Source organism: Mustela nigripes, chromosome 10, assembly GCF_022355385.1.
Source record: "Mustela nigripes isolate SB6536 chromosome 10, MUSNIG.SB6536, whole genome shotgun sequence".
Classification (NCBI taxonomy): domain Eukaryota; kingdom Metazoa; phylum Chordata; class Mammalia; order Carnivora; family Mustelidae; genus Mustela; species Mustela nigripes.
The window spans coordinates 9,741,401-9,811,055 of record NC_081566.1 but is presented as its reverse complement, the minus strand read 5'-3'; the positions used below and the strand labels follow the sequence as shown (position 1 = coordinate 9,811,055).

General features: G+C 45.4%; 2 protein-coding genes and 1 long non-coding RNA gene across 5 annotated transcripts; 2 read left to right on the top strand and 1 right to left on the bottom strand.

Moving 5' to 3' along the window:
- The first annotated feature begins 18,422 nt into the window (after window positions 1-18,422).
- HNRNPU (heterogeneous nuclear ribonucleoprotein U) lies at window positions 18,423-29,010 on the top strand. 2 transcript variants are annotated; one of them, XM_059412542.1, is made up of 14 exons: window positions 18,423-19,315; window positions 20,324-20,435; window positions 20,520-20,593; window positions 22,620-22,759; window positions 23,337-23,436; window positions 23,863-23,975; window positions 24,498-24,761; window positions 25,094-25,213; window positions 25,635-25,763; window positions 25,853-26,021; window positions 26,283-26,537; window positions 26,847-27,031; window positions 27,411-27,482; window positions 27,894-29,010. In XM_059412542.1, exons 1-14 carry the CDS (start codon window positions 18,682-18,684, stop codon window positions 27,945-27,947), a joined length of 2,421 nt encoding a protein of 806 aa, XP_059268525.1. In that variant the 5' UTR covers window positions 18,423-18,681; the 3' UTR covers window positions 27,948-29,010. The 2 variants fall into 2 exon arrangements, with proteins under 2 accessions (XP_059268525.1, XP_059268524.1); XM_059412541.1 differs by having other exon boundaries at window positions 18,423-19,372.
- A 4,552-nt stretch (window positions 29,011-33,562) lies between these two features.
- On the top strand, window positions 33,563-37,246 carry LOC132025386 (uncharacterized). The gene is made up of 2 exons (XR_009406555.1): window positions 33,563-35,708; window positions 36,358-37,246. It is a non-coding gene; the product is annotated as an uncharacterized LOC132025386 (long non-coding RNA).
- Window positions 37,247-37,799: 553 nt separating this feature from the next.
- Window positions 37,800-46,133, bottom strand: LOC132025385 (cytochrome c oxidase assembly protein COX20, mitochondrial). Of its 2 annotated transcripts, none has more exons than XM_059412543.1 (4): window positions 45,715-46,117; window positions 38,930-39,044; window positions 38,780-38,843; window positions 37,800-38,074 (listed from the first exon to the last, which is right to left on the bottom strand). In XM_059412543.1, the coding sequence occupies exons 1-4, from the start codon at window positions 45,754-45,756 to the stop codon at window positions 37,942-37,944; spliced, it is 354 nt and encodes a 117-aa protein (XP_059268526.1). In that variant the 5' UTR covers window positions 45,757-46,117; the 3' UTR covers window positions 37,800-37,941. The 2 variants fall into 2 exon arrangements, with proteins under 2 accessions (XP_059268526.1, XP_059268527.1); XM_059412544.1 differs by having other exon boundaries at window positions 37,910-38,074; window positions 38,780-38,839; window positions 45,715-46,133.
- Window positions 46,134-69,655: the final 23,522 nt, after the last annotated feature.

Genomic DNA, 69,655 nt, shown 5'->3' with positions numbered 1-69,655 from the left:
TTTTATTTTATTTTATTTTTATCTTTTGGAAGAAAAGATTTTAAAACTGAAAGGATTAATTCAGGTAACCCAATAGCCAACTAATAGAGATTTAAGAAATAAAACAGAGAGAAGAAAAGAAGTCATGCACTTCTGAGAATAGGAAAGCAGGCCTCTAGATTCAAAGGGCCTATCCAGAAAAATGAAGGAGAACAAAATCTATACTCAGTCTTATCTTCATACTGATTCAGAACACCAGAGATTAAGAGGAAATGCCAGAAGTGTCTCTAGAACAACAACAAAATTAAGTCTCAAAATATGATTCTGGAATCAGAATGGCAGGGGAATTCTCAAGAATGGCATTGCCTGGGGCCCCTGGGTGGCTCAGTGGTTTACGCCGCTGCCTTCAGCTCGGGTCATGATCTCAGGGTGCTGGGATAGAGTCCCGCATCGGGCTCTCTGCTCAGCGGGGAGCCTGCTTCCCTCTGTCTCTCTCTGTCTGCCTCTCCATCTACTTGTAATTTCTCTCTGTAAAAAAAAAAAAAAAAAAAAAAAAAAAAAAATTAAAAAAAAAAAAAAAAAAAAAAACAAAGAAGAAGAAGAATGGCATTGCATACTGGAAAGACCAGAGAATAACACCTTCAAACTTTTGAGAAGAAAAGATCTTCAACCCAGAATCCTCTACTTCAGCCAAGTATTAATCACGTGACAGAAGAGAATGAAGACATTTTCTGCCAAAGAAACTCTCAGCACTTCCCCTTCCTGCACCTCCTCCCGGAGGAAGCCCCTAGAGGTTGTGCTCCACTTAAACGAGGCAGTAATGCAAGAAGGAGTCAGGAAGAAAGGGGCCTGCTGCAGGGGAGAGGCAACAGGAAACCTCTGGACAGAAGTTGCACTTGGAGAGCATACCAGTCCACTGAGGCACAGGGGACCAGAGGCTCCAAGACAATGGATGCCAGGGGCATTGGAAATGGATGGATAGACTGCATGTTGGATTTAACCACGTAGACTATCTTTCGTCTTCACACTCTAGTTTGACTTTTTTTTTTTTTGCAATCTAATTGAGGAGTGTGGCAGGATGAAGTGGTAATGATATGAGAAACAGAGCAAGTGGGCAAGTGAGAAATAAGAAAGGGAATGTAGGGCGCCTGGGTGGCTCAGTAGGTTAAGCCGCTGCCTTCGGCTCAGGTCATGATCTCAGAGTCCTGGGATCGAGTCCCGCATCGAGCTCTCTGCTCAGCAGGGAGCCTGCTTCCCTCTCTCTCTCTCTGCCTGCCTCTCCATCTACTTGTGATTTCTCTCTGTCAAATAAATAAATAAAATCTTAAAAAAAAAAAAAAAAGAAAGGGAATGTAGTGGTCAAGAGTCAGTTGGCTCAGCAGTGAGCAGTGCTTGCATGGTAGTAATGATAAGGCAAAAGATAAATACTGACTTAAGCCAAGATTTTGATATAATTATGTTTAAGTGATTGAGGAAGTAGAAATGGAAAGAGGGGATAATAGAAGATGGACCAAAGAGAAAGTCAAATTGTAGCATGTCTGAGATGGATACCTGTATAAGCATATTAATTCTTCTGGAGTTATGTATGGTAAGAAGAAGGTGCTAGAAGAAAGGAAAGAGATTGGTGCCTGGGTAGCTCAGTAGGTTAAGCATCAGACTCTTGATTTCAGCTTAGATCATGACCTCAGGGCCGTGGGATTGAGCCCTGTACTGGGCTCCATGCTGGGTCTGGAGCCTGCTTGAGGATTTCTCTCCCTCCCCTTCTGTCCGCCATCCCCAACCCTTTCTTTCTTCAAAAAGGAAAAGAAAGGAAACAGTCTGCTCTCAACAGAATGATACTGAACCGTGAGCTGGTTCAGAAGCATTATGGTTACTACAAGCAGGTAACACATTGGCCAGAACTTGGTGGCTTTCAACCGTAACAACCACTGTAGGCATTGCCTCTCAAGGGTCCTAGGCCTGAGGATTTCAGGAAGGGCTCTGCTGGGTGGTTTGGGATGCAGGAAATGGAGTGGGGCTGGAGCAGCTGGAGCCTAGCCACACCTCTCATCCCGTCTCCCTCTCCCAGGGCTTTTCTATGGGGTCTCTCCAGGTAGGCTAATTTGAGCTTTTTCTTCATTTGGCAGCTCAGGGTCCCAGAGGTGAATGTCCCAAGAGAACAGGATATCATCACATCGCATCTATGATAGTTCATTTTCTGTGTCAATTTGACTGGATCTCGGAATGTCCAGCTATCTGGTTAAACAGTATTTGTGCAGGCATCCATTTGAGGTTTCTGGAAGAGATTAGTGTTTGATTCAGTAGACTGAGTAAAGTGGATCTCCGTGTGCGGGGGGGCATCATCTAATTCTTTGAGGGCCTGAATAAGACAAAAAGTTGGAGGAAGGATGGAGTCGCTCTCTCACAGACCACTTGAGTTGAAACGTCTGTCTTCTGCCCTCAGAGCTCCAGACTCTTGGGTCTTTGAACTACAACTACACTGCTTGGGCCTTCTCCAGCTCATGGAAGACAGACATGGGATTGCTCAGCCTCCATATCTGGGGGAGCCAATACCTGATTGTAAATCAATGTGTCTGTCTGTCTCTCTGTCTGTCTGTCTGTATCTCTATATATATCCTGATCTGTTTCTCTGGGGAACCCCGACCAATACATAATACTCTGCCAGTCAAAGCAGTTACAAGGGTTTTCCCTGATTAGCAGGGAGAAAACACAGACCCCTCCATTTCCAGGAAGGGGAGTCAAGGTCTCAGAAGAAGAGCATTGCGGGATGGGAGATGTCATTGTGGCCCTCTTCATAAGAATTGCTGTTTTCTGTGATAAGCCTTGTAGTATTATTTGACCATTAAACAATGTGTGTGTTATTTTTACAAAAATGCAAATTAAATGTTAAGGATAGTCCTCTCATTTTTTTAGCAAGTGAGGGAAATGTCTCCGAGAGGAGAAAATAATGTTCCAGAGGGGGCTGAGATTTGAACCAGATCCTTTGCTCTTAGTTCGATGCTCTTTCCTCCTGACCAGATGACTGAGGAGAGTCACTGTCATTTATATTAATGACCACAACCCTACCTCAATTATAGTGGTTAACAAGGGGGCTGGCCAGCCAACCTCAGCATTTTCAGGCTTGCTTGTTCGTTAGCCTGAATATTAATGCAAACCCTGAATGCAAATAATCAGATCCCAGCTAAGCAAGATCAAAGCAAAGACACGGATGCTAACATGATGCTCCAGGCGCCCGAGAATCAAATTTGGTTTTTCAGATGTTAAATCCTGGGACCAGAGTTTCTCTCAGCGTCCCTCAGGGTGACACTGCCTTAGGCTGGGACCCTTTAATGCCCACTTGACATACACACACAACTACCCAACTAAAACACAAAACAAAACAGAAGTCTTGTAAATAAGTCTCCGTGTAGATTAGTTATGCTACCCGCGTCCGTTCTCTGAATATCTACCTGTACTAACCACCAGATTTCCCAGGAGAGGCCACGGACCTTGGACTTGTGATTGCTCAAGGCATGAGCTATCTGTCCCCAAATCCATGGCCATTGCCAGCATGTTGCATTGCTGGTCTCCTGACTCGCTTCTGAGGAGCTACCCCGCGGCTCCCAGACCATAGCCAAGGGCCAGGGTGTCCCTCCCGCGTGGCTAAGTATAGTGGTCATATTTGACCCTGGTCTATGAAGCAACAATGTCACGTTAAAAAATTTAAAAAAAAAAAAAAAAAAAAGCTGTGATCTGAAGCAAAGAGGAAAGGATCCCAAATTATACAGCTGAAAATTTTAAAGGAAGGTGGTGTTGCTGTCTTATTGAAAATGATCTTTAAGACTCTCTCTCTCTCTTTTTTTTTTTTTTTTAAGATTTATTTATTTATTTGAGAAAGAGAGAGAGACAGGGAATGGAGGCAGGGGCAGAGGGAAAGAGAGGATCCTAGCAGGCTCCACACTCAGCACAGAGCCCGACGTGGGGCTCGACCTCACAGCCCTGAAATCATGACCTGAGCTGAAATCAAGAGTCGGACACTCAACTGACTGAGCCACCCAGGCACTCCACACTTTATGAATTTCTGATTGGAAAGACGATGTGTCTGGGAATCTGGATTCAAGCTCGGGGGAGGGGGGGTGAGTGGGACTTTGGGGACTGCATACAGCAAAGAGTATAGAGTAATACTGAAAGTTGCTTTTAAAGAAAACAGGGCATAAAGGGGAGAAAAAAGCCAGGAAGAGTGGAGCATGGTACCTCAGCATCTCTAATGCTAACATAAGGGCAGAGGATAGTCTTCAAAAGAGTCTCAGCAAAAAGCATCAGGAAGAAGGGAGAGAGAACAGGGTTCTTATGGCACGGCTGGGCGAGCTGAGTTGCTGATAAGCTGGCTGTGACGTGTGAAAATTATAACCAAAAAATATGGGGCAGGTGTATGAGGCCCTCCCCCACCCTGTAAAAAATCATGATTCTTCTAGAGATGAAAGTAGGGGCACAGGGTAGAGCCCAGCCTTGAGGATCCACAGCACCTGAACAGAAGGACCCTAAGAGGAGTTTTGAGCAGCACCCTAGAGGAATTTGTTAGGAGAAAGGGAGTGTGCAAATCAGAGTTTCAGGAGGCAATGCCCTTACTCTTTGTTCTGGGCTGAGTCTGTCCCAGCGCACTCCCCAAATCCGTGTTGAAATCCAAACCCCCAGAGGCGCCTGGCTGGCTCAGTTGGTTGGGTGTCTACCTTCAGATCAGGTCATGATCTTGGGATCCTGGCATCAAGCCCCAGCTTGGGATCCTGGAATTCAGCCCAAGTCGGGCTCCTTGCTCAGCAGGGAGCCTGTGTCTCCCTCTCCCCCTCCCCCTGACTGTGCTTCACCCATCCCCATCAAATAAATAAATAAATAAATCTTAAGTGGGGGGGGGGGATCCAAACCTCTGGTAACTTGGAATGGAACTATATTGGGTTGCAGGGACTTTAAAGAGGTGATTAAGTTAAAATTAAAACCCATTAAGTTAAAATAAATCCATTAACTTGGGCCCCGTCCAATCTGACTGGTGTCCTCATAAGAAGAGGAAGTTTGCACACACGGACAGACTCCAGGAAGATGTGTGCGCAGAGAAAGACACATGAGGACACAGCGAGAAGGTGGCCATCTGCACGCCAGGGAGAGAGGTTTCAGAAAAAGCCAATCCTACGGACACCTTAATCTGGAACTTTTAGGCTCCAGAACTGTGAGAAAATAAATTCCTTTTGTTCAGGTCTGTGCAAATTTGTCACAGCAGCTGGATTAAACTAATACAATGTATTCGGGGTTTGTTTTTTTTTAAGATTTATTATTTGACAGAGAGAAACACAATGAGAGAGGGAACACAAGCAGGGGGAGTGGGAGACGGAGAAGCACACTCCCCATTGAGCAGAGAACCCAGTGTGGGACTTGATCCCAGGACCCCAGAATCATGACCCAAGCCCAAGACAGATGCCCAAAGACTGAGCCACCCAGGCACACCATAAACTAATACAGTGTTTTACAACCGTTTGCACTTTGTCATCTAAAATTTCCTCTGGGGGCACCCGGGGTGGCTCAGTGGGTTAAAGCCTCTCTCTGCCTTTGGCTCGGGTCATGATCCCAGGGTCCTGGGATCGAGCCTCACATAGGGCTCTCTGCTCTGCGGGGAGTCTGCTTCCCCCTCTCTCTCTGCCTGCCTCTCTGCCTACTCGTTATCTCTGTCTGTCAAATAAATAAATAAAGTCTTTAAATTAAAAAAATAAATAAATAAAATAAAATTTCCTCTGGCTGCAGCAAAACTTAATTGTGCCCTTGATCTGAGTGAGTTGGCTAAACCACAAGGGATATGTAGAACAAAGCGCAATGCCAGAGAAGCCTTGGGGTCAGGGTCAAGGCAAGGGGCCTTGGGTTGATAGGGGATGGCCTTCCTTCTCACATACGGACTATGAGAAAGTATGCTGGACTCCTGCTGGCAGGGCAGGGGGACAACATCACACATTCCTCCAGCATCACGTTTGGACATTAGGTCCCGCAGGACCTTTCAAATACACAGACTGGTACACATTTTGAATGAGGCTCGTTAATACAAAAGATGCAAATAAAGAGTATACTGCTTGGCAAATTTGTTTACTTTTCCCAAGCATGAAAAGAGAGTTCTCTATGCCACCAACACCCTAATTAAAAAGTAAAACGTGGGGTGCCTGGGTGGCTTAGTGGGTTTCTGCCTTTGGCTTAGGTCATGATCCCAGGGTTCTGGGATGGAGTCCCGCATTGGGCTCTCTGCTCCGCAGGGAGCCTGCTTCCTCCTTTCTCTCTCTGCCTGCCTCTCTGCCTACTTGTGATCTCTGTCTGTCAAATAAATAAATAAAATCTCAAAAAAAAAATAATAAAAGTAAAACGTGTTATAGTTGGAGGGCCATATTATAAATGAGACACTTGGAGATCTTGGTTGGGGTACAAAATCTGTGGGCTGATTGACAGGCAGGGATGCTTCTTTGGTTCCCAAGAAGCAATTTTTTAAGGCCAAAACAACAAAGAAAATTAAACCACTAAGTATAATAAAGTGAGACGGTGAAGTAACTTTATAAATTCGATATTCTAAGGAACAAGAATAGGGAAAATTGCAGTAGGGAAACATATCCTCGGGGATTTGAAGCCAGGTCGTCTGAAGCACTTTAAATATCTCCCAAAGACCTCAAATGTTATCCTGTGGGCATGATGAGGCATCAAAAGTCCCGAGAGGTCATCACATTGGTCATTGAGAAGGTTGACTCTGAAAGCCAGAAGGAGGAGGGTGTGGAGCATGTGGGGGCCACAGAAGTAGGGAAAGCAGCTAGGAGGGTTCATTGTCCCAGAGAGAGATCCAGGGGCCCGGAGTGAGGGCAGTGGCCGTGAAAATTGGGCAGGCGTGTGGATTGGACCAGAGACACTCAAAGGTGAAACAGAAGGCATTGGTGATTCATTGAAAGGCACGAGGCTAGGAAGAGAGAGTCGTTAAAGGTGAAGTCAGGTTTTCAAGCTTAGGTAGTGTATCAGTTTCCTGTTGCTGCTATAACAGATGATCACACATCTGGTGTCTTAAGCAGCACAAATGTATTATTTTGGAGTGAAGAAGCCTGACATGGGTCTCATTGGAGACTGCATTCCATTCTGGAAGCTCTAAGGTCGAATCTGTTTCCTTGCCTTCTCCAGCTTCTGGAGGAAGCCAGCAGCCCTAGTTTGGCTCATAGCCAGCACCTTCACCAGGTTCACCACTGGTCACGGCAGAAGGAGTCTTTCTTCCTTTACATCTCTCTCTGACCAAAGCCAGGGAAGTTTCTCTGCTTTTTAAGATCTCACATGAAGGATTCCTGGGTGGCTCAGTCAGTTAAGTGTCTGACTCTGGCTCAGGTCATGATCTCGGGGTCCTAGGATCGAGCCCCTCGTCAGGCTCCCTACTCAGCCCCCTCCCCTACTCTCTATCTCTGTCTCTCTCTTAAGTAAATGAATACAAATCTTTTAAAAAAATCTCATGTGATTAGACTGAGCTCACCTGGACAATCGAGTTGAATTCTCTCCTCTCCAAGTCTGTAACCTTAATCAGATCTGCAAAGTTCCTTTAGCTGCTTAAGGTAACAAAACGTAGGGTCTAGGAATTAGGGCATGAATGTGTCAGAGAGACATTATTCTGCATATCACTGGTACCAAAGAGCAGGCGTTTTCAATTGGAGTCATTGGTGGATTATGAAATCTATCTCATAGGGAACTATCAGTATTTTTCTTTAAAGGGGAACAGAATTAACAGAAATTAATGGAGTACAGTGCAGGTACAAGAGTATTCATGTTTTGCTAAGTTTCCATTTAGTTTTTTATGTGTGAGTGTACTGGGTTGGGATATAACATGGATTTCTTACTGAAGATCATGGGCAAGAGTGTTTGAAAGCCATTGACTTAGACAAGAGGCTCGTGAAAGTCCTGAGCAAAACAGAGCATAGAGCTAACAGCTAACATTCACCCCATGTTTGCCATGAACCGAGCCTGTTCTAAATACTTAACATTCATTAACTCATGTAATGTTTCCATTTCCCAGCACGGCAGATTCTGCCATTACTTCTATGTTGTGAATGAGAAAGTGGACAGAGACGGAGTGTCTTGCCTAAAGTCACACAGGTAGTAAATAGCAGAGCTGGGGTTTAGTGCCCGATATACTAATATGGCATGAATTATATATCGTATATATGGTATCATTAATATGAGCCCCCAGCTTCGAAGTCTGTATACTTAACACCGCTCTGCAGGGTCTGGGGAGGAAGGCAGCCTTGCTCCTCTCGCTCGTCCTGCTGCTTCAAGAACCCTTGCCCATGCATACCATCCTATTTAAAATAGGAAAAGGCCAATGACTGTAGAACAGAGGACAAACTTCTCATGTAACTCTGAGTATGGGTGAAGAAAGAGAAGAAAGAGAAGCTTCTCTCAATCCAAAGTCCACAGTAAGCCACTGGCAGCTAGCCTGAATTTCAACCCAGGTGTTGGAGTGTAAGAGTAACATACACCATTAAGACTAATATGCATGAAATTCATTTTAATACTGGTCCTTGAGCAATAAGGAAAGATGGACCCATAGTAATAATAAAGATCAACGGGTAAGTATTCTTAGAATGGACACATGCCACACATCATATATACACCGATACAAACTATATTTTATTTGAATGACAACTATTCTACTTATTATCACAATAATCAAATAAAAATTAAGTGATTAACCGCTGAACTGCTCTTTTCAGTGGAAATAGGAAAAAAAGAGAGCTGATCCTTTCCCTTGGAGAAAGGATAAGGAATAAAAGATACTGGGATGCCTCGGTAGCTCAGTTGGTTCAGCGTCTGCCTTCGGCTCCAGTCATGATCTCAGGGTCCTGGGATCAAGTCCCATGTTGGGGTCCCTGCTCAGCAGAGAGTCTGTTTCGCCCTCTCCCTCTGCCCTGCTTGTATGCACTCTCTCTTTCAAAAAAAAAATTAAAAAAAAGAAATATAAGATATTATATGCTCATTTTTCCTTTTAATCAGCCTTGACTCAAAATGCTTAGGGAACCTTATTTTCCTATCCATAAAAGGGATGTAATCCTAACTACATGAAATTCTTTTGTAAGCCAGAGGGTGCTAAGGTGTGCATTAACTATATTTATGATTTTATTTACTTATCAAATGTTGATATAATACTCAATAGCCTGGCATTGTTCTAAGGGCTTTGCAAGTTAGTATTAGTGTATCTCATGCTCATGGAAACTCCCTGAATAAGTATATCATTATTGTCATTTTACAGATGAGAAAACTGAGGCACAGAAAGATCAGGAAACTTGCCTCAGTTCACAGAAGGTAGGAAGTAAGGGGGGTGGATTCTATGTCTTGCAGCCTGGCTCGAGGCTGTTCGCAGAAGCCCTCTGCTATGTCACGCCTATCAGGAAGATGGTTCTGGAATGGGAAGTCCACCTCCATGTCCATGCATCTGATGCATGGAAGCCCAATGTGATCTCTGCACCTCTTGGCTTCGTTCCATGGTGTCTACCTTGGAAAGCCAAGTCCTACAAAAGACCGCTCCTGTTGGTCAGGCTGTTTGACACAGACTCGCAAACAGAATATTCTTTATCACTCTGATTAGCTTTGTGCTTTGATGTTCCCTTCTCTACAGTGCTGCCTAATATTTTATTGCACCATATCTTCTTATCTACTTCCGTCCATTATGAAAAGACTGAAGTTAATTCAGTGGAAAGTGAAAGAAACCACCGGGCAACTGACAGTCACTTGCTGACAGCAAGTGGGCAAACGGTGTGTGGTTGCTTACTGAGACGCCGTGTGTCTTACTCACCCCTCGCCCCAAAGATGCCCAGAAGGTTTGGGGACAGGCGGGGTTGGGGGGGGGTCTGGAGATTCCAGGGTGTGTTGCCCAACCCATCTGCTAAGCCTGTCTTATCCCTACTCATCTTTCTCCTCAGAGACAAGTGTAACTCTTCTCCAGGACTCGGACTTTGCAGAAGGCACAGAAGGTATAAAATAGTGAGATTTGGGATGTGAGGGAGATCTGGCTGCGACATCTGTCACCCCACTGATTGCCAGGGTTGATTCGGCTGATCTGGCTGGCTAGGTGGGTGTCCCCTTCCTCCTCACTGCTCTGTGTGTGTCCCTCCCGAAGCTGCGTGCTTGGTCGACAGTATGACTTCCCCGACCGAGGAGAGGACCGTTCTTCGGTCAAGGGTATTTGAGTAGCTGTGCTCCCCCGCTAGAACCTCCAAACAAGCTCTCAAGGTCCACTTGTAGGAGAACATAGGGTAGTCAAGCTTCCAAGACTCCAGACACATCCAAAAGAGCTGCTGCATGTGGCAGTCTGCCTTTCTTTAAAAAAAAAAAAAAAAAAAATAGTAAAATTTGCTTAGACATGTGCAAATGAGAGCAAGAGATGAACAGCTAAAGACAGCTGGCCAAACAAGGTTAAGGAAATTGAGGAAACCGCCAAGTCAGGCAGGGATGGCTGTTAACGTGAAGGAAAGAGAAAGGAGAAGAAAGAAAGACAGAGACCCCATATAAGATTTGGTGCAGGGAGCGTTTTGTAATGAGGAAAGACCTCCTTAAACACTGGACTATTGTCAATGCCCTATTTTTGATTTAGCAAACATTAGTTGAGCACATATTATGTGCTTGCGACTTGGGGTATAAAGATAAATAAGATCTTTTCTGGGACACCTGGGCAGCTCAGTAGGTTAAGCGTCTGCCTTCAGCTCAGATCATGATCCCAGGGTCCTGGGATCAAGTCCCACATCAGGCTCCCTGCTCAGTGAGGAGTCTGCTTCTCCCCCCTTCTTCTTCTCCCTCTCCCTCTGCTGCTGCACTCTCTCTCTCTCTCTCTGTGTCAAATCAATAAATAGAATCTTAAAAAAAAAAAAAAAAAAAAAAAACACCTGTCTGTCTAGATTAAAAGTGTTTCCATAGAAAGGGTGATTGGGTGTGAAATTTGCTTGTATTTTACAGACTATCCCATCAGTCAGAGAGTGTACCTTACTCTGTTACCCATAGTAGGCACTCTATGAATATTGATTGAATTAAAATATTAGTGTTGAATAAGACTAAGCTAAAAGAGTCAACCGTGCACTCATTCAACACAATTGTTTATTGTGGTAAAATATACATCACATAAACTTACAACAGAAGCATTTTTATGTGCATTTCAGTGGCATTACGTGCATCCATTTCATTGTACACCCCCTCCCCATCCATCTCCAGAAGGGTTTCATTATCCCAAACAAACCCTGTAACCATTAAACAGTAACCCCCACCCCACTTATCTCCAGCCAACAAATTTGGGTCTATTCCTTCATTCCACCAATGTCTATTGAGCACCTATGATTCAAATCGAGCCCAGTCCTCATTGTGGGAGGAACACGACAGGCGTGTTCTACCCTCCTGAGCATACGATGCAGGAAGGAGAGGGCAAGGCCACTGACAATGGGTAGAAAGTTAACATTTGGTGGATGCTCCTGACGTCAGCGGTTGCTTCGTCTTGACAACAGAAGTGTTCAGGGAGGGAGGTGTGGGCTGCGGGGGTCTGTAAGTCAGAAGGACAGAACTTGGTCAGGGCGTCAGAACTACGTTGAGACCTGGGGGTTAGCCGGACGGAGAGTATCTCCAGCACCAGAAGGACACCGAGGCAGGTCCTGGGAACAGAAGGGTCCCCCGGGGCCGAGGACGCTCTGAGAAGCCAGAGGAAAGGCTGGGGAGGCAGCAGAGCTCCCCCCTGACCCCCTTCCCCAGGCGGGTGGGGGCAGGGCTTTATGCTCTATTCTCAGGGCAGTGGGAAGCCGCCAAGAGACTTTAAGCAGGGCCTTGAAAAGATCAGTCACTCTGGCGAATTGTTAATGAGTGATTCCCTTTTCTACCAGCTCTATATTATTATGCTGATGGCAAGTACAGCTGAATTCGAACCACCCCTGGCAGAAAAATTGCTACTATTTTCAATGTAAAAACTTTGTTTGAAGTTCCCGGTCTGGGAATTCACATTTAAGTAAATGGTGTGGACCGCCCCCCCCCCCCCACTCGCCGTCTAATGAAGGAAGAAACTGGAAATGTGTCCCAGCTTGTAGCCCACCAGACCTCTCGAACCGGGGGCGGGGGGGAGAAATCAGAGCATCCTTAGAAAGATACAAGTGTGAGCCTAAATCCGCACTAGCCGTCCTCTCTCGACCTGTTGATTCATGTCTTCCCCACCCCCTTCTCTGGCGGCCAGGAAAGTAAATTCCCTCAGTTCCCTCTGGACAGACGTAAATTAAGATTCTGTTGACAAAATGCTTCATTAGCGTGCCTGGGCAATATTACCAGCCCTAACTCCAGAACGTGCTTCAAGCTCATCTGTTAGAGGACCGCCCAGCGGCTCGAGTATTTTTGTAATAAAGGCCAGAAGCTCTGTTTCTGGAGGGGGAAACACGGATACGTAAGCACCTGCAAGCGAAACTCCCTTCTTTTCCCTCATTTGTGCTCCTCTCCTGCCTTGGCGTCCAACCGTGGATCACGGAGCCGTCCCAGGTGAGGGTGGATGGCCGAGCACATTCATCCCTGTTCCCAAAAAGGTGCCTGTCTCACTTGATGGGCCGCCAATACCTTTATCTTCATATTTTAAAGCACCGCACTGATTTTTTTTTAAAGGTCTTATCTGTTTTAATTTTTTGAATTATTCACAGCAATAACAATGCTTCTGTAGGAGTAGTGTGACTAAGGCACCTGCTTCTTCTTCTTCTTCTTTTTTTTTTTTTTTCTTTAGCAAGAGTGGTTGTGGACCCTGCGTGAAGATAAGAACTCAAGAGTCAAGAATCTCTCCAGACCACTTGGTCAAATGTGACTTTGCTGTTCTAGAAGGAGGGCCAACCATGCCTGGTGTTGACGCCACACAAACAAATCATTATAAGACTATTAGGCAAGAGATTCTGGAAGCTTGAGAGGAGGCATATGTAGTGCAGTGGGGTGAGGGCGATCAGGGAGGGCTTCTTGGAGGAGGTGACACCCGACTCGACAATAAGCAAGGCTTAGACTCACTGTAAGGATGACATAATGACACCCTGATTAGGATAGGGAAGTTGCAGATCATCGTGAGTACCTTCTGTCTGTCTGTCTGTCCCTCTCCCCATGCGGTCCTGTAACAGGGCTCACTCCTGACAGCGGAGGTCCACCCTTCCTTCCACACGTCACCTCCGCTTGGGTTCTACATCCCTCTTTGTGGCCCTGTCCACCTCCGAAGACTCCTCGGCATTGTTTCTGCCAGCCCAATGGGACAGAAGCAGGGAGGGAATTGGGAGCAAGCCCCAGGCCTTCCGTGAGTCTAAGGGCCGCTTCGGTTCTCTGATTGGATTCCTGCGTCTTGTAGTCTGTATGCAGCCACTTTGCTGAGGCGGAGGGAAGGACCTGGCAGAGGGTTGAGTGCCTTCATGTACAGGTGTCCAAAATGCCTAAAAAGCTGGGTCCCGCACAGCCGTTCTCCCTTAGTAAAGACTGTGCCCACTCCCGCAAATAGTTCCTCTCCATTCTAATAGCAGGGCTATTTAGAAAATTAACCCAAATGGTCATATTTGCCAAGCCTAGGTGCTGGTGTCAGCGTCCAAAGGAACATCCCCAGGGGTATCTCAAAAGGGAGGCATCTGACCTGGGTCCGGTGACCTTCATGCCTCCAAATGGCCTCCTAACTTGTCTTCCTGCCCTTGACCTCTCCACGACCCTCTAGCCCCGGGCTTACCAACGGTTGGCCAAAGACACGTTTTGTGTCTGGTTTTTGTCCGGAGTAGTGTTGGCCTCCTCTAAAATCCAGGAGAGGTCACATAAAAGTGAAGGTTACCCACTTTCCTTAAGAAAGACCTGGCAATCCTGGCTCCCACAGGTCATAGGTGGGTATACCTTTATTATTTTTTATTTTTAAAAGATTTTATTTATTTATTTGATGGAGAGAGATAGTGAGAGACAGAACACAAGCAGGGGGAGTGGGAGAGGGAGAAGGACGCTTCCTGACAAGCAGGGAGTCTGATGCTCCATCCCAGGACCCTGGGATCATGACCTGAGCCAAAGGCAGATGCTTAATGACTGAGCCACCTAGACGCCCCGTATGTACACCTTTAAATAGGGGCCTTTGCTCCATTATACCAAACTGAATACATCTCTCCCTCATAGCAAAAATTACCCTGCAACGTAGTCATTGCTTTGTCTCTTTCTCCCGCACTATAACTGCCAAATCTTGCTGTCACACAGCATGTCAGCTTTGACTTTGAAACCCTGATGCATCCAGCTGGTACAGGAGAAAGAACTTGGATAGGGGAGTCAGGCAGTCCTGGTTCAATATCTCAGCCTTGCTGCTTATTAACTTTGGCCAAGTTCCTCAACCTCTCTGATGCTCAGTTTCCATATCCATAAGCCGAAACCAGTAATTCCTACCTTGTGAGATTGCTGCAGGGATTAGAAATATTGGGTATAAAATGCCTAGCGCAGTGACCGGTACCTAGCGGGAACTCAATCGCTGCCAGTTCCTATCCCAAATAAACGAATCTGGGCAAACACAGCAGACTTTTTTAAAAAATTATTTTTAAAAAGACTTGATGTATTTATTTTTGAGAGAAAGAGAGCAAGCACGAGTACAAGCAGGGGGAAGGGTAGAGGAGCCTGCTGTGGGACTCGATCCCAGATCCCCAGGATCATGATCCCAGAAGCCCAGGATCATGACCTGAGCTGAAAGCAGACGCTTAACAGACTGAGCCCCCCAGGTGCCCTGAAACACAGCAGACTTAAGAAACAAGGCATCTAAAGTGTGCCTGGGTAGAACAAAGCGAAATGAGGGGAGGGAAGCAGAGTGTATATATACAGCGTCCAGGCAATTAGGACAGGGTTGGAGGCACTTTGAGTGATTTGGGTTTTTTTTTGAGTTTGATTTTTCCCCTCTCAACCACTGACAACTTTCAGTGGTGGACTAAGTATCGGCCAGCTAAAGTCTGCAAATGACAGGCAGCTCTGTATAGAGGATAATGAATACGATATAAGATAAGCTTAGCTAATTACTGTTTCCTGGCAGATGTCATACAACTGGCTTCTTAAGTGTGTCTGTGAGGCTTGGTTTGGTGTTGTTTTTGCATGTGTGAATGTCAGTGGGTGGGTAAGTGTGTCTACAGACCTTCACCAGGGGAGCTCTGCGGACAGCAGCTCAGGAGTGGATCAGGGTGGCTGTTCGCCACGTAGCTGTACTAGTTAGTGGTTATCTCCAAACTGCAAGCTGCCGGAGGCCTGGGTCTGTGTCAGTCATGTCTGTTTTCCCTGCACATGGTATAGAGTACTGGTACACAGCAGGTGCTCAGTAAATATTTAAGTAGATAAATGGATACGTTGGGCATTGACGCTCTCTGCTCTCTGCTCTCACTCCTCACCCTTTCCCTCTGTTTTCTATATTTGCTGCTCTTTCCCGCCACCTCTGCTAGATGCTTGCTGTTACCTTATTTCTTCAGCTTTCCTGACACCGCCCCCCATCCCCATTTACAGCTAAATTCTTACCCCCACATGAACATGCCCTGTTGTTCTCCTGACTTGCATTTCCCCGTAGGACCTGTTACCACCTCGATTTTATTTACTGCCTAACTCTCCCTGAGAGACTGAAGGCAGAGTTACACAGTTCACCGCCGTATTCCTAGTAGACCTGCCTGCTTGAGAGAATGTGCTCAAACATATTTGCTGAGTGCACTGTGTTTCTAACTCCAGGGTGTAGGTATGCCTTCGCATCAACCTGAAACTGTCAGCTGCATATTCTGAGCACCCTCAGTGTGCCACCCATCGAAAACCCACACATCATCGGCTAATCCCTTTTTGCAATTGAGACTTCCTTTGTCCTCTCTTCCACTCTGTATTCTCTGTATTCTTCGTAGTCTCTAAGATTTCAAAAAGGAGGAATTTCAGGTCTCTTCTAGGTCCCTCAGTGATTTAGGGGAAGTGATTCGTGCTTTTACTGGCCTCTGCAGAACAGAACAAGCGTGACATTAGAAGTGCAAGTGGCGATTTGGACTTGCAAGTGGTAAAATATTGAATGGCAAATTTCATCTGCTTGTAAAAAGGACAAACAGTAACACGAGGGCTCTGGTCATTTGCAAAAGCTGTTTTTCTTTCAAATGTCCTCTAAGAAGGCCCCGAGTAGTGAAGGAGTGCTGGGGTGGGAAGGCCCTCAGCCTCCCAGACTGTAACATGGGCAGCCTGAAGACCATCTCTCAGCTCCATCGAGCTCTGAAAGTCGACGAAGCTCTTGGAGATAAAGCCACGGAACTTTTCATGTCCATCTAGTCTTATTTTTCTTGCTTGTTACCACTGACTTAACATGCCGAGAACGATGGTCACAGATGGATATTTAGACCTATAAACTTTCCTAGTTTATTTCTGATCAAATGAAAATGTTTTTAATAACACTAATATTTAAAATTGTGAACCTATCTAAGGACATTTACAACCTTAGAGGGCCATCATGTTAACTACATGTAACTTTGATTCATGAAGGAGCTGATGATCCGGTTTGTGAACATGGAAGCCCCCCCTTCCCATTCTTCCCAAAGAATTTATAACTCCAGTTTGTGAGTTGTTTATAAGCTCCAAGGACATTGTAACCAAAGGCTAAGTGAGTTTTTGGCAGTACTTGGAAGTTCCTATTTTGGGTGCCTTCCACCTCCACTAACTTAAAGTGAGAATTACCAGTACCGTACATAGTCCATTAACTTCAACTCTAATCATTTCACAAATGTTAATATTTCATTTATTTATTTATTTAAAGATTTTATTTAGGTATTTTACAGACAGAGATCACAAGCAGGCAGAGAAGCAGGCAGAGAGAGAGGAGAAGCAGGCTCCCTGCTGAGCAGAAAGCTGGATGCGGGGCTCAATTCCAGGACCCTGGGATCATGACCCCAGCCGAAAACAAAGTCTTTAACCCACTGAGCCACCCAGGTGCCCCTATTTCATCTTTTTAAAAAAAAGATTTTATTTATTTATTTGAGAGAGAGAGAGCAAGTATGAGAAGGGGGAGGGTCAGAGGGAGAAGCAGACTCCTGGCTCAGCAGGGAGCCCAATGCTGGACTCTATCCTGGGACTCCAGGATGCTGACCAGAGCCAGAGGCAGTCACTTAACCAACTGAGCTACCCAGGCGCCCCTAATATTTCATTTTTATAATGACTGCGTGGTAAAATACATTCTTCTTAAAAAGTTATGGAGAAGAAACTTTAAAACCAAAATCTATTAATCTGTTAAATCACACTGGCCTATGGGACAGTGTTCATATTGTTCCAAATTAACATTGGGGCAGCATTACTCTACCAGCTATAAAGCAGCAATCGGTGGGTAGAACTGACCTTAGTCGGAGATATTGGACCACTAGCTAGTCACTGTGCAGATTTTCTGGGGTTTAAGATGTTCCCCTCTATCACAAATGTAAATTCTGTCACCCCTGTGCAAAAAAACCTCAAGAACACGCCTTTTATTTAGTAAGGAGAAAAATTAAACTTCTGAATTTTTTTTTTTAAACAAAATCCCGGCCCTTTATTTGTCATGAGTTTTTACTAGTTTCAGCATTATTTACTCAGGAGTATTTCTACGGGATTAGGAGCAGAACAGAATGTATGATCGAACTGGGTCTCATTGCTGGTGTGGATGGCCAGGTCCTAAGTTGGACAGAATTAATCTTGCAGAGGTCTGTCTCTCTGGGTAGGTAGGGAAAACTCAGAAATGCCATTCCGAGGCTGCTTTAACTTCTTTGGCTCTCAGCAGCGTGAGAGCAGCGGCCCCGAGGCTCGTCCAGCACGCCTTTGCAGCAGGGAGTAGAGAGGCTCACGCTCCCCAACCCAGCCCTGCATCAGGGGTGGGGGAAGAGACAAAAGAGATGCTCTGCCCTCGCCCTTCCCGAACTTAAAGAATCCAGGGCGCGAGGCAGGACTTGGGAAAATTAAACCAAATATGAAGCGGAAGGAACCCCCCCCCCCCCCCGCGTACAGTAACTGCCAATTTGCGCTGCACAAATCAACACGGAAGTAAGAGTCCAAGGAGTTTTTAAGCGAACAGCGGAGAGAGCGATAAGAAGGCAAATCTAAGATGGAAGAAAAGGTGGAGGGCTCGCGTGGAACATGCCGAGGCGAGGCCTGCGCGCCTCGGGGGTGAGCCCGGCCTCCGGGCTGGAGAGGCTAAGAGCCAGCCGAGGGCTGCCCAGACTCCTAGGGAAGCCAACAGAGGCTGCGGTGCATCGGTTTAACTGAAAGGCGGTTTCCTTCTCCTCCATTTGCTCGGTCCCCATTGGAAGCGCCCTGCGCGGCCTGCGCCGCGCTCTCGGCGGGTTCGGCGTGGGGGCGGGGAGGGAAGTACGGTAATGGGCGGGGCGGGGCGCGGGCGCGCTCCGGCTTTCCTCCTGCGCAGCGCTCCCGTCAGCGCAGGGGGCGGGGCGGCTATATTACGTGCGCGGCGCCGCCCCTGCGAGAGGACGTTGCGTGCTCGCTCGCGCCAGGCGAGTCTCCGCGTCTCCCTCGCGAACTCGGTGAAAGGAATTGGCGCCGTTCGACACCAGGCGGGTCCGCTCTGCAGCACGAACCCACCTCCAGCCGCAGCCGCAGCCGCCGCCCGGGCCGAGGAGCAGCCGCAGCAGCCGCCACCAGTGGCCGAGCGAGCGGAGCCGAGTTTGAGCCAGCGCCTAGCGGTGAATCGGGGCCCTCACCATGAGTTCCTCGCCTGTTAATGTAAAAAAGCTGAAGGTCTCGGAGCTGAAAGAGGAGCTCAAGAAGCGGCGCCTTTCCGACAAGGGCCTCAAGGCCGAGCTCATGGAGCGACTCCAGGCCGCGCTGGACGACGAGGAGGCCGGGGGCCGCCCCGCCATGGAGCCCGGGAACGGCAGCCTAGACCTGGGCGGGGATTCCGCCGGGCGCTCGGGAGCAGGCCTCGAGCAGGAGGCCGCGGCCGGCGGCGACGAGGAGGAGGAGGAGGAGGAAGAGGAGGAGGAAGGGATCGCCGCCCTGGATGGCGACCAGATGGAGCTAGGGGAGGAGAACGGGGCCGCGGGGGCGGCCGACGCGGGCCCGATGGAGGAGGAGGAGGCCGCCTCGGAGGACGAGAACGGCGACGATCAGGGCTTCCAGGAAGGGGAGGATGAGCTCGGCGACGAGGAGGAAGGCGCGGGCGACGAGAACGGGCACGGGGAGCAGCAGCCTCAACCGCCGGCGACGCCGCAGCAACAGCCCCCACAGCAGCGCGGGGCCGCCAAGGAGGCCGCGGGGAAGAGCAGCGGCCCCACCTCGCTGTTCGCGGTGACGGTGGCGCCGCCCGGGGCGAGGCAGGGCCAGCAGCAGGCGGGAGGTAAGAAGAAGGCGGAAGGCGGCGGAGGCGGCGGTCGCCCCGGGGCTCCGGCGGCGGGTGAGTGCTGCGTTGTACGTTGCGCGCGGCGGGAGGCCCGCGCGGGGTGGGGACCGTGCCCCAGGCCTGCCGGAGCCCCGCCGGGGGGAGGGAGCCCCGGGCGGGGGCCGCCGCGGGGGAGGCGTGGGGGGAGAGGGGGCGCGGGGAATCCCGCCCGGCCTCGAGGCCTGCGAGGCCTCGGGCTCGGCGTGTGCGGCGGCGGCGGCGGCGTCTCCATTATGTGGCTGGAGAGCCGGCGGGGGGGGGGGGGGGGGGGGGGGGGGGGGGGGGCGGGGGGGGGGCGGGGGGGGGGGGGGGGGGGGGGGGGGGAGCTGCAGCTGCCGCTGGAGGGGGAGGAGCCGCGGGCGGCGGGCGGGAGCCCCGTCGGCCCGCGGTGGCGCCGCCGCGCTGCGTGCGCGCGGTGCGGGCACATGTCTCGGGGGGAGGGGAGAGGCCCGAGGGCCCGGGGCGGGCGCGCTTTGGCGGTGTTGGGCCGCGGTATTGTGCAAGGAGCGCAGGGGCTCGGCGTGACGTCACTTCCGGCGGGAGGGGCCGGGCGGGGAGAGCGGGGCGGAAGATCAGTACAATGCGGCCGCGGGGAACGCGGGCCCGGGTGGGGGAGGGGCGGGGAGGGCGCGCGGGCCGGGCCGGCCCCTCCCCCCTTCCTGAACTCTCTTCGGGATACACGTGGGCTCGGGGCCTGGGCCGCGCTAGTCTGCAGGAGCTTTCTCGAACCTTCGAGTAGGCTGGCAAAATTAGGAATGTCTTTGGACTGCGTCACTAACTGCAGGCCGGTTCCAAGCTGATTGTTCTTTGAATTCGCGTTGGATTCGTCGATTGTAAACGCTTACAAAAAGGAACGAGGGTCGGGCTTTTTGCGTCCGCAGGCAGGAGGGGCATCCCCCACCCCCACCCCTTCCCCGCGTGGTGTCGCGGCTTGGCCCCTTATAGTAGGGGTGTTGTGTGTTATAGGAGACGGCAAAACAGAGCAGAAAGGCGGAGATAAAAAAAGAGGGGTGAAAAGACCTCGAGAAGATCATGGCCGTGGATATTTTGAGTACATTGAAGAGAACAAGTATAGCAGGTAGAGAATGCCGATCTAGTTTGACCCGCCCCCGTTCTTTCTTGGGTAGGAAAAGCTGAATCAGGAGACAATTCTGTCTTTCAGAGCCAAATCTCCTCAGCCACCTGTTGAAGAAGAAGATGAGCACTTCGATGACACAGTGGTTTGTCTTGATACTTGTAAGTGAAGCTGTTTCTTCCCTTTCCTCCCCTAGTTACTAAATGTGGCGATTTTGGGTCCAAAATGTCGGAGTACTTGACGCAGGGCGCTGAACTTAAATGCAGAAAACTTAGCGTAAACCTAAAAGCAGGGAGATGATGATGGGTTGTATTCAGATTCTGGAAGCTTAAATACTCAGTACAGCATCAGTTGTGTCGTATTGATAATTTTACAGGCTTCAGCAATTTGGTGGTATATTTTATATGACTAGAAAGTTTGTTTGTAGGAATGTAAAATTAATGCCAGTTTTTGGTTTAGTTAATTAATGGAAACCTGTAAGACTACCTGTTAATTGTCGTTAGAGGCTCCTACAATAAAGTAATTTCATTTTTTTGGTAGAATTAAGTGAGCTATTCGGGCTAGTTAAGTATGTATTAATGACTTTTCCCATTAGCACACAAGTATATTCCCTATTCTAAAAGATTGTAATATTACTTTTTCAATAACTGCTCTTTTGTTCTCAATTCCAGTTCAGTAGCTGCTGCTTTAACATAAGTTGATTTCTTCCAAAGACCTGGGGCAGCAGCAGTGGGCTATCACTGGGCTACTAGCTTTCTTCAGCAGCGAATGGTATCAATGGCAGCGCTGTAAACACTGCTACTTTACCCAGTTGGGTTGCAATTGAGTATGAGGAAGTATTGCAAACCTCTAAATGGGCCTTGGCTGTCAGAAGTGTGATTTCAAATAAAAACATTTTGTTGGTTTAGTATTTGATCAGAATTCACAGTTTTTCACTTTGATAAATAGAACAAAGTGTAGAAATAATCGCTGGAGGAGTAGGTGGTAAGGTGTGAACCTGTCCCATAGATCTAGGGAGTTAAAGTTTAGATTCCTATGTTTTCAAATACAAATTACCTTTAATCAGATTTGTGGGGTTGTAAATGTTAACTTTTAATATATTAAATATGCTTTACAGGTAGTTGAACTAAGGGAGTCTTTAAAGGAAGAAAACTGCACATGGAAAAACAGTTGATTTGAGTTTTATTTTAAGTAGTTCGGTTGCTTAAATACAAACTAAGTTGGAAATGGCAAGGTAGTGAAGCGGTGATTCCAGAAGTTAACACTGCTCTTCAAGTAGATGGGCTTTTAGCTGATTACCTAGGAACGTTATCTCATTTATGGCTATCTATATTGGGTTCAAACACAGTTGTTTAATTGAAAATTCTGCCAGTGATCAGGAATTTGAGAGCAAAGCTGATTTAAGGAGAATTCCAAACTATAGATCTAATTTCCTTTCATCAGTAAGAACTTAAAACAACTTTTGAATTTGAGGGGAGAACTCCCAAGAAGGTGCATGCTAATGAGCCACTGACCCAAAGGTAGCTAGGTTAAAGACCTTTCTTGGGGATTTGGGTAATCCAGGGAGTAGATAATCCCCCATTGTTACTGACCAACCAGCAAGCCTGGGGAAAGGGGACATAGTAACAGTGTTAGACAACCAGGTTTGCACTTGGCTAGGTTGAGGCTGCTGCCTTCACAAGTTTGAGAATTTAGGATCTAGAGCCCCTGTAAAATTACAAAGTGCAGAATCAACAGCTCATACTCCTGCATTTTAAAGTATGTGGTCATGGACTCCCTTCAGTTTTTTTGTGGCACTGGTAAATTCTACCTGGTTCTGGCATGCTTCACTTTGATTTCCTGCTATCCTCTACTGCTTGCCTCTAAATCAAGGTAAAGAGCAGAGCAGGTATGTATCCCATGTCACATTGTCTTGATTATTTTATATACTTAAAATACACGTTAAACTTTGGTGTTTCTGGTTTCGTAGGCAGTTTACAATTTAGTTGATAAAATTTGGTGAGAGTGAGTTGGTGGGAGTGGGGCTTAAAGTGAGGATGAGAACAGCAGCATGATTTGTAGAAACTGGAGTGTTCCATGAAGCTTTAGGAAATTATGCAAGAACGCGATAACCAGGTTTTGTCTATATAGCAGATGTGTTTACGTTGGATGTCAAAAGAAATAATATGGTATTTGATATAATTGCAGATAATTGTGATCTACATTTTAAAATATCAAGAGACCGCCTCAGTGCTTCTTCCCTCACTATGGAGAGTTTTGCTTTTCTTTGGGCTGGAGGAAGGGCATCTTACGGTGTGACAAAAGGCAAAGTCTGTTTTGAGATGAAGGTAAATGCAGTTTTGTGAGGGGGGGGTTGTTTGATTTTTGTAAAGAATCTTTGTGAGTTTCCATTTGCCTGAGAGTTAGGTGTCAGTGGAACTTTGAAGTTTTTGTGGATTAGAAGAGGGACTTGAAAAAACCTGTTATAACAGTTAATCGTATCTCTTACATCAGAAATTTGTGTTGTAGAGTCAGCCTGTTTTTATTTAGGGAGCTCCTTATCAGGCACTTGAAAGGCCCATGAAGGGTTTAAAAATAATTTGGTTAGGTTTCAAGTTTTGTTCCAGAGCCAAACATGTTGAATGTATATTTTAATAGATGTTGAGTCGAGAATCTGTAATTTCTAAACATTAACTGTTCTTTTAAATGTGAAGTCAACCAGGGACTTGACTTGAACCTTTATGGTTTCAAGTTTTAAGTTCTATCAATTTTTAAAGTTCTTGTAAATGTAGGGGAGAGAGGGTGGGGTAGAATGGGTGTCTTTTTGTCTTAGTAGCCAGAGAAGAATTACCTATTGCCCAGATGAAACAAGCTAGGGTTTCAAAGGTTTATCTTCCTTGTAATGATTCACGATTTGATTTTCAGGTTACAGAGAAGATCCCAGTAAGGCATTTATATACAAAAGATATTGACATACATGAAGTTCGGATTGGCTGGTCACTAACCACAAGTGGAATGTTGCTTGGTAAAGTTTCCATTTGAGTAGTATGTGCTCATGCGTGTTTAGGGGTCTGATTTCAGGAGTTAGACGCCAAGGCATTCTAAATCTTCTGCCTGTTTTTAATCTATTTTGTAGTATTTTAGGCGTTAACAGTACCACTAGTTTGTAGTGTAGGTATCAGCTGACTTTCAGGTTGTTTTTGTTTTTTGTTTTTTAATGATTATTTGTTTTATGATCAGTGGGTTAAAAATCACTATCGCGTGGTATGAAGTTTTTCACATAGTTACATAACCCATCCAGCTTATTAATTCTCTACATCTAAAATGTAAATGGAAGAATGTTGGTTATATACCCATTTTTCTTGATTCTTTTCATCTTGAATGTTAAAATATGTGGGTCACTGGAGTGTTTTGAACAATCATTTTCATGAAAGTTAATTTATTTCCTTAGGTGAAGAAGAATTTTCTTATGGGTATTCTCTTAAAGGAATAAAAACATGCAACTGTGAGACTGAAGATTATGGAGAGAAATTTGATGAAAATGATGTGATTACATGTTTTGCTGTAAGTCAGCTAAATTTCTGTGTTTAATTGAGAAGTTGTTCAGCTAGGAATTCTTTGAAAAGTATATCAGCATTAGCCTTCACTACTGTTCTGACTCAGAGCTACTTAACATAAAGGTGACCTGGAAATCTGTTCCATTTGCTAAGGCTGCATTGTTTCTGCTTCTAGATACCTTTTTTTCATTCTTTATAACTGTAAGGAAAAGATTTTATTTATTTATTTGACAGAGATCACAAGTAGGCAGAGAGAGAAGGGGAAGCAGGCTCCCCGCTGAGCAGAGAGCCTGATGTGGGGCTTGGGGGTCGATCCCAGGACCCTGAGACCATGACTTGAGCCAAAGGCAGAGGCTTAACCCACTGAGCACCCTGGTGCCCTACATTGTTTGTAACTGTTAAAAAGCTCCTAACATTTAGCCTAAATATATTTTCCATAGGATAAGCTTCATTCTTCAAATTTTGAAGAATTTTTTAGAAAAAGTTTTTAAAGCAGATTAAAACCATCAATTTTTTCCCAATTTAACAGAACTTTGAAAGTGATGAAGTAGAACTCTCCTATGCAAAGAATGGGCAAGATCTTGGCGTTGCCTTCAAAATCAGTAAGGAAATTCTTGCTGGAAGGCCACTTTTTCCGCATGTTCTCTGCCACAACTGTGCAGTTGAATTTAATTTTGGTCAGAAGGAAAAGCCATATTTGCCGATACCGGAAGATTATACTTTTATCCAGAATGTCCCCTTGGAGGATCGAGTTAGAGGACCAAAGGGACCTGAAGAGAAGAAAGATTGTGAGGTAAGTTGGATTTTCTTTCTTTCTTTCTTTCTTTCTTTCTTTCTTTCTTCTTAAGCATTTGAAGATTATTTTTGTTTGGCAAAAATGACATTTGGAAGATCTGAATGATTGCAGTTTCATTCTGGCATGCCAGGTGCCATCAGCCAGTGATTGTCTCTTAGTAGAGCTGTGTTCTTATATGAAGAGCGTGGAGTTTCTAAAAATTGCCTTTGTTTTTAGGGCAATGAAGATTTATATATCTAAACTGGGTTCTTGTGCATTTAAAAAATTACGTATAAGGGATTCTTAGATGGCTGTAGTGATAAGTGAAATGCCGTTTATTTCTGCTGTAGGTGGTTATGATGATTGGTTTGCCAGGAGCTGGGAAAACCACCTGGGTTACTAAACATGCAGCAGAAAACCCTGGTAAATACAACATTCTTGGAACAAACACCATAATGGATAAAATGATGGTAAGTAAAAATATTTAGGGTGTTCTCTCAGCATTTTAAAAAGACCGGAAAGTATTCTAACTTGTTTGTCTGGTGTTTTTATGCATTTTGTTAGCGTTTGATAGGTAGGAATTTGTCAGAGTTAAGATTGATTGAAGTAGAAGACGTAAGTTACCTTTATGTGTAAGGTAAAGTGTGTCCCGGTGGCTAGGTTTTGCTGGTTTTTTTCCCTATGAAGTTTCTTGAACTGGCAACATTTAGTAGCTAAAAAAGAAGTGAACAGCAGAGCATCTTGTTACATGGTAAAGTGAGCCTTTCATAATGACGAGGAAAGGCAGTATTTAAATTAGCAAATGTCTGGTTTCCACATAGATCGGAGCTGATACTAGAAAAAATAAGCTTCATTCACAAGTTCAAAGGAACTTTTTAACTTTTAAAACAGGTGGCCGGGTTTAAGAAGCAGATGGCAGATACAGGAAAACTGAACACGCTGTTGCAGAGAGCTCCCCAGTGTCTTGGAAAGTTTATTGAGATTGCTGCCCGTAAGAAGCGGAATTTCATTCTGGATCAGGTAAGCAGTAGTTTTGAGGTTGAAAAAAGGAGTCGATTGTTGGGTTTGGTGTGGAGCTAACATCTGGCTTTATAAACTTTGCTTTCAAGACAAATGTGTCTGCTGCTGCCCAGAGGAGAAAAATGTGCCTGTTTGCAGGCTTCCAACGAAAAGCTGTTGTAGTTTGCCCGAAAGATGAAGACTATAAGCAGAGAACACAGAAGAAAGCAGAAGTCGAGGGAAAAGACCTACCAGAACACGCAGTCCTCAAAATGAAAGGTATGGAATTTGAGTCTGTTACCGTGTTAATCTTGTGTGATTTGTGTTTTTAAATTGAGTGAAGTCTCCTGTCAGCAATACTGTTTGACGAATCACATATTCGTTCCATGTAAATGAAGGTTTGGTTTATTTCTGTTTCTAGGAAAATATGTTCATAAACCAGGATAGAACACATGGTGTCGTTTCAGAGAACAAAAGCCACTTGAGTTTGGGCTTCAGGGTTGTGGAGGTTTTAAGCTAATCTGACCTTATTCCTTGTAGGAAACTTTACGCTGCCCGAGGTGGCTGAGTGCTTTGATGAAATAACCTATGTTGAACTGCAGAAGGAGGAAGCCCAGAAACTTCTGGAGCAGTATAAGGAAGAAAGCAAAAAGGCTCTTCCGCCAGAAAAGAAACAAAACACTGGCTCGAAGAAGAGCAATAAAAATAAGAGTGGCAAGAACCAGTTCAACAGAGGCGGCGGTCACAGAGGCCGTGGCGGCTTCAACATGCGTGGTGGCAACTTCCGAGGAGGAGGCAAGTTCGCTGGGAGCGCGGGCCTTGTTTGCTTGGCGGCTGAACAAGTGATGAGAATCTCGCAGTTTGGGGGGGTGTGGTTTAATGGAGTTTGACCTTGGACGTTGAATTCGGGTTGATCATGCTGCCCTAGGAACTGGTTTAAAATCTTGTGACTTGATAAACAGGTAGATTACATGAGTGGTTAAATTAATGCCTGCGAAAGTAACTTCTCCTACAATAAAGGACTGGTCTTGAGGTTCCTGTAGTTAGTTCTGTGTGTAAAAGAGGCAGAACATGCTGTTAAACGAAGCATCTCTTCGTTTGTAGCTCCCGGGAACCGCGGTGGCTACAACAGGAGGGGCAACATGCCGCAGAGAGGCGGCGGCGGCGGCGGCAGTGGCGGAATTGGCTATCCGTACCCGCGTGGCCCTGTGTTTCCCAGCCGAGGCGGTTATTCCAACAGAGGGAACTACAACAGAGGTGGAATGCCCAACAGAGGGAACTACAACCAGGTAATGATTTCCAGCTCTCCAGGCACTGATGGGCTGCAGGATCTAGTCTGGAAGGCTGTAGGTTTGCATCACAAGCCTCACTAAGAGTCGGAAGCAGCGCAGCCTGTGTGTCTGTCTGCAGTGGTGTTAGACTAGTGAAGGAAGATGAGGCTCACTGAATTTTGATTTTCAGGTGAACTAGATTTGAGTCAGGTTGATGCCTTAGCTGAATAAATTCTACACCCGAGAACAGCAGCAGAGAGGGTTCCTGGCGCTTCCTCATTGCCAGCAGCCGATCCTTTCTGTGCTGTTGCCTCTCCCCCAGGTACAGAACTAACAGGCTGTGCTCGGAGTTCTTAAAGATGTCTTTTTCTCTCAACCCCCCTCCCTCCCCCGACAGAACTTCAGAGGACGAGGAAACAATCGTGGCTACAAAAATCAATCTCAGGGCTACAACCAGTGGCAGCAGGGTGTAAGTAATCTCTTATGTGCTATGGACATTAATTGCACTTTAAGTTCATAAAGAGTCAGTCTTGAAAAACTTGTCCAGGGATTGGAGTGTTTCAGGGCAAGGTGTGAATATAGGTGGAGTTCGCTGTAATTTAATGTTATAATAAAATATTCTTTAATACAGACGGTTCTTTTTATTGCTAGCTTTAATGGTATAAACTAACCAAGTCATGATGTGTTTCCTTTTGTAACGTGTTTATTGATAATAATGGGATATTAATACTAACTAAATCTGGTTTGGTAGAAGTCAGAGGTATATGACAGGTGTAAATTTGTTTCCAGCAGTTACTCTGAATTAGATTGTCATTTCCTAAAAGCAGTTTGAGTGGCTTATTGATGTTTTTTTCTTTAAAAAAAAAATTTTCTCTTACAGCAATTCTGGGGTCAGAAGCCATGGAGTCAGCATTATCACCAAGGATATTATTGAATACCCAAATAAAACGAACTGATACATATTTCTCCAAAACCTTCACAAGAAGTCGACTGTTTTCTTTAGTAGGCTAACTTTTTAAACATTCCACAAGAGGAAGTGCCTGCGGGTTCCTTTTTTAGAAGCTTTGTGGGTTGATTTTTTTTCTTTTCTTTTTTGTACATTTTTAATTGCAGTTTTAAAGTGAATCGTAAGAGAACCTCAGCATTGTGCACGATAAGAGAATGTGTCAGTATTTCAGGGTTCTACATTTTATCTGTAAAATGTGACTTTTTTTTTTTATCACAACAAAAGTAAAATGTTGCTTTGTACCTGGTGTCTTTTATTAAGAATTTACTCCCCCCATTTCTCACAGAGATAACAGTCGGGAGTCATTGTCACAATATAATAGAAATGTTAGCAACCAGATTCATGTAAGGACTAAGGCGTCCTCATGAATTGCATAAGACTCTGTACTGCTCATAGTACACTCCATCCTCTCTCTAGTTCGCTGAGTAGTGGAGGGGGAAAGCTTCAATAGTAGTTTCCGACAATAACTGGGAAGGCTTTTTTTCTTATTTTAAATAACAATGGAATTGGCATAATTGGGAATGAAGATAAAAATTGGAACCAAGATAGAGAAGATGGAGTGTATGTAGAAGGGCTGTTAAAAATGTAAAACTTGGTTGCATTATTTGTGGAGGCTCAAACTTGTGAAGGTTCAATACCATACTTTTTCCATTTGTTCTGCATTTTGATTCTGAAAAGAAAGCTGGCTTTGCCCATTTCTTATTAAAAAAACTTGTTGTAAATCCAGTTGTCTAATGGGATCTATATGAAGTTAGCTATGTCTGTATGCCCTTCTCCCACAAAATACTGTATAACTAGTGTGCTTGTAGTAGTTACTCCACCATCTTTGTAAGCTAATGACATTGTGAGTCACCCATTTATATCTTAATTTTTAATCATGTCAGTTCTTGAATGGGTATCTCCTTAGCCTGCTGATTTCTTTTTCTTTCTAAAGAAAGTGGGTGGAGAAATTAATTTAGACGTTTGTTTGCAATAAAAAGAATTCATTTTACTCTCGTTTTGGGATTCTCGCCATCAAGGTTCAAAATCCCTTTATAAAACTCCCAAGAGGAGAAAATTTAAGTGTGTGCTTTCTGGACAGCTTATTTTTTACTCTGTACTTGGAACATTTAGGTTTTAAAAACTTAAATGTATACTGATAATTGACTTTGAATTATGAAGTAAAGTTGAATTCTTCCTTCCCCTCCCCCCCAGATGACTTAACATTTTAATGAGGGGAAATGGTGTACTGGCTGGGAGAAGTTAACACTCCATTTACCATCTTTACCAAATGCTAATGGCTGTCCTCAAACCGAATATCTTATACGCACGTATCTAATACATGAAACTCTGGGAACCGGTGCTTTTAGAAGCCATCATGCGAGCCAGTCATTGATTTCACTACTACACAACACTGCTAACTTAACCGTAGCTATGTGATGACATTAGATCCCCTAATCGTAATTCTATTGGGTTTGCACAGAACACTTAATCTTCTTAAAGGACCCTCACTGATGTGAAGTGAGGAATCAATCAGGAGTCAAACTGTAGAACTAAAACTTGACTACAGTCTAGTGTTTTGTTGGTGTTTTAGGTTCTGGTAAGTTTAGGTTTGTCTATTTGTTTGCTTAAGATTTTTTATTTTAGCCATTTTAAATCAGATCTTAAACTTCTTCATAACTCCTAGGAATTTTGCTACAAGCCGAGCTGGAGTTGAGTTTTAGATGGTGGTGTAGGTTTAGTTGATAAATTTTGGAACAAAGGCTAATCCTGTAATTACCGTAAGGTACAAGGTAGTGTCTTGAGGGATTTGTTTTCTTAGCAGTTAGCTTACTGGTAGCAACTGCTGGCATGAACTATTTTGCAGTATACATTATAATTACTAGGATTGCATAGACCTACCCAGGGGAAAAAGTTCAACCTTTGTTGCTAATCAGTGTTTTAGGTACCTTTGAAGACTCGTGGATCTTTCTTCTAGCTTGTAAGCAGTTCTATACTCTAATAATCTCAGTGGGAGAGTAATGGCCAAGTATGGTAGACTGTCATGCCTTGTGGAGCCCAGAAAACTTGGGGAAGAAAGGTGCAATAGATAACAGGTACTGTCCAGGAGAATTAAAGTTTCCCGAAGCAGCCTCAAGTTTAGTATATGTGCTGCCGAAGCGAGCACGCTGCCTCAAGTTTAGAATTAATATGTATGGAAAGAAAGAATCCTGGTGTTTAAGAAACTCAGAAGATCAGAGTGGAGCAGGTCGCAAGCAAGCAAGAGGGAGAAAAGTGAGGATTGCTGTTTGGCCAACTTAAGATCTGCCAGTGAGAAGCTGGGTTTAGTCTTTGACCCTGCTCTTGCCTACCTCTCTGTGGCAAGCAAAGCACCGACTAAACTAAAGGCAGTTCTGAACAGGGGTCCCACCTACTCCCGTGAGATGGCTGTTGCTTTAAGTGGTGCTTTCCCTAGAAAGGTCTGCAGGGAGTTGGACTGATCATCCTGAGTCAGGTGTTGGATCAGATTGGTCAGCTACAGTCGTGTCAAACAGCATGAATAGGTGAGTCAGGAAAGGGCAGAAAGCAGTGCAAGATAGAACTGGAGTAACTGATGCTGTCCCATAGAACGTTTCATTGGTTGCTGGTAGTTTACATCTTGCTTACTCCTGTCTGGCCTTGACAGAGAACTCTGGCTTGGACCTAGGAGGCCAGCACTAACCTCTGGCCCTGATACTGGATATCTATCACAGGAAGATGGAATCTTAGAATGAAGCTGGAGTCAAATCAGTCTGACATTGAAATGACAAAAGGAAGTCCTATAAAATCCACAAAACAAGCAGCTCACATTGGCCTAGGAGAGATAGGTCTGACAATAAGGACATTGAAACTAGAGGGTCCTGAGCACTAATGAGGTGTGGAAGCTTCTTAAAAAGAGACCCATTTTCCTTCGAAAAAGTGCTTAAAATTTTTTTAGGTAAAGTCTAAGTATTTTTGACTTTCTGGAGAGGTTCCATTCATGGACAGATTATGTTCTGTATTTAATGTTTGCATCATTTGTGAGTTGAACAACTTGTTTTTCTATAAGGTTGACATAAATTGGCTTTTTATCCTAGGATCATTCAGTTCATCCTATTGCGCAAATAAAAACGAAGTATTTTCATAGCTTTTTACGCAGTGGTATAGACTTGTCACATACAAAGACCTGATGATCGAGTTCTATGGGAGCATATCTGATACTTGAAAAAGCCGAAACCAGAAGCAGCTTATGCTGAAGAAGGCATAATCCTATCTTTCATAGCCCAAGTCTTGGTTTCTGGTATTTAGACATAAATGTGGATCTTAAAAAGTTTATTTCCGTAATTCCCTCCATACATGTAACTCTAAGACATCTTTAAAAAAAAAAAAAAAAGAGGTGGAACCTGTAGGAGAGAATGATTCTCTGCTCCCATACCCCAGAATAGTCCATGAAATAATGTAGATCTACTTGTAGAATTGCTACGAAATACTGTAGAAATACTGTAGAATGGTATTTTTTTCTAAAGCCATTTTCTCAAAATTTTTAAAATGGATTGAATCGAAACTTTGTGGTTCCCGTTTCTGAGGCTCTGAGAGAAACTTGGTTTTAGTTTTAACATTTTTTAGTAAGGATATGTGGTATTCTGACCTTGGCAGTAGGTTGCATTTGTTAATACAAGCGTTAAAGGATATTAAGTTAGTACTTTGAGTAAGAATCACCTGCATTAGCTCCCAAAACAGCAGTATGAATTTATTAGTGGAAACAGGTCTCTTCATATCGTTACTGGCCTAAACTTACTTAAAACTAGAGTACCCTTCTGGTAACTTGGATAATTTTTAGATTTGAATGTCCTCCTTGGCCCTATTATGTTCAGCTTCTCCGCTAGAACACGCGGGTGGTAGGTCTCACCAGTTGAGTGGTTGGGTTTTTATTTTGGTTGCTCTAATGCCCATTTTTTTGGTTTTGTTTTTATACCTAGTTGCCAGTGCTTACAGATACCATGTTAGACACATACTAAACATCCTTTGTGTAGCTAACTTTTGTCTTACTAATCTTTACTAACCTTGATACTGAAATAAACCCTTCAGAATTATTTTGGAAGCGACCTAAAAGTGTGCTGATGGATACAGTATGTATCTCTTTCGAGTGTGTGGGGTAGGACAAAGAGAAAACCCAGGATCCGCAGCATCTTAACATTCCAAAGTTTATGTGTGTGTGAAATCAAGTAGTTGAAATAACCTACCTTCATAGTTCATTTTTACTGTGTTTTGCTAAAAACATGGTACTTATTTGATGGTCACACTTTGATTTGGGGAGTAATTGGAGCCCCCAAAGAGGGCTTTAGGTTGGTGGGAAATGGCTAACAGTTTGCACTTACAGTAAGGCTGTACTGTCCGACCTACCCAGTTGACTAAAAATCTAGGTGATTGGATATATTTAATTAGATTGCCTAAGGACCTAAATTTAGTCTGTAAGGCTGAGTAGATTGTAAAATATTATGTTTGAAACGTTCACCTAGACTTATTTTTAAAATGTGACACCTGCGTGAATTGTGAGGTTACGTTGGGATGTGCTGTCAGTATGGAAAGCGGAGTAAGGACAGGTATTTGGTAATTGACGTAGGTAGCTGGGGAATTTCGTTGTGATCGCAGATGAGTGTTTGTAAGGGAACAGACAGACTGCTAAGCCAGCACATCAGGAACCACTGGTTAGGTAGGTTATTGGGACAAGACCTTAACAATGTGCTTAAATTTGTGTTTACTTGATCATTGCCTAGGAAGATTACAGTTGTTTTCTCCCTTCTCATGCCAGGATCCAACACATCCTTGCGTCTTGACAAGAACAGGGTTTTGCTTTTAAACAAAGCTGGATCTGTGGGTATGAGAAACAATATGCTGTAGTCAAAAGTGTTGAGGTAATAACCGTCCAGGCAGATTGATAAAGGTCTTCACGGGAAAGTGGACTTCCTCTGCTGCACTGTTAGTGATCGCGGCGCAGCCGGTGGTGCTGTGGGGATTAGGGGCTGGAAAGCTCACGGTCTGCCTCATGGACACGGAGCTTCCTGCTGTTGCTCTTCCGGGCCGTGATGTCGGAGGAAGTCAGGTCCGCTGGGGACGGTCAAGTATTCTGCACTTGGCAAGCGCCTGAGAGGCCTATTCACTAATGGGCATCAGCGAAAACAAAATAGTGAGATGGCCAGTATAGTCCGTTAACCCGGGATGTAGAAGCTGTGAAGGATTAGGGCATGCCGAGGGAAGGTGAGGTAAACTCCATCCTTCCGAAGAACGGTGGGGGTTTACTTGAACGGCAGGTAACAGGTAGCTGTGAGCAGAAGGTGACCTTACGTGTCCGTTGTCGGTAGTGAATGGGAGTGGGAGCATCATGGTCAAGTACAATAAAAGGTTCCAACTTAACATCTATTTTTTTAAGGTAATAAAGCAAAACAAAAAAAAAAAATGCTGATTTAAATTTCATCTCCTTTTCCTTAGTCTGTCCATGTGAATGTGCTGTGTGGAAGAGTAAAAGGGCCCAACTAAATGTGTTCCAGTGATTCTAATAGGTATTCCAAATTAATTGCTGCTTGTACATTTAACACGTGTTACATTGGGCTTCCAGGGTCACGTTCATCAGAACTCCCTTATGTAAAAGGATGGGAAAAGGGAACCACTGCTAACCCCGATGGGGTAGATCGTATAAACGGGGGAAAGGGTTTCTCACTTTACCCGTTGCATACCTGAGATGTGAGCTAGTCAGTGGTGGTAAGCCGTTGGCGGTCCTCTCACCTAGGTTTAAGACTATGCAGATGGAGCCGAATCCTTACAGGGTTCTAGCCATTGAAATTCCTTCTGTTTTAAGTTTTTGTAAGACATTCATTTTAATACTTCTCACTCGCAGAGCTTAAATACTTAAAATATTTTAATGTAGAAAAATGAGTCTAAGATACCCATGTCCTTTGTTTTTCCCAACCTTCTGCATCTATGCAAAACGCACAAATACTCTTTACCAGCTTATAAACATTTGGAAACTAGACAGAGCCTTTTGGAGAAGGAGGACGTAGCACACTCCATGTCAAAGTGGAAACACCAACTATAGGAAGTAAATTTAAATTGTAAAGACAGAAGGAATAAAAAAGCTCGGTGTCTCCAGAGCAAATAATTTCTCATTGCCCAGAAGTCATTTAAGACTTGCTAAGAAGCTTAGAGGAAATCTATTGTTCTTCCACCACATACTCCAGAATAATGTATCTTGGTGAAATGAGAGGACCCGGCTGCTATACTGATTTGAAATGTAGCTGTCAGGAGTTGCTCACTGAAACTCAGTTCTACTGTGTCAACTAAAAATCTAATGGCTGAAAGAGCAGACAGCTCGGTTTCAGACCCAAAAGGTAAAAATCCTAACATTTTGTTCATTTGAGGGGGAAAAAATTTTTTTTTAACTAGAACATTTGTTTCAGAAGCTTTGAATTCAGATGGCAAAGCATAGGGTTCATTGCATATGACTTGTCCTCATGGTCTAAAGGGAAGAAACATTTCTGTGGAAACCGATCCATTAAGAAACCAGGGTTTGCAGATTATTTGCTTTCCTGAGGGGTAGACCATGTAAGGTGGTTGAACAGATTTTTAACTTGATCTAAACTTAAAAAGGGAACAATAGAAGCCTTTCTGAATTTCGTACCTGCTTACAATGTCACTGGTAGTTTTGTCAAGATAGAAGGACTTGGTGGGCGGTGGGGGGGGGTGGGGGTGGTGGAAATCATCTGTATTCTAGAAAATGAAGAGTAAGGCAAATGTAGTTAAAAACTACTTGCAACACCTGTAGTGTTCGTGTTACAACAGCTTCAAAATGTAAGATTTTCAAGATCCTGGCAATAAGTTTTTGCCCCCCAAAGCTTCCTATTTTAAGAGAAAAAGATGGAGCTTATTGCATAAAATCAGCTGTGTAAGATGCCAGGACTCGGGTGGTGGAGGATATTGGTATATTGTCCTGATTGAATGACCACTGGACCCTATTTTAAGATGCTTCGAAAAAATATTCCAGAGGACCATTAAAAATCAGAATTCAAGCAGTCGCTTTAATTTTTCTACTTCAGATTTTCTGTTTACCCAAGTAAAGTACCTATATTAACATGAATTTTAAAGGGGTGCCTTGACCCCCATCACTACAGATTTTTATCTAGGAATAGAAGGATTCAAACCCTATTTGATCCCTAGCTCTTTGCTGAAAAGTGCATAAACAGGAATCCTGAATTTATTATATAGACCTCCTCGCATTATATAATCGAAGCAAAGGGAAACCAGCGATGGAGTAGAGGTACGTAGACTAAAAAGATGCTTGCAAATCAAATAATGGTGTTAGGAATAGTTAAAAATTTTTGTTGCCGAACTCAGTCATTATAAATCACAAGTCCAGAGAAAAGCTTCTAGTTAATTTTAAATTCCCTGAGGTCCTTTTAACTGTGCTGGAAAAGCCAAGTAGTCCAGGAAAAGAAGGGAGGGGTTGAGGGAAGGGGGAGATGCTTAGACGCTAGAGAGATTTAACGAAGTATGATAGATAAAGCCGGGAGAGGTTTTTCAAATTACTAATGACCACACTTCTATTTTAATCAGCTATTTAGCTGGTATCTCCTGCTATATCACCTAGTGTGACGTTCTGGAGTTCATGGTACAATGAAGGAAGCAGTGCCGCCGGAGGCTCCCGAGTGGGCACGAGAGGTAGGTCGCTCGTCGGTCTGGGCCGTGGAAGGCGCGTTTGGATGAGGGGGGAGCGTGGACTCTGTCTCTGGGCGAGTGAACGTTCAGTGATGCGATCCAGCAGACACGCGTGGCTGGTTTCACGCCGGACACCAAGGAGGGTCCTCCATGAGACGCTGAAGCTCTGCTTGGAGCCTAAGTGACCGGTGAAAGTGGTAGCTAGTAGTAGGAGAACCTAAATGAGAAGGTGATTCTCCTTCCCAGAGGTTAGTGAGCAGAAGGGATTGAGAGAAGCTGCTGGAGGAAGGCGTCCCTAGAAAGGAAAAGTTGGAGCAGAGGCCGGGGGTGCCCACGCAGAGGGGATGGGCACAGACTTCACACAGTTTGAACTTGGACTTGGGTGGCAGAGGGCAAGTAGATGGGGCTGGAGACCGGAAGTGGGAGTGTGAAGTCCGTCTGGAGGCCTTGTCCGCGGTATCCAGTAGCCACGGCGTAGGGACCTGGAGTGCGTTGTGTAGCCCAGTAACCTGTTAGCATTTCTGTAACCTCTTAATAGTTGGGGAAGGAAAATAGGTTATTAATACCTGTTTCCTTCCCCAACTATTACTTCTACTTACTGATATTTTCAAAGTTATCCAAGTAAGTGTGTCACCACTTTGTTTTTATCCAGGTCTCCAGTTTACACAGTCATTCTGCTGGGAAAGTGAACTAACCTTGTTATTGGTGAAGGCCTTGGAAATTTTGCCGGCCAAGAGAGGTTTCTCTTACTCAGGGTAAGATGTAACCCTAGTATGGGAGAGCTAGGCGGGGATTTAGTTAAGACTCCATCCGGTCGCCCAGTTCTATACTCTGCGTGCGTTTGGAAGCGGAAGCGGAGGTCCTAAGTGGCACAAACATTGTTAAAGATCGGGGCTGAGGAGTACTCCTCCGGGGTCCCCCTACTCACATATGGTGCTGCCTCCTAAAATGGGAGGGACTGGTCAGTTGGAGTAACGCAGATTGGATTCAGCTCTGACTTGTGCCCGTAGAGTGGACAGGTGGTACCGTCTTGGAAACTGCCTTTTCCTTTCTAACAACAGCCTTCCCTAATTAGTGTCCAAGTCCTACCTGTGGTGGCTGCTAGAGGATTAGGGTCAGTACAAGTATCTGCGGGCTCATGCTTGACAGTGGCATTTGGTAACCCGCATGGCCTGCGTGCGCTGCCCCTCGGAAGGACCCCAGGAAGAGTGGGCGCAGGAGGGAGATGCCCCTTCCTGTGAACCAGACCGAGCACGCGCTCCCCACTTCCCCCTTGAAAAGCCCTGAGAGAACAAGATAAAATCTCAGGATAGCTTCACCTTCTCTGGCTTACCGTGATAATCAAGTAACAGGATCATTAATGATGCCAGAGTCCTTGTCTGCTGGTCTTTTTCATTGTCATTTCTTAACCAGGAACACCTCTAGCTTGTGTTTTGTGTTATATTTAAAAGATTCTCTTAAAGTAATGTTGACATTAAAACAAATTGCATTGCTTTGGAGGGAGAGTTTTTTTCCTGAATGAATAAATGCTGTGGACTTGGTTGGGTGTCTTGTTTTTTGCCCTTTTTTAATAGCAGCAGATTGAATTCTAAATGACATATTAGTGTAGTGATGTGTGTGTGATCCTGTGGTGGTTTTGCATCAGACTAGTTCTGAAGATACTTCTGTGCGTGCCAGGTGTCTGTTTAAATTCCAAAACACTGCATACATCCAGAAACACATAGAGCGTTTAATAACTACCTTTATCTTTACTTTGGGGGAGATGACCTACCTGTTCTAAGAAATGGAAGAACAGGGTCAAGCAGTGAGTGTTTGTTTTTACAAATAGCAATTTGCAAAGTCAAAAAAAACCTTCAGTGTTCTGACAAAGGTACTGACTTTAGAAACTGGGGAGTACTGCCTCATTTTTAACAAGGTGCAGTAGTACAGTGATTTGTCTTTAAGAGGAGTTTGGAAATCCAGCAGGAGACTCTTGTTTATACTCTGGTCTCTGCACCAAGTTCGGCAAGTCCAAAAGATGCTTTTCCTGGCAGTAGAGCAAGGGCCAGAGCAAGTGTGTGGGCCTTCATACAAGAGTTTAAAAAAAAAAAAAACTGCAACACACACATCTTTTATTTAATTTTATGTGACTGAAAGTCTGGTGGGACACGCACACACGAGGGTGATCGGCTACCCTCCATGTGACTCGCAGCGACCCCTTCAGCCACCGTCGGGTTTTTGATGCTTGAGACCCTGCTCAGCTGCCGCTCTTGCTTTGTTTTCTTTCAGGATCAAGGTGGGTACTTTCGTAGAGAATCTGATTTTTAATTCCATCTCTGGCAATTCTTTCCTGGATTCTTAGCTTTGCGTAATTATACCTACAATGGAACCTTACAAGAAAAGAACACAACTGAGTCATTTTAACAGAAAAGTTCCTCTGGAAACCATTTTGAGATTTGTAGTAACAAAATCTAAGATGTTTACAGATGGTTACCCCAAGACTGTATGAATACAGCCGTTGTAATTTGGAGGGCTGTTCTGGAGCGGTTCAGTGTCATTAACAAATCACTAAGATGGGTACCTAAAGTGAGGCTTTTGACCCCCTCTAGCTTAGTTTTTCTGATAGAATCTCCTCCAGTGGAACCATATATATACTACGTACTCTTGGCTCTGGCTTTTCTTGCTCAGAACACAGGAAATCCGTGCACGGGTTTCGGCAGTTGTGAGCACATTCTTAGAGGAGGCTTTTCAGCTGTAATGTCATGAGCAGGAAATGAGAGCATCAGGGTGACCTGAGAGGTTGAGGCCTTCCCAGGTTAGACATTGTAACTTGGTGTTGGTGGAATGTCACCCATTCATCTGCTCATTTGACAAATGGTATGTACGATGTGTCTGCATATACATGCTTGAAAGAGGCATCCCAGCATTACCATTTTGTAAGGCAAGTTTCCATTAAATTAAGAAAACAAAAAACAAAAAAACATTCCTCACTGAGGGGGTGGGAGTCTTCCAGTGACAGATTGCTTGGAAAGAGCATGTGCTTGAAATAGATCAATCATGATCCTGGATCTTCTTGAATTACTTGGTACACATACCAGCATCCTAAAGTCACCAAGATAAATCCTCCTACTCCAACATCACATGATCTTCTAATCCTACCTGTCAAAAACCATAACCACTGTAATTAAATTTGACATTAGTCCATTTAGAAAATGTCCATCATACATTAAGAAGAAGATACTCACTAGTTAATAAAAAATGTCCAAGGCCAGCCACAACAGATCCTAATGAACCATACAATACCGAGTCCCGAGCACAGGGAATGTTCTCAACATCTAAAATTCCTAGGAGCTTAAAGGGCTAGGATAAAACAGAAGAGAACCTGGATTGAACAAGTAAATATTTTACTGGTTTGGCAAAGATCAGAGAATGTGCTAGGTGATAACCGTGAATCTTGGTTTACCGTCATTGGTCATCAGGTTTTTGGCCTACAGTCTGAATTTTAAGTAGGAAACCTTGAGAATCGGACCAGAAAATCCTGTAACAGCAGTGCAACTTAAACCTAAACCAATTAAATTATGGTGTTAATATTATGAAATTTTCTAACTGGTCTGGGGGTAACAGCATATGCTATTTTATGAGGTCTTTTAAAACATCTATGAAATGATCTGGGAATCTGGCCATCCCTGAAATGAGCACCACAGTTCTTCCAGTTTGGGGGACACAAAATGGGTAAAGTAGAATTATTCTAACCAGGTTTGCTGATAATAGCAAAGTTTTAAATTCAAGAACTTCAGATTTTACTGGTATTAAAAATGTGTGCAGTAGCTCTCTCGTTTCCTTACCTGTGGTGAGAAACTGCACCTGACTGTATTTGAGTCTTTGTTGGTAGGACATGGCGACTATACTTAGGGGAGGGAAGGTGTGAGGGGAAAAGCTGGAAATCCACAGTTGGGTTTTGTCTCGGCTCTGCCACTAACTGGATCACCTGTAGGATACATGTATTTTTTTAATCTCCGTGGCCCACCCTTCTGTAATGAAAGGCATTGGGCTATGTCATAAATTCAAGTGCTAAAATGAGTGATTCTTACACTGTTTCTGCGCAGTTTTCATGGGATTTATGGACTTGATTTTCCTGATTTTTTAATCAAAAAAAGAAGATACTGCCAGCTTAACCTTCACGTTTCCATGTTTTAATGTCAAATGGAACATTTTTAGGGGCCTGGGAGGGAAGGACACACTTTTGTTTGTTTCACTGTGGCATTCCCATTAGTAAGGACTTAGAAGACTTCATGAGACGTCCCTAAAACTTGACTTAGAAGGAAGCAGGGTTTTCTGCTTAAACGGGAGCATTGTGGAGGGTGAGGGGGTGCCTCGAAAGTAACGTGAAGGGAAAGGAACCCAAAAGGCAAGTCCGGCTACGGGCTGGACGACAAAGGATGTTCTTGAAAGTATATTCCCCTGTTGGCTGCTTTGGCTCAGATCGCTGCCAGAAAAGACCAAGTGTGATTTGGTTCATAATAAAGCAAAAACTATATATTTTCTTGATTATTCCTTTTTTTTTTTTTTTTAAACTTTTGTCTCTGTCCCTCTCCAAACCCCACCCCGACACACAGCCTAACATCACTTGGTGGACACAGCAGGTGCTCAGTGTTGCAGGCTTCAATTGTAAAAAGCTCTTCAATATAAATCTTAGAGGCTGGGGAATTTAATTCTGCTGCTAGATTATTTTGCTTTATTTAGGAAAAAAAAAAAAAAACTAGCCAAGTGGAATCTAGTCCTGGCAGGCGTGAGGGTCGTGAGCTACCCTGCAGACAGCGGGGCTCCACATTCCAGGCCAGGGCGAACGCCTGCACCTTCAGAGGAGCTTCCTTTCCTAGAGGAAGGCCAAGGTGGTGATTAGTGCCCCTTTTAGGTCTTAGAAGCTATAGAACACCACCACCTTCCACCCCAGGGGTTGGGGGTCCTGAGAAGAAAAGGAACTACTGGACATGCCACTGCACACACCACACCATAGCTGTTTTGTGTGGCTTCCCTTCCATGGCAGAGCCCTAACGTGACCCCAGGGTACCCCCAAATCTGCAGACAAAACATTTGTGGGGCACTTGGACAACATGTTCTTAAACCCCGGTTCTTCACAAAGTGTAAGTATGCTTGTCAAATCCCGAGTGCTGCTCGAGTCCGCTAGGACAGCATCTTTCTCGGTCCCGAGGTTTTCATTATCCTGCCCCCTCTGATGCTGACTCTGGTCTGGGATGGGCCATGGCGATCTGAGTTTGGAAAACTTAAAAGATTTTTGTTTTTTCTTTCTCCCCTGTGAACCTATCAGATTGAGGAAACCGCTTTTAGATACTGCTTAGAAAAATAGTTTTGGGTGCCTGGGTGGCTCAGTCGGCCAAGGCTTGTGATTTTCTGGCTTGGGTCGTCATCTCAGAGGTTGTGCCATGGAGCCCTGCATCAGGGTCTGCGCTCAGCGTGGAGTAAGCTTGCCCCCTCCCCTGCTCTCTTAATATCTTCAAAGTGCTTTTAAGGTGTGTTCAAAAATAATCATATTTCAGCGTGTCTGGGTGGCACAATGTGAAAAGCGTCTGACTCTTTTGAGCTCAGGTCATGATCTCGGGGTCCCCAGCTGGAGCCTTGCATCTGGCTCTGTGCTCAAGGCCAAGTGCTAGAGATTCTCCCTCTGCCCCCTTCCCCCGTGCACGCTCTGTAATGAATACATCTTTTTTTTTTTTTTAAATCTGCTTATTTAAAAAGATGCCTTGGGGCGCCTGGGTGGCTCAGTGGGTTAAGCCACTGCCTTCGGCTCAGGCCATGATCTGAGGGTCCTGGGATCGAGCCCCGCGTCGGGCTCTCTGCTCAGCAGGGAGCCTGCTTCCTGCTCTCTCTCTGCCTGCCTCTCTGCCTTCTTGTGATCTGTCAGATAAATAAAATCTTTAAAAAAAAAAAAAAAGATGCCTTAACAGAAATTACATCTCCTTTTTTAAATGGAACCTTTTAAAGCCCAACATGTGGCTCCAGGCCAAGGGTGCTGCCGCCAGACCTTCTCAGCATTGGTCAGCCCCGTGCCCAGCAAAACCGGGGTTGCGTCAGCAAGGCCGAAGCTGGGAAACCAGCGCTGGTCTGATAAATGCCCTGATTTAGAGGTGGCGGGGCGGGGGGCGGGGGGGGGCTGCTCCTGCCAGGCCCGTTACATTCCTTGTTCTCAACCTCTCCTGTGTCCAGATCTCCAAAACCTGTTCTTTGTCACTTAGCCATTTGGTCATGAATGAAAAAACGAAGGCTAGGGAGACGTTTCCCAAAGGTTACACGTCTTGTGGGGGGAGGGGGTGGACAGGACTAAGTACATAACCAGTTTCTCTGCAATTTGTATCGAAACTGGGTAGAGAATACCTGGCCTCCTGGTAAAGTTGGAGTTTAGACTACAGATTACTTAAAAGCAAATACAGGAAAACGAAGAACCAGTCTTAAGCACATACAATGTTTTTAGAAAGTACACTGAACTATAAGTCTCAATAGAGGGTTCAAGCCATAAATCCCTTTTAAGTAGTTCTATTTATGATGTACAAGTGTTTCACATTTTTATTCCCTGCATAGTCTGCAATCTTAAGGTTTAACTTTTGCTGTTAACAAACTTAAGCCTTAAACTAATGAAGGTTTAAACTCCTAGGCTAAAAATCTTTAAAAAAAAAAAAAAAAAAAGTTTTTTTTTTTTTTTTTTTTTAGGTAAACGACACCCAGCATGGGGCTCAAACTCACGACCCCAAAATCAAGAGTCCATCCCTCTGCCAACTGAGTCAGCCAGGCATCCATGAAGTTTTTAAGCTTAGATTTAAAACAACAGATCTTCCAACTCACCTTGATGAAACTAAAAGATGCTTAAAAGATTTCTAAGCTGGACTATCAATTTAATAATTTAAGGAAATACACTGAATTAGAGCCAGCCCATTCCCACTGCCAGACGTCTCTGCATCGGTGTACAGAGTCCTTCCTCTTGCTGCATAGAGGGAAACTGGCTCTTTTTTTTTTTTTTTTTAAGATTTTACTTGAAATAGAGCGGGAGTGGGGGCTGGGGGGAGGGAGAAGCAGACACCCCTCTGAGCAGAGAAGTGGAGACAGGGTTCCATCCCAGGACCCTGGGATCATGACCTGAGTCGAAGGCAGACGCATCGACTGCGCCCCCAGGCGCCCCACTGGTCCTAACTGCAGTTGATTTCACTGCAGAAGTTGCCTCTCATCCCCCTGTCCTCACTTGCACCATTATTTTTCCTCTCCAGTATAAACAAAAAACTCTTTTGACACTCCTTTCCTCCACAAGCCTCCTAAGCTACTACCCCATTTCTCTGCTCCCTTTCACTGCAAAACTCGTTAACTTACGTGTTAGAAACCTCTTCTCTGTTTTAAGTCCCTTCAAAGAGCATTTACCCTACACTGCACCGCAGCAGCTTGGTCCAGATCAACACATGGCACAGATAAATAAAAATGTTTTTGAAACATTTTCTTTACTTGGCTTCAAAGAGGACAAGGCTTCCTGGGTTTCCACCTCACTGGCCATTCCTAGCAGTTTGGCTTCTGTTCCCTCCTCTGACGACCTCTCAGTCTGAAGAGCTGCCCTGGCCCGCTCAGAAATGCAGGCTTTCACTTAAATGCCATTTACACGACGATGCCTGCCAATTTGGTAAATCACATCTAACCTCTCCCAAGTATTCTGTCTTCTAATTCATTGGTCTAGCCAACACCTTTTGGATGTCAAAGAAGCGTCTTGAATTTAGGACTTCCAATTACGATATTTTTCAGGCATCACTACTCACCGAATTTGCATACCAAAACCTTAGGAGTCATTCTTGATTTCTTCCATCAAACCCATGTTCCGTGCTCAGCAAGTCTGGCCTATACCAGAACCGAATACAGCTGGAACTGAACCACTTCTCACCTCTGCTGCCGCTACTCCCAGATTACCATGGTCTCTCACAGGATCTTAAAAGTTCTTGATTGCACTCAGATGGCTGGATCATGGTCCTTTGAAAACCCTCCGTGCCTTACAGCTGCTGGGAAGGCCCTGCCGGACCGGACACCCACCCTCCTCGACCTAGCACCCATCCTCCTCTCTTGAATCCCTCTTTATCTTGTCTTCTAGTCTTCGTACACTGGCGCTCCTCTGATAAAACGAGACCTAGCGCGTGCTGTGCTGCCTTTCTCCAGGATCTCTGCGTGGTTGGCTCAGTAAATGACAGTGTGATTACCTGTTTGATTCCTGCAGTAGAATGTGAGTTCCACAAGGAACATTTCGCCTGTTTTGATCAAAGCTGTATCTTTAGCTCCTAGTTTAGTGCCTAATACTCAGTAGATACATACACCACTTTCTTCAGTGGGTTTATTAATAAATTGAAAATTTACCTACAGCACCTTCCTGGTAGGCATGTACCAAATTTCGTATTTTAAAGTTTCCTGGAGAGTAAAGAATGGGAGCAGAGTGTCTGAGGGTTGGTTCTGTCAGCTTGATCACGGCACCCTTCCTTCTCTGACATTACCCTGGGCTACTAATTCAGTCCTAGCTTATGTTATATAAACTTTATAATCTCCTTAGGGAGCTTTGATACGAGTATTTCATGAGCAATTTATAAGTCTTTGGTTTTTTTCTTCAACCTCACCACACAAAATCTGGTCAGTGCTCAGTTTTAGGGCTTGTACCTGTCCTTCATTTCACCAACCGCAGTATTTTGTTTTACTAATGATGAACCAATTAGGTCATTATTATTATACTTTCCGGTTTTTTTTTTTTTTTTTACTTTTAATGGCTAAACCATACTTCTGACCCTTAAATGATGGCAGTTATCTCCTATCAAAGGCGATAACCTGACACAAGAGGGATAAAAGCCCCGTTTATATAGTTATGGTGCCTCCTGAAATAAACCACTTTTAAATAAGGGCACACTTGGGTTACATTAAGCATATTCCGAGTAATGTATGAGGCATGAAAAACAAAAGACCTCAATAGCGTCAAAACTGACACACTGTGTTTTGATTTCAAATCTGGAAATAATTTATCCAATATTTGTTCATATTAACCATTTGATTGATCTTGGCGAAATTTAAATGTTAAAGTCCCCAGAAAAGCTGTAACTTTGAATAAGCAGCAAAATTTTCCAAGCTGGAGAGAGCATATCCTGTAATTGTAGATTAGGAGCATTCTGGCACACAGCGGGTCTTGAGTCAATACTTGTGCATCCCTGATCCGCTGTCAACATCTTTATAAGCTTACCACTGGAAAACGGCTTTTTTCCTATTTTCTGAACATCTATTATCTGTTCAGCACTAAGGTGGTAAACTGGGTTTCCTTAAGGAGCCCAAGGGGCAGACGACAAAAATCGGGGACTTGCTGGAATGAGGCAGCCGAGTAAGGGAGCCGGGTGGGGGGTGGAACCGGCGCATTTCAGTCTGCGCTGGGGAGTCAGGAGCGCCCCCCTCCCCCCGCCCAGGAGAACGCGCCCTCCCTTCGCGGCCCACCGTCTCCAAAGCCTCTGCGAAGTGGACGAGCCGGACACAGGCTGACAAGGGCTTGGTCCAAGGCTTTACGGTCCAGGCCAAGGAACTCGGGTTTTATCCCGGGAGCCACGGGCTGTGGTGACTGGATCTTACGCAGAGGGGTGGAATGGTGCGGTTTACAAGTCAGCGCACTGAAAGGGAAACCCCCCGCTTGACGTCCGCTCCTCCCGCTCAGGATCGAACCCAGGTTCTCACTGCTCGACAGCGCTTCTGGGTCCCTCCGTGTCAAGTACACCGCATCAGCCTGTCCTCCGGCAGCTCGGAAACCACGCTGCCCCGGCACCAGCCCCTTCCAGCGCCCAGCTCTCCCGCCCGGGGCTTCACCCCCCTGTCCTCGGGCCCGGCGAGGGAGCTAAAGCGTGCCGGGGTGGGGACGGGAACTGTGTGCAGGCCGCGACGCCGGAGAAGCCAGGGACGGGGCCCGGCCCGGGGTCTGCAGCCCGCCCCCCGCCCGAGCGCCCCGCGCGCCCCACCGCCCCGTTACCTTCCCCTTGGCGGGCTCGCCCGAGTCTGGCGCGGCGGCCATGGGCTCCGGTGGGTGAATGCGGCCCCGCCCCGCCCGCGCCGCGAGCGGAAGCCCCGCCAGCCCCGCCCCCGCGCGCCGGCCGCCATTTTAGGGAACGTTTCTGCGTCTCTGCAGTGGCCGCGCCGGGCCGTCGCCTGGCCTGTGGGGCCGTCTCCTTTGTTCAAAGTAACGGGTGACGGCTTCTTCCTAGCGGGCCCTCCGCAGCCCGGGAGGCCGGGGCCGAGAGAGGAGGACAGCTCGTGAAACACCCCTGCACCAGGATCCTCGGCGGGGCGGGGGCGGAACAGCGCCCTGGAGCCTCGAGCCTGCGCTGCTTCCCGCCCCAGCCCCTCCTTCCGCCCCAACCGCCATTTCTACCCGTCGGCCGCGGGTTCGCGCCCGCGTGCCTGAACGCCGGGCGCGCGCGCGGGGCGGGGCCGGGCCGCGGCAGCGGGGAGCGGGCGCGCCGCCGCCGCTTTGTCCTGCGCGCGGGCCCTGCGGCCGGGTCGGCGGCCTAGCCCGCCCCCAGCCCTGGCCCACCGGCCCGGAAGTTGCCCCGCGCTCGCTCGCGGCCCGCGTCCCCTGCATGTCCTTTGTCCTTCCGGCCCCAGACCGAGTCGTGGGTGCCGCCGGCGGCTCCCCAGCGCCGGCAGCTGTGTAGCCCCGAGCGCTGCCCCTTGCATTTCAAGGTCCCGCGCCCGCCCCGCCGCCTCTCCTTTTCGCTCCATGACTTCGCGGCTTTAAAATAGCGCCGCCCCGCTCGCCCGAAGGAGACTGGGGACAAAATGGAGGGCGCGCTCGGGGGCGGGCGTGCGTCAAGGCGTCCGGGCCCCTGCGCGGGGCCAGAAGGCCCTTGCGGACGGGGGCTCCGGGGCGGAAGAGGCCGGGCGGCGGCTCAGTCCGCGCCCTGGTGAGGGCCCGGCGGTGGGCGCACGCCTCCCGGCCTCTGCACCTTGTGTCGCGCGGCCCGCCTTGGTGCCCTTCCCGGGGCGCGTCCGGGCACGCGTCTACGCGGCCAGCGCGCCAGCCATGTGGCAGTGCCGGTCGCCCCGATCCGTTCCGGCTCGCGACCTCGCCTTCGCCTAACTGCTTTCTGCGGTCCGGGTGCGCTACGCGGTGGAGGACTGGCCCGCGCCGGTGGCTGCGGTCCGGGAGGAGCTGCGGGAGCTCGGACAGGGCTCGGACTGCTGCGCGCCCCCGCGATCCTGCTCTGGGGGTTCTCCCCGCGACCGCCGGCCTAAGGCGCTTTGAGCTCTTGGTCTGGAAGGCTCCAGTCCGTGGGGGAGAGAGGAGTTCTTGCGAAGCAATTCCTAATGACCTCGTGAAGGAAGGAGAGCTGGAAAAGTACGGGTGAAACACCCAGAGCATCCTGTTGTATTTCTCGGGGTGACTTCGAAGACTGTAAACCTCTGTTTGTGAGAACTGTAAACTCCTTCTTCGAAGAGTATTTTTATATTAAAAGTTTTATTTTCACAAAAATAGCTTGCATGTTTGTTTTTACCAGTTTACAGAGAGTGGGGCAGTAAAAAACGTCTTCCGCTTCCGCCCCTCCCTCCTCCCCAAGGTCAACTCCCCACTTTGGATGTGTCTGTTTCCAAAATGTTCCTTTTTCTCCTTTTTTTTTTTCCTTTTACTAAAACAACTCTGGGATTTAGGATACAAGGCAGAAGTCTCTCCATGCCACACGTGCCCCTCTTCGTGCGGCTCCCTGTGTACATGTGTCTTTGCATTCAATACTTTTTACCATTGAACACGCTGTTGGCAATTTTTTTTTCATGCAAGTAGGTATAGATTTTCTCATTCATTGTAAAGGCCGTTCATCAGTCCTTCATCAAACCTCATCTTCCTTCTGATTGACATACAGAAAACTAGTACTAATCTCCCCCCCAAAATAGAAAAAAGAAAAGCTTCAGGATCCTTTTTATGCTTATATCTTTGTGCACCTGTTCGAATATTTCTGTCGGATGGATTTCTGGAAGTGGCCTAATCGGAAGAGGGATGCACATTAAAAAATTGAATATGTACTGCTAAATGGTCCTCCAAAAATACTACCAATTTACATTCCCAGTGACAATATATGAGAATGCCTGTTTCTTCAAACTTTTTAACACCGCATGTTAGGTTTTAAAATTTCTGCAGATTTGATGGGTGAAAAGTGGGGTCTTACTGCCTTAAACTTTACTGATTACTACTATAGGTGAGCATTCTTTCAAATGTTGATTGGTAATGCTTTTTCCAAGAATTTGTGTAACAGTTTTGTGCGTTAAAATTTTTGGTTGTGTATGTGATTTCCTTATTAGTTGGTAGCAGCTCTTTATGGTTTTGGCTTTTAACTCATAAATTATTTCTAGTTCACTTATTGTTAATTTAGTTTATGGAGACTTAAACTTCTTTTTAATAATGGAGTCTAGGGGTGCCAGGGTGGCTCAGGGGGTTAAAGCCTCTACCTTTGGCTCAGGTCGGGATGGAGCCCAGCATCAGTCTCTCTGCTCTGCAGGGAGCCTGCTTCCTCCTCTCTCTGTCTGCCTCTCTGCCTACTTGTGATCTCTGTCAAATAAATAAATGAAAAAAATCTTAAAAAATAATAAAAAATGGGGTCTAATCAATTTTTATGACTTTTCATCTTGTGTCTTGCTTGTAAGTCTTGACTCCCATAATTTATTTACTTATTTAAATATTATTATTTAAATGTTTTATTTATTTGACAGACACGGCGAGAGAGTGAACACAAGCGGGGGAGTGAGAGAGAGAAGCAGGCTTTCTGCTGAGCGGGGAGCCCAATGCGGGGCTCGATCCCAGGACCCTGAGATCATGACCCCAGCCGAAGGCAAACGCCCAGTGATTAAGCCACACAGGCGTGCCCTGACTCCCATAATTTAAAAATGCTCTCATAATTTTGAAAATGATCCTCATATGCTCCCTTTCTCATTAATAATTTTAATTGCTTACGTCTTATTTCTTAAAAGATCAGCTTTTGGCATTTTTTTTTTAAAGATTTTATTTATTTATTTGACAGAGAGAAATCACAAGTAGATGGAGAGACAGGCAGAGAGAGAGAGAGGGAAGCGGGCTCCCTGCTGAGCAGAGAGCCCAATGCGGGACTCGATCCCAGGACCCTGAGATCATGACCTGAGCCGAAGGCAGCGGCTTAACCCACTGAGCCACCCAGGCGCCCGACTTTTGGCATTATTGACCAAGGTTTTTATTTTATTTTTTTTTCTAGCTTTTAGAATTGACTCCTTAGTTCATTTATTCTCCATCTCCATAACCAAGAAAGATGTTATAAAATATCCTCTGAGAATCATTTTATTCCATGTTATGTCATAGATTTTGACAGGCAATGTTCTCATTACCTTTGTTTCTTAAATTTTTAATAGTTTCAGCTTTTCTTCTGAGTAAGTGTGGATATGGTTTTGGAATTAATTTTTAGTTTTTTTTTTGTTTTGTTTTACACTGTGGCATTTTTATTTCTACTTTTTGCAATTTATTGATTTGTGTATGTTACCTAGCAGATCATTTTGTACATGTTCCATAGGTAAATTTGAAAACAGTGTGCCCACATCAGGCTCTCTACTCAGTGGGGAGCCTGCTTCCCCCTCTCTCTGCATGTCTCTGTCTACTTATGATCTCTGTCAAATAAATAAATCTTAAAAAAAAAAAAAAACCAACTGTGTGTTCTCTGTAGTAGCATTAAGTTAAGGTTATTATAATAGCATAATGGATGTAAATATATGTATATAGAAACTATTAATAGTATAAAATTAAGTTTATTATCACTCAACCATCTTTTTAAGGGTTTTTGCATTGCCAGCAACAGACTCGGACTCTAATCAGCTTAAACAAGAAATGTACTGGGAAGATGACAAGAAATTCACTGAACTGATAAAAAGTTGAAAAGCCAGCTCTAGGAAAGGACAGCATCTGGGACAGCTATGGGGAGGGTCCCAGAAGCAAGAAGTAAAGAGTAAAGTGATTCTTCAGGATAACAGTGATAGCAAGGAATCATCGTGATACAAGGAACCGAGATGCTGGACCTGTTCAGCCTTCCTCCCGCCATGGGGCTTCCTTCTCATCAGCCTCGCTGTTGGGAGACTTCCTGTTTGTTTGGCCATGGCCATGGACGTGGGACCCTGAATGAGGTGGTGCTTCAGCATAGTGGATGGAGTGAGCCCGGAAAAGCTCTTCTCTCCCTGTTCCTTCCCTCATGGTGGCTATGAACCCTCTGGCTCACTGCCCAGAGTCTGTGCTTTCATTTTCTCAGCTGCGAGAGAGCGTTGGCTCTCAGTAACCCCATTCTGGAGAGCTACGGTGGGTGGTCTGCAGCACGATGTGGGGAGGGAAAGGGGAATATCATTTCAGGGGTTTGGCAGGGCTGTACGGGCAAAACTTACCTTTCGAGGTTCTCTCTCAGGCTGTTGGGGGAGTATGGTGGGGCCCATCCTGCTTGGTAACCAGGGAGACAGTATGCCCCCACCACTGATGGATGTCTCCACCTGGCCTGACCCACCTTTGTATCTGGGCTTTGTTACCTGAAGCTGGTTTTTGGAACTTGTCTCCAAGTAAGTCCCCTGGGGGAAGGGGAGCAGGGACAGTTTCTAAGTAGGTCCTTACAGGGAGTTATTTTTAAATTGGGTGTGTTGGGTTTAATAATCAATCTGATCGCAGTACCTCTGTATCATCAGGAAATTCCTACATTCCTGGTCTGCTGCTTGTGAATTCTCCTATCTTTCCAGAAAAGGTGCCCCGTTATCTCTCTATTCCTTTCTTCATTTCAATAGGTTTCAGAGAAAGGAGTGGTAAGAAGTTGTTCTGTCAGACCTCTATAATGTTCATAGCCGAGCCATGTAGAGTACTAGGATTCTATTTCTTTTCTTGTAAAACTTTTTTTTTTTTTTAGTTAATAATTGCTTTATTTGTTTAATTTTGTTGGAGCTAGGTCTTACTGGCTCTCTTCTGCATAAGAAATCTGAATTTCATCATACAATACTTGGTTCTTGGAACAGATGAATATTAGATGCTCATTTCGTTTTTGTAATGACTCTTGAGAGCTGGTGGTGAGCATCTCTTGTCAACTGTTCAATGACTTTATGTTGGTAGCTTAAAATCAGCTACAATGGAAGTACTTATACCATGGAAATCAACAAACGCTACAGATCAGGGCTTTTTTTCTTTCTTTTTTTCTCTTCAGAGAGGTGGTTTACCGATACACCACTGCATACACCCATCACTCACTTTTCTCTCAGGCTTCTGCAGAGGGATAAAATTCCTACAGTGTATCAAACGCAGTGTATAATTGGTCTGTCAGTTTTTTGTTTTGGTTTGTTTTGGTTTGGTTTTGGAAGACATCTGTCCTGGAACTTTCCTCTTTGTGACCAACGTCAGAATGGTTTCTTTCTCTGACTGATTCCCAGCCATGATCCTGGAGACTCTCATCCCCTCTTCCCTATGATCTCCTGCCTCCTCAGTTCCTCATCTTCCTCTTTGTTGGCTTATTCCTTTTGGAGGCTGCTTCCTCTAGTGGCTTCCTGGGAAAAGGTTGCTTAGAATATAAACACTTGGGGGTCATCTTGCCCCCAAATATTTTTTTCTCCTGTCAACTTTGATATTTAGATAAAATTGCATTTCTTGAATTAGTCTCCCCCTAGAATCATTATCTTTCCTACAAATAAAGTAACCTACATAATCATAATGCCATGATCCCACCCAAGGAAAATTAGCAAACATTCTGTAATTTGTCTAGAATATAGCACATATTCAGTGTTACCTGGTTGCTTAGAGAAGTTTTTGTTTTCTTTTTCTTTTTTTAAAATTTTTTCCTTTAAATCTTATTTTTTTATTTATTTTTATTTTTATTTTTTTGACAGAGAGATCACAAGTAGGCAGAGAGGCAGGCAGTGAGAGGGGGAAGCAGGCTCCCCTCGGAGGATAGAGCCCAGTGCAGGGATCGATCCCAGGACCCTGAGATCATGACCTGAGGCGAAGGCAGAGGCTTTAACTCACTGAGCCACCCAGGTACCCCTTGTTTTTGTTTTCAAGAAAGCATCCCAAGCAAGCATTTGATTGTTATGTCTCTTTAGTCTTTGTCTAGGACAATCTCTCCATTTTATTTTATTTTATGACACTGAATTTTTGGAAACTAATAAGAGAATTGTTTTGCAGAATGTCCCACATTCTGGATTAACTCTTAGTATCATTTAACTTGTGTGTTTGCTATCCCCTTTATTTTCTGTAAAGTGGAAGTGAAGTCTAGGGTTGCACTGTCCAGTATGGTGGGTGCCAGCTTCATGTGGCTGTTTTACACTGGAAATATGTGTGGCCAGTGTAACTGAGAAGCTAGATTTTAAATTAATTTCACTTGAAATGATTTGGACTTAAATTTAAAACTCATGCTCAATTCATTATTGGAAAAATTTTAAGTGTTTTATTTTGAAAAAGAGGTATGCAAATCTACCTTTTCAATGGTAAATTTTATGAAATCTAAATACAGATCAAATATTTCCAATGAAAACTTAGCATCTGAATTGAAATGTGCTTTAAGTGTAAAAATGACACAATGGATTTTGAAGATTCACTACAAAAAAAAAAGTAAAATACAAAGTTTTTCTATTGATTATATGTTGAAATACTAATATTTTTGATATTGGGGCAAAATTAAGTATATTAAATAAACTTTACCTGCGAGTTTTTTGGTTTCATTTTTACTTTGTGTAGCTTCTAGAAAATTTAATATTATACACGTGGCTCACATTATATTCCTATTGACATGCATTGCCTAGCAGCCTGATTGAATTCAAGTTAAACTTTTTTTTAAAAGATTTTATTTATTTATTTGTCAGAGGGAGAGAGAACACAAGCAGAGGGATCAGCAGGCAGAGAGAGAAGCAGGTTCCGCACTGAGCAAGGAGCCTGATGTGGGACTCGATCCCAGGACCCTGGGATCATAACCTGAGCCAAAAGCAGACATTTAACCAACAATTAACCCAGGCATCCTATGGTGATTTTCTTATTTTGTCAATCCATCTCTGTTTATTAGCTGGCTTTGGTCTGTAAAGAGCTTGCTCCTCCCCTTTAATAGATAGATCTATACTGATATGATTTCATGTATATATGTATCTAATATGTTACCATTAATTATAATCATTCTTTTCATGCTCTGTGTACATTCCCTGCCCCAGACCTGTAATCAACTGTTTCTTCAAAGAACTCTTGTTCTTTTAGTGGGGATTACATTGCTTCTTAAAGCCACTTGAGATGAATATTTTTTAAGCATAGGAAAAACATTGATGGAATTTTATTCAAGATCCTTACCTAATGCTTTGTACACACATGTTATTCCATCTGTGTAGCGGATCGCAGAACTGAAGTGTTATATTGCAAACCATTATTTTTCCCACTGCATGGCAAAACTGAATCTTGGATAGCTTTCATATTTGCCAAGTGAGGCTCAAACACCGTCTGGTGTCCATTCTCATCAGTGTGTATGGCCTGTCCCAGGATGGAGATGTCAGCCTCTGCCTCTCCCAGCATGATCCTCTCCCCCGGATAACCCCTGCCCTGTTCTTTTAAAATTTCAGTCTTCTAACTCCCCAGTTTATTTTGAAAACATTCTTTTCTGAAATACATTCACATGAATTTGAGATTAGTTATTTCAAAGGGCATAGAAGTTGCGCATATTTTCCTGCAAATTTATGAAACACTGATGAAAGAATATTTATTAACTTAGGGGCACCTGGGTGGCTCAGTGGGTTAAAGCCTCTGCCTTCGGCTCAGGTCATGAACTCAGGGTCCTGGGATCGAGCCCCGCATCAGGTTCTCTGCTCAGCGGGGAGCCTGCTTCCCTTCCTCTCTCTCTGCCTGCCTCTCTGCCTACTTGTGATCTCTGCCTGTCAAGTAAATAAATAAAATATTTTTTAAAAAAGAATATTTATTAACTTACTAACATATTAATATTCAAGCATTCAACGTTATACAATTCCTTTTTCAACCTTTCCAATGATTTTTCCCACCTAAGCCAACATGCATTTATAGTTGGGGTCCGTGTGTTTATGAAAACAGACCCACTCCTCAAACTGCCCAGAAGCCAGGCCAGCAAGCAGTGTCCTTCTTTCGGGATATATTAAAATCTCAGAGGTACGGTGGTTCAAATGGGAACAAATAAGCCGATTGCCTTAGGAAATAAAATAAGCATACGAAATTTAAGAAGTATTAAAGGTGCTAATGATTAATCCACTGAGTCTTTCTCTCTTTCCTGTCCTTTGATTATTTATTTATTTATTCTCTCTCTCTCTCTCTCTTTTTTTTCCCTGTCCTTTTAATAGACAAGTGTGTCCTATGGGTGTATGAATTAAAACACTTCTAATTCAGAGTGTGAGCTCCTGTGCTTGGGGCTGTTCATGTATCTAATCTTATTCAGTGAAAGGCCCCACTGTGAAAAGACGAGAAGCAGCAAGGATCGAAGGCACCGGTTCTTCACCAGATTGTCTGCCTAAACCTCCCGGAGAGGTTGCATACGTCATTTGTGTCCGTGAGCCCCGAGGTGGACCCGAGCCTTGACAAGCTTTTATTTACTTCATCGACGGTGCTGGTCTACTGTTTTGTTCGGTCCACTATTGTTGTAACTGGGGCAAAGTGGGAGGTTCAGCTGGTCTGAGGATTCTTAATATACTCCGTCTGTCTGCATCAAAGATTTTTATTTATTTTTCTGCTAAACATGACAACTGACTTCCATCTACAGCGATCTTTTTTTTAGGAGTATTTTTTTCTTTTTCTTTTTTTTTTTTTTTTTTAAAGATTTTATTTATTTATATGACAGACAGATTACAAGTAGGCAGAGAGGCAGGCAGAGAGAGAGGGGGAAGCAGGCTCCCTGCTGAGCAGAGAACCTGATGCGGGGCTCGATCCCAGGACCCTGGAATCATGACCTGAACCGAAGGCAGAGGCTTTAACCCACTGAGCCACCCAGGTGCCCCGAGTATTTTTTTCTTTTAAAGATTTTATTTATTTGACAGAGAGAGACACAGTGAGAGAGGGAACACAAGCAGGGGGAGAGGGAGAAGCAGGCTTCCTGCCAAGCAGGGAGCCCAATGTGGGGCTCAAACCCAGGACCCTGGAACCACAACCTGAGCCCAAGGCAGACGCTTAACGACTGAGCCACCCAGGTGCCCCTACAACTATCTTTTTAGGATAAAAAACAGTGAGTCCATGGGAGAAACACCTGTGGCCTTGAGCTGTGGAACATGAGCCTCCCTGTGGGGTCGTCGAACCAGTGCTGGTGTTCAGCAGTGAACCGATGCAGCAGCATCTAACTGCCGGGTACACAGTCTCAGAATCCGAGTCGTTCCCCCAGTAGGGATCTTCCGTAACATGCTGTTTTTGTGGATCAGAGCTCCCAAGTCGTTCAAATTTAGCTCGGCGGTCTTGGATGGGATGCCACTTTCTCTGTCAGTCTTGCAGATTGCTCCCGACGTGCGTACTTAGTACACAATCGAAGCAGGCAAAGTCTTCGCTGGCAACTTCCTATTTCATGCGGACGTCGCTGCATCGACCAGCTGCCAGTTATCTGCCCCAGTACTCCGTCTCTTTCCGGCTCCCAGCCCTGGGCTCCCTCTCTGTCCTGCGCAATGGGCAGCTCAACACCCTGTGTGAGCCTTTCCCTTTCTGAGCAGTGGTATCAAATTTTGATACTTTACAAAACATCCATGTGTAACAAATTGAAAATGTAAAATCCAAAACAGAACTGATTCCTCATAAATAATAGGCCAATTCTTCTTGTATTTGTTTTGCGCCCATAAATTCTCTGGGATTATCGTTAAAATGCAGATTTAATTCAGTAAGGTCTGTTGTGGGGCTCAAGAGTCTGCATTTCTAGCAAGCTCCCAACCAGTGCTGGTCTGGCTGGTCCTGGGACCTCGCTTTGAGCGGTAAGACCACAGATTTCAGCTTTGACTCACACATAAAAGTGAGAATTCTCACCCATGAAAGTAAGAATATTCATAGCAATATGTCTGTTAAAGCACAAATACCAAAAATAATCTAAATATTCTTGAATGGGAGAATGGACCAAGTAATTGTGGGGACATCATCCATAACATACATCACTGAAAACAAACTAGGTTAAGGTCAATGTGGATGATTTATACGGACGTAATTTTAAACAAAATGTATATCACACAAAAATGTGGAAAGCAGGGGTGCCTGGGTGGCTCAGTGGGTTGAAGCCTCTGCCTTCAGCTCAGGTCATGATCCCGGAGTCCTGGGATCGAGCCCCGTGTCGGGTTCTCTGCTCAGCAGGGAGCCTGCTTCCTCCTCTCTCTCTGCCTGCCTCTCTGCCTACTTGTGATCTCTGTCTGTCAGATAAATAAAATCTTTAAAAAAATATAGAAAGCATTTCCATAAAGCTTAAAATTATGCAGACTAATACCATATATGTAGGGATGCATATATATGTAGTAAAAACATAAAGACACACCTAGAAATGATAATACCAAATTCAAGCAAGTATTTCCTTTTGTGGGGAGAAAGGGGTATGTCACTAAGGACAGGCAACCAAGAAGATTCTATTCTATTTTATAGTTAACTCCCTAAACTGGGTGATAAAGGTAAATTTACACCTTTGAATGGCTTTAAATATTTCATAATTACATTTACAAAGCATTCTAAATCCATCCAATGTAAGTTTACCCAAGTTACGAACATTCACGAAGGAGATCTCTAGTAGATGCTGCACTTCCCCAAGGTCTTGCGGGGCAGGGGCATAGGGGAGCAGGAGACGAGCCTTAAATCGGGAAAAGAGATCTGAAAGAGGGAAGAGGCTGGTTTTGAGAATTTCGGCTTGCCTCCCCTCCCCCTCAGATTTGTTCACGTCCCGTCGCGGTCAAGCTCGGATGCAGAGGTCGTCATCCATCGCCACACCCGCTGCTGGTCAAGAGTTCCCACGCCCTGCCTGTCCTGAGCGTGGTTAGTCCAGCGCTGACCTATTGCACAGGCGCTGACCGGCCTCCTTCAAGCACCAGCAGCTCCTGCCTAGGTTACTGGCAACCTCCTGGTTGGCCTTTCTGCTTCCACTCTTGACCCTCAGATGGTCTTTGCCTCATGAGGGTCAAGGTTGTTCTTTCAAGACAAATCAGAAAAGTCATGTATGTACTCCCAACCATCCCTGTCTGGCTCATCGTAATATCTAGAATGAGGTCCCCAGGCCTTAGCATGACCTGCTGGCCTCCGTGAGCTGGCCACGCCCACCGCTCTGACCTGGTGTCCTGCTCTCCCCCCTCTTGACCCTACACTCAGGGGCCCCGGCCTCCATGTACATATCCAATGCGCAGACTCATTCTTATTTCAAGGCCTGGAGTGCCTGTTCCCTGCCTGGATTTTCTCTTGGGTCGTTCCTCCCCATCATCCAGGTCTCTGCTCAAATACACCTCCCAAAAGAGGCCCCCCACCACCGACCATCTCATCTAAGGGGGCACTCCTCCCAGCACTGCTCTCGCCCCCTTGGACCACTCCATTGTCCTTCCTTGCCCCGACTGTCATAGACCATTGCCCCTGATCTCAGTTTACCATCTGCCTCTGCTGAGGCTTGACCATAATCCCTTGGAGAGCAGGGACTTAACTATTTCTTTTCTTTCTTTTTTAAGATGTTATTTGTTTGTTTGACAAAGTGAGACAGAGAGCACAAGCAGGGGGGAGTGGGAGGCAGAGGGAGAGGGAGAAGCAGGCTCCCCAGCAAGGAGCTGATGTGGGGTTCAGTCCCAGGACCCTGGGATCATGACCTGAGGAGAAGGCAGACGCTTAACCGACTGAGCCACCCAGGCGCGCAGGACTTAAGTATTCCATTCTGTGCTTTATCTCCAGGGCTTGGGATGGGGCCTGGCACACAACAGCTCGTCCATAAATCTTTGTGGATCAAACAGATGAATGAATCAATGAATGAGTGGAATGAGTGAGCCAGGGGCTGAGCTGGCCACATTTGATCTACGAATGGACAAAACTCAGCGACAATCTTGATCAAACATATTGGCCATTGATTGTTCTTAGACCTTAAGAAGTTATTAAGTAGCCGCCTTTCCCAGCATACAGTTGAACAAGTTTGTATTAAGAAGCAGGATTTATACATTCTCAGGGAAGAATTACCATTTTAGTGCTCACCATGTTCTAGGTACTTTGCATATGTTATGATTTCATTTATTATTCCGTGTCATTTTCCCCCTGGCAACTCTTAATGAGACAAATGTCATCACTTTGTATGGAAGAAATCTGACGTTCAGAGAGGTGAGCTGTTTGCCTAGAACCGCAAAGTTGGGTCCACAATCCACATAGTCTTACACTTTACATAAAGTTGTCTATTTTTTTAAAAGATTTATTTATCTATTTAAGAGAGAGACAGAGCAGGGGCAGGGGCAGAGAGAGAGGGAGAGAGAGAATCTCAAGCAGACTCCCCGCTGAGCACGGAGCCCAATGTAGGGCTCGATCATGCGACCCTGAGATCATGACCTGAGCCTAAATTGCGAGTCAGATGCTTAACCAACAGATGCCCCCACATAAGTCTGTCCACTGCATGATCACGTGAGGGACATTAACTGCATCCCTGAGTGTTAGTGCCCGGAGGAAACTGAATCCAGACTGTTCCCTGGGCAGCCAGGAGACTGACTTGGATACTTGTCCACTCATCTCCCTGGCAGGAGAGCCCGTCTCAAGGCTCACAGCCCTCTCCCGCGGGGCCTCTCTGGTCCAAGCGTGTACAGCCCTTCCTACACTTAGTGCAGACTCCGTGTTTGTGATGTCATTGACATTGGTGGGGAACCCTCACATGAGGCCGTGTGTCGGTCACAGCCACAGAGAGTGGTGAAAATTCCGAGCTGCCCAGCGGGCACGCTCCCAACTGAGCGCGACAAGGCGGCACTCTGCTTTCTTCCCTTAGCTTGGATGCTCTCGGCCACCCCTTCGTGGTCTCTCGAATGCCTTGCTTTTCTGCATCGCTCTGCCTTTCGTGAGTGCCTTTTTGCTGTTGAAAGTGGCCCCCAAGTGCCGTGCGTGGCTGTCTGGCCTTCCTGAGCTTAAGAAGGCTGTGAGGTGCCTTTCAGAGGAGAAACATGTTAGATGCGCTTTACTAGGCCTGAGTTACAGTGCTGGGGCCCATAAGTTCAACGTTAATGGATCAATGGTGTGTGTTAAATAAGGTGTCTTTAAACAAAAACTACATAAAATACGGTTATGTACTGATTGGTTGACGAAAGTGTCTCCAGAGGCTCACAGGAACCTAACCCTGTATTTCCCCTAGAGATTCGCTAGCCCTGTTGGCAGTAACTTTCCAGAAAGTATTTTTGTAATACGCTGTGGAGCTGCGTCTGGTCACAGAGGCCAGTGAGAGGGAGTGATGTTAAAAACAAAGGAAAGCAAACAAACCCCAATCCCGAAGAGCACCCCTTAGCTGTAATTTAAAAGTATTTATGATGCTTTGTGGCTGGGAAACCTTAAAACCTTAGTCAAAACTCTGTGCTTTCGTGATTGATCTGTTTAGAATGGGGACACTGTGAGAACTGTTTTGTTTTGTTTTTAAAGGGAGTGAATTCTTTCTTTCTTTTTTTTTAAAGAGACAGCTGGGACAAGGGAGATGGCAGTGGTTTATTCCTCCTTAAACTTTTTATTTTTTAAAAAATAAACCACTCCTAATGTGGTTTATTCCTCCTTAAACTCTTTTTATTTTTTTAACTGAGGTAAAAAAATGTATGTTGTAAATGTATGAGGTAAAAAATTGTATGTTGACATACAATTATGTTAATTTCAGGTGTACAGAGGGAGAATCCTAAGCAAGCTGTCCCGGGGAGCTGGACTTGGGGCTCGATCTCACCACACTGAGATCATGAGCTGAGCCAGAATCGAGAATCAGATGCTTAACCCACTGAGCCACCCAGGTGCCGCTAAGAACAGCGTTCTTGCTGTCAGTTTCTGATCGCATGCTCTAATTTCAGTGCTCTTATTTTTGACCTTTTCTGAGCGCAGCCGTACATTCTCGTTGTTAAAACGGGAGATAATTGTAGTTCAGTGGAGAGAGCACTCAGTCTGGAGTCAGAAATTCTGGGGATGAGTCAAAGCACAGATGCCTGCCTGGCCGTGTGATCTTAAGCAAATCTCTGACGTTTTCTGGCTCTCAGTTTTCTAATCTGTAAAAAAAAAAAAAAAAAAAAAAAAAAAAGACAATAAATAGCCCATATTGGGTAACTCACAATTCTCAGGTGTTCCAAGGGCTTTTCACTGAACCTTCACGACCCCTGTAATACTTCATTTTACAGGGGAGGAAAGTGAAGCCCAGAGAGGTCAAGTGACTGGGTCAGGATCACAGAGCTAGAGAGAGCAGAGCTGGGTCTGTGAGCCCAAGACACCGGCCTTCACCCCAGCCCCTGCCTCCGCAGCCCTCACCACCTGCCGTCTCAAACAACGCTGGGGGCTGGGTGGCGTACTTTTATGTGTATAATACATAATCCAGGTAGGATATTACTACTTTTTTCACCAGGATTAGCACTTTGAATGTTAGTATTTCAAAATGGAGTTTCTCCTTAAGATACATGGTTTTCAAAAAGTTTGTTGGAGGGGTGCCTGGGTGGCTCAGTGGGTTAAGCCTCTGCCTTCGGCTCAGGTCATGATCTCAGGGTCCTGGGATCGAGTCCCGCATCGGGATCTCTGCTCAGCAGGGGGCCTGCTTCCTCCTCTCTCTCTCTCTGCCTGCCTCTCTGCCTACTTGTGATCTCTGTCTGTCAAATAAATAAAATCTTTAAAAACAACAACAACAACAACAAAAAACAACACTTTGTGATGGGATGTGTCAAATGCATGCCCGAGTAGAGAGAACAGTGCTGTGAGCCTCCACGTGCCCAGGGCGCAGCTCCCACAGTTAGCAGCCCATGCTCAGGTCCCGGCTGCCTCCCACCCCACCCCAGGACGGTGGTAAAGGAAATACCAGATAGCGTATCATTTATCCCCAAATATTCAGTATATGTTTCAAAAACACAAGAATGCTCAAAGACCATGTTCACGTCTTCCCCTTGACCATCCAATGACATCTAATGTGGTTTATTCCTCCTTAAACTCTTTTTATTTTTTTAACTGAGGTACAGTTGACCTACAATTATGTTAATTTCAGGTGTACAACATAGTGATTTGGCAGGTCTGTACATTGTGCTGTGTTCACTGTGGGTATAGCTCCCATATGTCTCCAGACGGTGCTATTATAACACTATTAAGGGTCCTCCCTAAATTCTTCTTTTCTTCAAATTTTTATTTAAATTCTAGGCCGTTAACATATAATGTAATACTGGTTCGAGGAGCAGAATTTAGTGACTCGTGGCTCTCATCTAGCACCCAGGGTCTGTCACAAGCGCCCTCCTTAATCCTCACCCCACCTAGCCCATCCCCCGCCGCCACGCCTCCATCAACCCTCTCTAGTTTGTTCTCTCTAGTTATTGGTCTTATGGTTGGCTTTCCTCTCTTTTTTCTGCTTTCCCCGTGTTCATCTGTTTTGTTTCTTAAGTTCCACATATGAGTGAAATCATATGATATTGGTCTTTCTCTGATCGACTTACTTCTCTTATCATAATACCCTCTTAGTTCCATCCACGTCGCTGCAAATGGCAAGATTTCATTTCCCGAGGGCCGAGAGATATTCCAGCGTCCAGACACACCACCTCTTCTTTATGCATTCATCAGTCGACGGACGTTGGGCTGCTCACATAGCTTGGCTATTGTGGACATTGCTGCTATCAACAGTGGGGAGCAGGAGCCCCTTCAAATCAGCATGTTTGTATCCTTTGGGGAAATACGTAGTAGTGCAATTGCACTACTGGGTGTTTTGTTGTCCCTACATCTTGATGACACTATTCTTTCTTACGCTTCTTGGTTGCTCTCTGGCCTCCACGTGGAGATTGTCTTTGTTGCCCCCACCCCAACACTCCCCCCCTCCCCATCCTCTCCCTCTCCTTGGGGCTCCTCCCTGGTGATGCTGCCGCGTCTCAGACGGCCCAGCAAGCCGGGCCCTCGCCAGGCCACACGTAGCCTGCGCTCGCCAGGGTGGAGCCTCCCTTCCTCTGAGCTCCAGGCTCTTTCCAGTTCCCTGCCCCAAAACTCCCCATGATCTCTCCTGCGGACTTCATTCAACTTGACGACTTTGGGACCGAGCTCATCATCTTTCCCTCCTCTCTGAGGTGTTCTCCCTCATTGAAAGACACCACACCCGCGCAGGTGCTCAGTCCAGAAAGCCGGGAACCCTCCTTCCCACCCCCTCTTATTTCCTCCCACCCCTACCCCGTAGCTCATCCTCCCATAAATCTAACATCTACTTGCTTCTTCCCGCGCCTTCCTGATCACCGCAGAGTTACTATCATCTTCTGGCTGGATTCCCAGATTCCTGTAGTTTCCTAACGGGTTCTCCTGCTTCCACTTCAGCCCCCGCCCACACACAGCCACGACACTGAAAAGCCTACCTTGTAAGCCACCATCTACAGCCTTTCAGTGACTCTTCATTGTTTTTAGGATAAAGACTAAAATCCTTGGCGAGGTTCAGGACGGAGTCCCTCACCCCGTGGCTCCTGGCTCTCTAGTCTCACTCAGCATGGACTCCCAGCTCTCTAGTTACTGCCAAGGTTTTACAATTATTTTCTGCAGTTCATTGAAAAAGCTGGATTAGGGGGGCACCTCGGTGACTCAGTCGGTTAAGCCTCCAACTCTTGATTTTGGTTTAGGCCACAATCTCAGGGTCAGGAAATCAAGCGCTGAGGCGGGCTTTGCACTGGGTGTGGAGCCTGCTGAAGATTCTCTCTCTCTCTCTCCCCCTACCTCCACCTCTCCCCTGTCCCACTGCTCACCTGTGCATGCATGCTCTCTTTCTCACAAAGAAAGAAAAGAGCAAGCTAGATTTAATTGCTACGTATAAAAGAAAATTTAACTGTTAAGCTTACTCTGTGGACCCATTCTGCCTCTGTCTTAGATGAAATTAATGAATATGTCCCATAGCTTTTTTGGGTTTCTGTATCTGTCACCTGGATAACACATTTCAGAAAATTTAAAGTCCCATTAAGAGTTATACTGAAACTCCAAACTTATTTAAATTCAAAATCTCCCCCCTTCCCAAGCTTGGATCTACTTCAGACTTGGAAATCAGCAGCGAATTCTCACCCCTCCCCCTGGGGGTGGGGTTGAGCAGCATTTCCCATGGTGCTCAGGGCTGGAGTCTGCCATGGGGGCCCTCTGACCCCGCCTGTAAGTGGTCCTGCTTCTAGGTGGTGCTCTTAGTTGAAGTCCTTCGATGACAGCAGGCAGCTCACCACCATGGGTCCGCATGACCCACCATGGGTCCACATGACCCACATGCCACATTTTCAGGCATCCCTGAAAACAACTCCTTCTACTTGGTCATCAGTGGAAACATAACTCATTCCCAAGTGATTCTCTCTGCTCTGCCCACAGACGGGCAGTTCTGCTATGACCTCTCACCTTTCAAATGCCTGCTGCCATGACCCCAACTCCCAAGTTCTCTTGGGCTTTTTGGAGTCTCTCTGAGTGAGGAGGAAGGAATCTCATCTCTTCCCCTAAGGTGGAGAGGGGACATAGCCCAACTCCAGTCTCCTGACTTCTTACAGGTTAGAACCCAGTGCTGGTGGAAGTGGCCTGGATCTCCCCCTTTACAAGCCCAGGAAAGCTGGTCTAGTCCAGGTGATCCATCAACCAACAAAACAGGCGACTTGGCACCTGTTGTTCACCATTTGGTCTTTGGGGCCCTTCCTGAGCCTCTGGCATTGAGAAGGGTTACTTACCTAATCATCTGGGCACCACATTTGATACTTTATTTGGGAACTCTTTAAAGAACTTTTACAGGGCACCTGGGTGGCTCAATCATTAAGCCTCTGCCTTCAGCTCAGGACATGGTCCCAGGGTCCTGGGATTGAGCCCCGCATGGAGCAAACAGAGCAAATAACAAAATGAACTCTTGAGTGTCCTTCATCCACTTCAACCATCAACCTCTGACCCTTCCACGTTCATGTGTGTCACCCTAACCCCCCTTTCTGGCTAGAATATTTTAAAGCAAGTCCCAGACATTGTGTTATTTTACCATAAAGACTTCAGTAGCTACCTCTGAGCCATAAGGGCATTTAAACATTTTTGATGTGTCTTTTGATGGTGTTACTACACCTAACCAAATTACCAGTTCCGTCAGCTGGAACCCAGTCCATATTCACATTCCCCTGGATGCCTCAAAAATGTCTTTTTACTTCAGATCGGGACCCAAACAAGGTTCCTGAACTGCCTTTAGTTCCATCTCTTTGAGTTTCTTTTCATCATCCCTCTCACCTGCCATTTTTTTCTCATGACATTTATTAGTTGAAGAAGCCAGGCCATTTGGCTGTAGAATGTTTGCCCTACATTGGATTTGGCTGGTCGATTTCCACTGTGTCATTCAGCTCTATCTGCCGCCCTCCTGTTTCCTGTAACCTCATAGGTACACCCAGGGGCTTGCTCAGGGGCAGGTTTGCAGCTGGAAATACTTGATAGTTTGCCCCGTGCTCCCCATTTCTCACTCTCCAAGATTTTAGTTGAGCGGTTCGTGTGGTAGCCCGATCCCCCCATTTTAAAGTTCCTTTCAGGGGCTCCTGAACCAGGTGGCTCAGTCGGTTGGGCATCTGAACCTTGATTACCATTCAAGTTGTGATCTCAGGGTCACGGGATCGAGCCCCCCGTCGGGCTCTGTGCTGGGTGTGGAGCCTGCTCAAGATCCTCTCTCTCCCTCTGCCCCTCCCCCATCTCTCTCTCTTGAAAAAAAAAAAATTAAAGTTTCCTTCAGCTGATGGTTTTAGTAGCTATTGATGATTGTGGCTTTGACCCATTATTCAATCAATGGCTATCATGGCTTCTGGATTTATTAACCGGATTTCTTCTCAAAGACCTTCCCTTTATCAGCTATTTGGTCACCTGAAATACAAGCTGAATGGGAAGGCAGGGTCAGTGCTTGATCTGCCTTCATTTGCCAACTTTCAGGAAAATGTGTCGATGCATTAATCACCTCCACAGACAAGCAATGAGGACTTTTTCTGCTGGTGATGGGAGCTGGGCGGGAGGAGGGTGATCAGTGCCGTGAATGCTTGGATTTTTATAATTTTGTTGTTTTTAATTCACTGGAGTCATTAGTCCTTTTGATGTTCAAATCGTCCCGTTTTTGGCCTCATCAAGTGGGATCCTGTATCTTTTTTTTTTAAATTTTAAAGGTTTTATTTATTTGTCAGAAAGAGGGAGAGAGAGCACAAGCAGGGGGAGGGGCAGGGAAAGGGAGAAGCAGACTCCCCACCGAGCAGGGAGCCCGATGTGGGGCTTGATCCCAGGATGCTGGGATTGTGACCGGAGCTGAAGGCAGACACTTAACTGACTGAGCCACCCAGGCGCCCTGATAGAAATATTTTTATTACTACTTTTCAGATGAAGAAACCAATTCTCAGAGAGGTCAAGTAACTGTTCAAAGTCACATTGTGAATAAGTAAAAAGTCCAGAATTCAGTCACGAGTATGTCTTGTCTAAACCTTGTATTTTTTTTTTTTCTATTCTGCCATGTTACCTGGTCAGTAATAATCCCCAAATGTGGGGCGCCTGGGTGGTTCAGTGGGTTAAAACCTCTGCCTTCGGCTCAGATCATGATCCCAGGGTCCTGGGATCGACCCCCGCATCGGGCTCTTTGCTCAGTGGGAAGCCTGCTTCCTCCTCTCTCTCTGCCTGCCTTTCTGCCTACTTGTGATCTCTGTCTGTCAAATAAATAAATAAAATCTTAAAAAAAAACAATCCCAAAATGTGTGTGATCCTTCAGTCTGGAATCCGTTCTGTCCCATTTCAGGACAGGGTTAGCGTGTTTATTTTCTACGGCTTAAGACTACATCCGGCGAGTTCTAGCAGCTTTCTTGGTAACAGCCCAAACTGGAACCAGCCCAAGAGCTCATCGGCAGGAGAATGAGAAGGAAAGAGTACAACATGGTGAATCTCAGAAATAGAAGGTTAAGCGGAAAAAGCCAAACATAAAAGTATGTACGCTGTAGGTGACTGTCTGTGTCAAGTTCTAAAGTAGACAAACGAGATCTGTGGTCTGCAGGGCAGGGGTCAGGTCAGTGAGTGGGAGCGGGCTGCTCTATTTCCTGATTTGGGTGTTGATTCCAGGAGAGTGTTTGCTTTGCAAAAGGAAATCAGTCTGACTTCGGTATCATTATCCTTGCCCTCCTTGTTTGATGGAAAAGGAAAACCGAGCCTTGGAGAGGTTAGGTGATTTGCCCAAGGTCACACAGAAGTGGCTCGGCTGGGACTCCAACTTGGTTCTCTGGGAGGCCGGAATCTGTTTCTTAACCACGGCAAGTGCATCAGAGGAGGGGCCCCCGAGGAAGGGCCCCCGAGGAGGCTTTCCGGGTGCAGGAGGGGGCATCCGGGGTGTGAGCTGGGAGGGCCGGGAGGAAGCCGAGGGGGTTGGGACACCGTGGGGTACCCAAAGCAGGGGCAAGCCCAGAGCAAATGGTATGCCTGAGGCTCCTGGGAATGTCGTTGAGTGAGAGAGGCTGGATTTTGGCTCTGGGTTGAAGCATGGGGGTCCCTAAATGGCACCAGGGAGTAGGGACAAGCCTTGGTGTCTACCGAGCAGGAGTTCTTCAGCAGTGACCCTCCAGACGTGGCCCTGCAGCCCGTCCCCTCTGCTCTCCTTTCCCTGTTGTCAATCCGCGTCCGATCTCCCCACCGCCGAGGGGAGGGGGTATCCTCACGGCAGGAAGGATGTGTCTCTGATGGACTAAGCTGTCAAATCTCAAAAACTCACCAGAATGAGGGGCGCCCAGGTGGCGCAGTTGGTTAAAGAGTTAAAGGGTTGGTTAAAACCAACTCCCCATGTTGGGCTCCAAACTCAACATGGAGTCTGCTTGAGAGTCTCTCTCTCCCTCTCCCTAACCGCCACCCCCCAGCAGGAGTTCTCTCTCTCTTTCTCAAGTGAGTAAATAAATCTTTAAAATAAAAAACTAACAAGAATGAGTTTTCTAACGCATTCTAACCAGCGTATACACATCCACATCCACGTACCTCATATCATACCTACCGCTGGAGACGTATGGCGAAATGACAGAGTAACAATCAGGTTTCTAAAGAGCAAGATTAACTGCTGAATTACCTCCTGCAGCCTTGCAGCAAAACTGGAAAACCCGAAGCATCTTTTTGTCTTGGCCTATGAGCAATTCATAAGCTTTCTATCTCCTTAGCAATACAAAGCACCTGAGACCCATGATTTATTGTGAGAAAGGGGTTGTATGACCCCTTCCCACACTGTGCGGCAGGAGGAACAGGTCTTGGATCCACCGTCCCAACGGCCCCATCTTTGCTCTCTCTAAAGCTGTGGCCCTTGAGAGACCATCACTCACTCCTCATTGGCCCTCAAAGGCTGCTATGTTATTCACTGTCCTCCCAGAGCTGGGCGACAAGTTCGATGGAGCATCTGACTAGCCCTTGGGAATTTCTGATCCAGGGATGCCTGGGTGGCTCAGTCGGTTAAGCATCTGCCTTTAGCTCAGGTCATGATCTCCGGGTCCTGGGACTGTGGCATGCGTTGTCGGGCTCCCTGCCCAGCAGGGAGTCTGCTTCTCCCTCTCCCTCTGGCCCCCCTCCCCGCCCCCCCCCCCCCCCCCCCCCCCCCCGTCTCGGTCTCCAAAAAAAAAAACCCCTTTTTAAAAAAAAAAAAAAAAGTTCTGGTCCTGCCACCAGGGTGCTCTCATCTCTTATTCAACAGGGCTCTGAACACCACTCACCTGTCCTGCTCCACATGGTAGGTCCTAATGTTTTGTTATGATGGCTCATGAGATAATAATTGATTAAAGAAATTAAACCTTACTCTAAAGGAGAAGACAGCTACACTATTTTTCAGCATCTACACTGTATTTACATCATGAGTCTAATTTTCCAAATAAAATTTGCCAGTAGTGACCCTCACTTATGTAGATGGTGATCAAAGGACAATGGATAAAGGATTGTTTTATCCCAATCCTCACGTGGCATTACAGAAACGTGTGGGGGGGACCCCCCAAAACCCTCTTTCCCAGTGTAAGCGCAGACAGCACACCCTAGTGGCCAACCCTAGTAATTGTTACTACCTTATCAACTACGAAACAAAGTTCCAGAAACCCTCTGTGTGCTTGTGTTGCTGTGAGGAGATACCACAGACTTCTGCCATCCAATTTCTTTATGTTACTTTAGGGAATTTTGTTGGAAAACAAAACACAGATACAGAAACAAAATAAATCTATTGCTTGATCAATCGTAAGGTGTTTGTTAGTTTTTAATTTAATACTTAATATTTAAAATTGAGTTGCTAAATTAACATTGAATTTGACATCCTATTATATTAGTATTTAATGTATTATTATTTAATTATAAGGCATATATTCTTATAATGACTATTTACAGAATGAATTATTATAACATCCTCGTAACTTCTATCCTGGTCAAGAAAATGGGGAAGACCTTCCACGTGTCTCAATCTCCATCAGACCCCTTTCTCCAAGTGACCAGTGAGATAATCACTTGCTCGTGTCACCTTGTCCTTCCTTCACCCAGGTGAGTACGCCAGGGCTTTACAGTTGTCCGCTTGAAACTTTTGATATGATTTAAAGTATCTAAATTTCCAGGTTTGCCTTGAGCCCTTTCTCAGCCTTACAGTTTATCTGCGGAAAAACCCGAGTCCTTTGGCTGGGGAGATGCCCCGTGGTCTGGATGTGGCCGACCACATGCTCTGGGTGTACTTCAGCATGTTCTTGATATCCCTCCACCCGGCGGCTGGCTCAAGCTGAGGCTCGAAGAGACTTAGGTTCATCCCTTCGGCAAGATCTAAGTGGCGACCTTGAGTCAGGAGGCACAGGACTGTTATATTAGCAACCCTTGATGCTTAATGCCTAAATCCACTGATTCACCAGGACTGCAAAGTAGTAATATTCCATTTCCATCTCTTCTTTTTTCAATTATTAGTTGTAATATTTTCATAAAGAAACGCTACTCTTCATCCGCCATGTGGTTTCCCAGTGGTTCGATTCATGTAGGGAAGGTAGGAAAAGTGCTTCATTCTTTCTGATTACATGTCAGTTTTTCAAATTAAAATATGGGTTCCATAGCATCCTCCAAACGTGATGATTTAAGGTTTTTGTTTGTTTGCTTGTTTTTTAAACTAAGCCCTGTGCTGTGGGTCTTGAACTCACAACCTCAACATCAAGAGTCACATCCTCTATTTTTTTTTAAAAGATTTTATTTATTTATTTGACAGAGAGAGATCACAAGTAGGCAGAGATGCAGGCAGAGAGAGAGAGAGGAGGAAGCAGGCTCCCCACTGAGCAGAGAGCCTGATGTGGGGCTCGATCCCAGGACCCTGAGATCATGACCTGAGCCAAAGGCAGATGCTTAACCCACTGAGCCACCCAGGCACCCATGAGTCACATGCTCTATGGACTGAACCAGCCGAGTGCCCCAAGTTAAAAAAAAAAAAAAAAGTAACTCGGAACCTATAGATTTAAACAATTTCAATGCCTTGGAATTAGTGAAGCAGAAATTGCCCCAACTTCGGCAAGTGGATGTCTCTTAAAATTGGCTCCCGAATCCTTTTTACAAGATCTAGTGGTCTACCACAGCTGTGTCGTAATCTGATATGATGAGGTGATACGATGGGGCCAACGTATATATTTTCCAGCCCAAATCAGGAATCAGCCATTTCTTCAAGAAGCCTTGGTTTCTGTTAGTGGGAAATGCCATTTCAGAATAAAAATCAGTACTAAAGATGCTCATTGCTACTGTGTTGGTTATTGTTTTCTTTCTGAGCCTTTTCAGTGGAGGTTATATAAAAATATAATGTAATAAACAGAAGTCTCATCTGTTCATGCCGATG

Bases quoted from the DNA above. Each gene is read 5' to 3' on its own strand.
- LOC132025385 (XM_059412543.1), bottom strand. From the start codon at position 45,756: ATGGCCGCCGCGCCAGACTCGGGCGAGCCCGCCAAGGGGAAG. The intron at 38,844-38,929 runs GTGAGTATCTTC...GGTTTTTGACAG, and splicing joins TGGACATTTTTTATTAACTA to GTAGGATTAGAAGATCATGT. The intron at 38,075-38,779 runs GTATGTGTACCA...TTTTCTTGTAAG, and splicing joins TTGGTGACTTTAGGATGCTG to GTTCCATTGTAGGTATAATT.
- HNRNPU (XM_059412541.1), top strand. From the start codon at position 18,682: ATGAGTTCCTCGCCTGTTAATGTAAAAAAGCTGAAGGTCTCGGAGCTG. The intron at 25,214-25,634 runs GTAAGTAAAAAT...CTTTTAAAACAG, and splicing joins CCATAATGGATAAAATGATG to GTGGCCGGGTTTAAGAAGCA. The intron at 25,764-25,852 runs GTAAGCAGTAGT...TTTGCTTTCAAG, and splicing joins GGAATTTCATTCTGGATCAG to ACAAATGTGTCTGCTGCTGC.